Source organism: Cebidichthys violaceus, unplaced genomic scaffold, assembly GCF_023349555.1.
Source record: "Cebidichthys violaceus isolate CVI_PGR_0920_01 unplaced genomic scaffold, fCebVio1.0.p SCAF_10, whole genome shotgun sequence".
NCBI lineage: Eukaryota > Metazoa > Chordata > Actinopteri > Perciformes > Stichaeidae > Cebidichthys > Cebidichthys violaceus.
The window spans coordinates 14,377,769-14,449,857 of record NW_027176263.1 but is presented as its reverse complement, the minus strand read 5'-3'; the positions used below and the strand labels follow the sequence as shown (position 1 = coordinate 14,449,857).

Below are 72,089 nucleotides of genomic sequence, written 5' to 3'. Positions count from 1 at the left end.
CCAGCGTGACTTTTGTCAAACAGAAAGCTAGCTAGCAGATCTTAGTGTTTAGTAAGAGTTCAAGTTGAAACATATGTAAGAAGTTATGACATTGACATGACATTTTTAGCGTTTTTAAACGGATTTCTGGAGAAGGACATTTCCGGAAAAGCTGAACATCATATCAAAGGGTTGGCCAACCCCACAGCTAGCAGCCCTGACCCAGCATGGAGAAGGATTTGTACGAACGGTATTTCTGGCTGACAGCTGAGAAGCATTGCACATTTTATGGCTAAGAATGCGTTTCATTTGCAACTGAGCTCTTGGTGTTTGGAGCTACGCTAACCAAGGTAGCTACAGGACAGGACACGCACAAGCTACATGCTTCTGAAAATGTTTGGAGAGACCTGAGTGGACTTTTTAAGTGAAGAGCAGCTGTGGTAAGTTAACTGATTTTGAGTCTTTACATCTGCAGTAGCGTTTCTACTGTGTTCATTCGTCTATCGTGTCGTTTTTATGAATAATATGAATGGCTCGTGCTCTAGCGCTGCAGTGTTGCCGGATTGATTTGTTGCTTTGTTGTCATATAAACATATGTGACTGGTTCTTGTGAGTTTGTCTTGTCATTGTGTTGATTACATTGATTTGGACTATATGCGTTGTCCGTTTATTACGAAGCATCCCGTCATTTTGTCAGGTTATTGTCCGGACAATTGAATCCGTTCGGGCTGTTGTTTCCCCACTAAGCTAGTTAGCGTAGTCCCCCTGAAGACATGTGCGGTGCTGCAGCCTCAGCTGTTTTTTGTTATTGTTCCGGGTTCAGAGGTCACAACGCCTGTTGTCTGTTACGTGAGCGTAGTCCACTGAAAACATTATATTTCCCACAATTTAAGCTTCTGCATTTTCCAAATGCACTAGAATTTTTCAAACATATTGTTCGGTTCGTAAGCCTCATACCGAACGGTTTAATATGAATATGTGTATTATTACACCCCTAGAAACAAATAACCGTAGCTGTTGTGTAGTAGGACGGCACAGAAGGCCCAGGTATAAAAGACATGGGCCACCACTGCTTAACACACATTATTACAGTATTACAGTAGTTATGTTACGTAGCTAGGGTACTTTATTAACGACATTTACGTAACAAGCAGACTTACTTTTGAATAAACATGCTTATTTGAACCCAAATCGCGATCATTTCCTAAACCTAACCAACTAGTTCTGCGTAAAACTAAAGTAAACCTACTTTGTACGTTTCTTATGAAACAACATTATTCCCAAATTGAGAGTGAGATTGTGTTGGTCAAGTTGGCATCCATGTTGTTGACCACTTGGCAATTCCCAAAAGGAATGAATGAAAATGTTGTTGTTACAAATGCAGGTGGTGCAGGTGGCCTTTAATGAGGAGAAGAAAAAAAAAGATGCCTTTGCCATGAAAGATGGCATCCACAAAATACACCAGCATTTCCCAAATAAGACATGTGGGATATGTCGATATTATTTGGGTTTTTAGGAGTATGATAGTGTGACGGGTTAAACGACATGTTAGGGCCTTGACCCCTGTCAAACACAGCCGAGAATGGCGTCAACATGGGATTTTGCCGGCACCTGGTGACGAGGCTGCGGCGAGCTCCTCAAATAGATCAGATGATGCTGGTAAGAATAGGGAAAGAGACAACTAGGTATCCTGCTGGTTTGTTTCACTAAATAGCTTTAACGTTGATTGGAAAATGCACGGCTGCATGTAAACGAGAATATTAGACAAATATTCATTTACATTAGGCGTGTAAACAGCTTAGTGGGAATATATATTTTTTTTAGGAATAATGGCAAAAAAACTAATCTTTGGTGCATGCAATGTTGGCAGCTTGTTAATGGAAAAAATGCATGTTAGCAAAAGCGTTTGTGAAGCTCTTCCAGTCTGTGGGTGTCATCTTGTCGAGGACCACCACGGTGACTCCCAACAAACACGCACGCACGCACATACACACACACACACACATCTAATTACACACCCAGACCTGCACATTGGCCTCAAATGGAAGCTGTCCTTTGACACACACACACACGCACACACACACACGCACACATGGAGTTTTAACAGAGCCAAAGCTGGACTGTGACTCTGACCTGGTGGCACAGGATCATGTTGATTCAGAGGTCAAGAGTCTCGACAGAGAGCCTCACATGTGTTTCATGACTTGAGCTGTTGGCCCTTAGAGCACACAAGAGAAGCAGATGATCTCGGTGTCTGCCGTCCGTGACGAGAACACACAAACACACGCACGGCTTACCTGTTTAAACGCAGTGGACTGACACCTGGCAGTTTGAGAAGAGCCACTAGTCTGCTCCCTGCTACTACTGAATAGGAACCAGTGCTCTCTACTGCAGAGCAGCCAATCCAGCTGGAACTCAATTTGTTCATTAAAACACACTCTGGGTTTAGCTTGACGAACAGCTTAACATTAATGCAATAATATTAACCTGTATTTATAGAAAGATTTAGTTGGTTGACGGCAATCATCCTGTCCTCATTCCTACTGGTAGCGTCTAAATGTGGACAATAGCCAGTTGAAACATTAACATTCCTGTTAAAAGGAAAATATTGCGTTAATATTAGCTTACCTTTTTGTTACTGTCGGAGTCAGTGGGATCTCACAGAAATATGTAAAATGACCACGACCCTCTTGTGGTGGCACAAAAACAATTTAACATTTAGGTTTAGGCAACAAAAATATTTGATTTTGTTTAGGAAAGAAAAGATCAAGGTTTGGGTTAAATGAACTAATGTTTGTTACATCACTGCTAACATAGCCTACATAATTCAAAATAATTTAACATGCGTCTGGTTTCACACAGGACACAAACACCAGTCTCCTGGGTGTAAGTCCCATGTTTGACCAATCAATCCACCCCAACCTCCTCCAGATCTACTCATGTTCAACCTGGGAATTCATGTGTCCCACAAAAAACAAATGATCCAAATTGACTTTCCATTGGAATTGTGCAAAGTACAATGGTTCGTATGATATCTTCCGACTAGTCACTCCTCATTTTTCGTGCGTGTACCTACTTGGTTAAGTTTAGAAAAAGGTTGTGAAATACTTAGTTAGGATGGGCTACAAAACTATTTCTGAGGTTGAGGAAAAGATTGTGGTTTGAGTTTAAAACTACAGAAGTGCCGAACCATGAGGTGAAGCTGCCTGTCAGGAAGCTCTGTTTGGTGCAGGTATATGGTGCAGGTCTTTAGCACCTTGAGGGGCAGCCTGAAGTCACTAAGGCCTTGTCCATACTACTTCATTTTCGATCTCCGTCCACACGGCGTTTCAGCATCGTTGCCCAGACTAACACTATCACGTGACTCTTCACTTACACTGGGCATGCGCCAATGTAAACAGGAAGTAGTTTGGTTGCTTAGTTAAAAAAAATACGACAAGAGTAATAAAGTAGTCTTTAATAATGAAAGGTCGTGTTTGATACTTAAGATCTTCTCTAAAATCTTCCTCTATGAACTCAAACAGATACAGTTCGTGGAAAGTTTGAGAAGTTTTATTTTTCAGACTTAACGTTAGTGACAGCGCTGCGGGTCTTTCTATATATCTCTCTCTTCCTCTCTCTCACACATCACATTTACTTTAAAAACAACACTTACACACTAAAGTTTACTAGATTATGGGTCCATAAATGTGGTCATCACACGTCTCTCACTCGTTCCCTCTCGGTTTCGTTGTTGTCTGTTCTCATTCATAGATCTGCTGGTGGCTGAAGTCTCTGTCCTACTGCAGAGCAATTACTGCTTTTGTTCTTTTACATTTTATCTGCAGACTTCGCAATAGTTGTGCAGAACAAAATAAAAAATTAATAAGGACAGGAAAGTCTTCCGTTTTATGTCCATCACCCTCCCTAAATCCGCTAACCGTGACTTCAGACGGCCGCTCCGTAGGTCTGATGCCTCCGCTGGACACGCCGCTCACTGATCGCTACAATAACAGCTGTTTCCTCCGCAGACATGCAGACTTTAACTGAACAACAGCTGCTAGTAAAGACGACAAGGTCAGAAACACCTATAATCAGTTGTCCGTGTTAAATTAACCTGGTAGTTGATCAATAATCAATATTGTCGTTTTGATTTCCGATCATGTGATATGGCTGTGACGAATCAGGGAAGGACACGTCATGACTGCTAATAACTAATCAAGTAGCGAACGCGGGTGTCTACGTCATCGTTTCCAAACGTATCCGTTTTCGTCCGTCCACACAAATACGCAACCCGGAGTTTCAACGTATCCGTCTTAGGGACGTTTCCAAACTCCTCCGTTTTCGGTGCTCGAAAACGGCGGCATAGTGTGGACGCTCAGTGTAAACGTAGCAAAACATATGCGTTTTCAAATGGAAACGAAGTAGTGTGGATGTAACTTAGTCTAAGCCGTCTGAGGTGGTAGAGACGCTGACGGGCTTTCTTCACCAAGGCGTTGACACAATGAGACAATATCATATTCCCATTCAACACAATCACTTACATTTATATAAACTCACAAAAAGAAACTCAAATATAATTTGATCTTACAAATCAACATTTGAGGGAAATATTCCTCCAGCTGAATTAGATGGATTTGGATATTAAACCTTTGAAGCTTTGTTTTATTACAATACATACTTGACTCCTTTCTTTACAGGGATTGTATAAAGGCGATAAAGCATGTCCATGAACATGATATATGAGTTTATAGTTCATTATAATTTCTCCCCAGCGCTGAGGAGGTTTATGGCGTTCTTTCGGAAACACTCGTCAACTTTTCGTTTCCACACGGATTATTTAAAATTGTACGCCCCAACGCATCTAGCATGAATGCGCGACCGTGATCTTTTCTTTCCCAAACCTAACCAAGTATTTTTTAGTTTTGTTGCTCTACATCACACTCACGTAGCATTTTCCTAATAACAATGTGGATGGGTTTACATTGCAACTGCTTGAAAGCCCTGTGCTTCTCATATAAACGCTAAAGGGTGGCTTGTGAGTTTGGTATCAGACGCCAAGGGGGCGTGGCAAAGCGCCTGTATTTATTGCCCTTGGGAGTGAGAACGATTTGGTTTTTCTGTAAAATCATGTTGGCTCTAGATGAGAGTGCTGCCTCTGGGTCTGCTTCCGGTTTTACCACGTTCTCTGCCTTCACTTCAGTTCTCTGGACGTTGCTCGGTTGCTTTTCACATCCTTCACACACACACACACACACACACACACACACACACACACACACACACACACACAAGACACACACACACGTAGGTGAGGCAGTAAAAATACCTGGCAACCTGCCGCTGCTGAGAATTACTTGATATGAGTGAACGTCTGAGAGCGCTGCAGCTACCAGACTGCTGGCGCACACACACACACACACACGCACACATGCACACACTTACATCTAATGCCCTATATACTAGCACATGTGGAAACAAATGAACGTGTATATCAAAAGACACACAGACACAAATGCTCCAAAGACACTTGCATATTATTACATTATATATATTTAATGACAAACTATATACATACTTATAAATGTACACATGAATTGGGATGCATATACACACTTTTTACACAAGTTGTACATAACAACACGCAAATATGAAATAATTAACCATTGTATTGCACACAGCTATTTGGTATTCAATCAAAACACACACACATAGCACTAAGCACACCCATTCACACACACACACACATGTGCAGGCGTGGGCGAGGCGGTGAGGTAGACAAGTCTAAACCAGTGTGGGAAACTGTTCCCACAGTTGGTGAGTACTGCAGCGTGGGTTTGAGGCGGAAGCTGCTCAGTTCACACTGATGGACACATTGTGTGAGGAGAGTGTGTATGTGTATGAGGTGGGGTCTATCCAATTGATTTGAATTCCAACTGGCCCTACGTTTCCCATAGCTTTACCTATGTGTGTGTGTGTGTGTGTGTGTGTGTGTGTGTGTGTGTGTCGGTGGGTTGCAGAGAGAGAAAGATGTTTCTGATCAACGCGCAACTCTGCAAGTCAAATGGATTCAGTGAGTCTTTGTGTGAGCAGGACACTGATAATTGGGTTCTAGATAACATTTTTGTCAGTTGCAACTAAACGCCCCTGTCTATGAAATCAGATTGCAGCATTTCCAGGAGAGTGGACACCTCACATGGCATCGTAACACCTGTGTGTGTGTGTGTGTGTGTGTGTGTGTGTGTGTGTGTGTACGACATCATGTCCTAACAACATAGAAGAGGAAGAGGAGGAGAGAGGAAAGTCTTCCACCCGCGATAGGAAATGGGATGGTCAGTCTTGTCGAGCAAAAGTGGTAGAGGGTCTGATTACCAGTGTTCTCTGAAAAATGTCAAAAAACCTGCATCCATGCATGGTGCCAAGAGGGGGAGGTGGATGGGTCAAACAAAAAACTGTCTTACACCCAGGAGACCGCTGTTCGTGCCTCGTGAGAAACAATAGGTCAACGTTGATACATTTGTCACGTCACTTCCGTTCTTAAATAACGCCACGACCGTAGTTATTCTAACCCAGACCATCTTCTCTTTTCCTGAACTTATCTAAGTACTTTTGTTGCCTGTAAAGACCGGAGGTTTATTTTGAAAATACGATATGCATCTCACAAATAGAAATTGACACATGTTGCTGGACTTTTGTAAGAAAACGAACAAAACCTTTTCGTAAGGTATGAAGCTTAAGCGGAAGTTCAGTCAAGAAGACTCTCTTTACTCTCCTTTTCATTCATAATCTCAAGTTCTCTCTCACCCTGTGATTACTATATCAGTTGATTTTGCAAAATCTGGTTGGTTAATTTAAAGTGAACACCCACAGTTTCCTTTAAACCAATCACATCATTGCTGCCAAACTTTATAAATGAAAAAAAAGGTAATTTCAGCTCAAATCGGATGTGACCCTCCTCCACCCCAGTCACCTCCAGTCAGCATCACAGTCATGCTCCTCATTCATCATCGGATTGCAGCAACTCCCTTCATCACCACCAGTATCTGGACTCCAGGGGGATTAGTCCTTATCTGACCTCAGCATCACTACCTCTCTATTATCCTACTTCAGGATGGAGTCAAATCGCCAAAGACTTTACACTATTCAAATTGTATGCATGTGTAATAAATTATTGTTAAATTCTAACGAAGTCTCTCCTGATTGAAATTGTGCAAAGCGTCTTATGAGGATACGTTGAACCAGTGGATGTTTTATACAATCCAAACGTACATCCCAATGAGAGCTGTGCACCCAAGTTTCTCCCACTTTTAGTTGAGAAAGTTTAACATGGTATGTTTAGCAAAAGCTGTGCTCAAATAATAACCGGGGCTCAGCCTCTGTCCCAAATAAAGGCCTGGATTAAAAAGGGCCCAAACTACCTGGCACTACTAACTTTCTGAGCCCCGCTGAAAAAAAGACTGTAAGAAGAGCAAAAAGACATTATTTTCATGTGCAACTGCAACACAGTACATGGAGCTTAATCAGTGGCCCTAACTATGTTTGACAAACTACGTTTGAAGCGTAGGTTACCCTCTAACGTTGTTTTTTTGACGTGCCATGGATTACATTGAAGTTTACGTCAAGCCTCCAGGAAGAACTCCAGGCTTTGAAGCAAATTTTCATAGTGGTCAAACCGTGTTAATTACAACTTTCGTGTCTGTCAGGTGATACCAACGGGCCCCAGAAATACCATTTTTCCCATACACTTACATTGCGAAAGAGACATCTGTAACACAAACACTTAAAAATCACTTATGAAAATCATTACGACATAAAAGTTGTAAAATGCAGTAAAAGCCAGATACATACAATCAGATACGTACAATCCATTTGTACAATCAGAGTCAATCGTTTTCTAAATGAATAAATGATTGAAAGATGTTTCTTGGCAAAAAAAAATGTCCAAATGTCCAACACAGTGAATATCAACAATAAAAACAAGCATATTTTGCACTGATGCAGACTTATCCTTATCGATACATGTAAGTGTCACCTACTGCAGTGGCGTGCCATGACAATGACATTAGTGAGCACACAGGGCCACATCAGGTTGACTGCAGTCTTCGCATTCCTGAGAGGACGACCACCAAATGGGCTGAGTGCAGCAGCATGTGTGACACCTCTGGCAGACGCACCACACACACACACACACACACACACACACACACACACACACAGGAAATACTGGCCTAAATGTTTCATGACGGGACGGTAATTGCTTGAATTTTTTGTTTTGCATTTGGGAACGAAAGTAAGTAATTTTGAGTTTGGCAGCGACTATTGGCCGCTTCGGTTCCAGATCCAGTTTCTGTTCCAGTGCATCTGTATGAACAAATCAATTTACAGTGTTTTATAATGTCGCTGTAAGGTGATTATCTAGCAAATACAGTGACAAAAATGTGACTAAGGGCAGCCTTTTTTCACTGCTTACACTGATCAGAAAACAGGGACATTTTTGGTGTCAGTGTTGATATAGAAAGGTACCGAGACTGAAAGTGAGAGCAAAATCAAGAGGCAGGTTAGGGTTAAGTGGAATGAGTGAGAGCCCGAGAGGGAGGGTGAGATCAGGCAGCGAGCAAGAGGGGAAATAAATTGAAAAAGCAGAAAGTAATACAGGGTCTTGCTGGAATTTTGGTGAAGAAGAAAAGTTAAAAAAGAAGAAAAAAAAAAACGAGCCGGTGGAAAGGGGAGACGCGGCATCGTGTTCAGAGCTGTTGTGTTTCTTTCGGTCCCCCTCTTCAAAGGGACGCCGGGCCCTGATGGCTTTACCATACGCTGCTCTGAGGGGTTAGAGCTGGAGCGCAACACTGCACAGTACCTGCTGGAGTGGGGCTGCAGGGAGAGCGGGGCGGGGGGACGGCCCCGGGTTAGGGCTTAGCGGAGCAGCTTCAGCATGGCACTCCAGGTGAACCTGCCGATGACAGAGAGTCTAAAAGACCGCTGGATCGAGTGTGTGCTCAAGAACGACTGGAGCGAGGAGCTGACAAGGTGCGACACAATGGGTTTTGGAAATCTGCAGCCAATGTAAGGACTTGAAATCCGCAGCTCAGACTGGTTAATTGTCCCCTGGAGGAATTGAATGCAATGGAGCTTAACCCCCCTTCACAGTTTACACAGTCTTTTGAGTGGTATTTCTTATGACTTATTGTACATCGCAGGATTTATATACACATGCAGCAAAGTCTTTATTATGATTTCAAACTTGTTCAGAGACTAGTTCAATTAAAATGTAATTCTTCTCGCTTTTGTTTCAGGAAATATGAGCTATGATAATATAGGTCTACTGTGCATGTCTTTTCATGGACACTAAAACTCACACTGCTTATTCTACGAACATTGATACAAGATGTTGGAATGTTTTTTTTTTTTTACAGGAATGGGTGTTAATTTAGTCAGACGTTGAGGGAGAAAGATCTTGGTTGGTGGCCATAATGTTGTTCCTTGGTTCATCCAGATGAGCGTAGATTTATATAAACTGCTAGACTGGCTGAGAAATGGTAGATGATCTAACCGTGTATTATCTTGCTGATCATGGTGGATCCACACGTTGAAGCTGATTTGCTAAAACTTCCTTGTGTTTCTGGTTTAGGCGCCATTTTGATGGACCCTTTAACAGCAGGCGTCATCAAAAAATATGCGATGTGCAACCGAGGTGTCGGCCATCTAGACGAGTTAGCAAGCTTTAAAAATTAATAAAAAATTGTTGTCAGATGATAAAATGTCCGGTTGTTGCATGTTCGATTGTCAGAATTGAATCGGGCTCAAATTTGTATTCCGACAGAATCGCAACCATCTCAGCCGTACTTCCGCTGCCAAACTGTGTGCACACACATTTATGTCATCATTGTTTGAATAAAGTCTCTGTAAAAGTATTCTTTACGTAATGTTTGTTCATTAGACGATGTAACTTTTGCTGAACAGCGGCCACTGGGGCCTCATGTGACAATGGAAAGGACAATGGAAGATTAAACTCCCTTTCATGTCCCAGTTTCCCCCTTGGTCAGTTGCTTTAAAGATATCACCACTAGGCGATGGTGGGATGAGACCACATGCAGGAAAACAAGCAAATATGCATGTTGGTGACATGCTGTCTATCCGTTAAAAGCTGAAACTCAGTATTACTGTAGCACACAGAACTAATGCAGTACTGTAAGTTAAACAGCTGGATCTATCTTAAGTCTGCTAACATTAGCCACCATAAACTACTGGTCACACCAGACCAAGTACGGCCGTAACGGTAAAATCCCTAGGAGTGTTGAATTGAACAATTAAATTGTGTTTTATTTCTTATGAAATTAACTTTTCATTCATTCGAGGTACGTTCGATTTTTTTCTTCTTTCAAAATGTACGTTGTCTCGCTTTAATGTCATGTAAATGTTTTAATTGGTGAACATTATAATGAAGACATTTTGATATACAGATTTGAGTACTTTTACGTCTAATTTAGCAAATGCTCTCTTTGCTGTTGCGATAAATATAATGTTTGCTAAATGCTTAATGACTTATTCTACATACAATAAATGATAATGTGCAGATGACATGCCCTATCAGTGTCCTGCGCAACCTTGACCTTTGACCCCTACACGGTGGCATTACCCACAGGAAACTGAGGTGCCATACCCATCAAAATATATTCTACAGGGGATATTTAAAATAATTTTCCTCTCGCTTTCTGATGCCCTCTTAAGTCACCAGTGCGTATTTAGGCAGCACTAGAGCCACGGTGGAATGTTCTGTGGTGGGACTGGGATACCTGAAGAGTGTGGGAATGGCACATGGCAGGAGGGCTTACAGTCAAGCGGGGGAAGACGAGGCTGTCAATCGGATGCATTATCTCCGCTCCGCCCTGTCAGCGGGCCTATCACCCCTGGGTGGCGACAGAGAAGGTCACTCATATCTGAGGCTGATAACCCCGAGGTCCCACCCGAGCGGAGACCTTCGCTGTCCAGCTAGATTGACTGACAAGCGCATTCACTCCTTCCGCACACACCTTCTCCTCTTTCTCTTCTTTTCAATGTGGGAGCGCTCAAACTAAACGGAAGTCGATGCCAAGCTGTGTGGTTTTAAAAGGTTCAAACCGATATTTCCTATTTTGTCATACTGAAAACGTGTGCTTTACAAACAGTTGTATTTAGGTAGTGCATTCAATGCAATAAATATGTTCAAAAGTAGTATTTCTTTCTACCAATGCCCAATGTTATCGCTTTTTAAAATATTATTATATTAACATATTGCAAAAATTTCTATCAACAATGCATGGCAACTGTTATGGAAAAAAAACAATTGTTAAGGCAAAGTTAGATTTAGGCAACTAAAACACTTTACAGTTTACAAGTTGGAAATGCACGACCTGAACTTCTACACCTGATATAGTCATCTTGAAAACAAGAGGGGCAGTGCAGTGTCGGTCTGAATATAGCTTTACTGTGGTACAGAGAACGCTTGTATTGAAGATGGATAGTTAGCTTGTCTTAACCAGAGCCTATCAAGACAATTGAGCATTAGCATAAACGTTCTGTGATCAAAAGGATGGATTTGTGAGTAGATTGATGATGAGTAGTACGCTCATGTTTCCATAATTGTAATAACTTTGATGATCCTCTGACTTTTCATCTAGTGCCATCATCAGATCATCTTTTCAATACTTTGGTTTCTTACCACTAAAACTAATGACCATCCCATCAGTCTCAGCTATACTTTATGTTTTGTGCTTATTGGCAAATATGATTGTAATGCCTTATTTCCACTGCATGGTAAGGCATAATTGTGCAAATAGGTGTTTCCTGGCCCTTCATAGAAATGCTGCAATTCTAGCAAACAGCACAGGAGATATGGACCGGGAACCCTCAGTGGAAGGTTGGTATTGCCATGCTATGGAATACCTTTATTGATGTGGTTGGCACTTGGCAATCCAAACAAATATTTAAACTGGATATGCAACAACATGCGCCTTGGATGATGAAAATGTGTGGCATATATAAATATGGGTTTTAAGAAGAGTACTTTCAGTCACAGAAAATTGATGTTGTATCCAAAAAGCAGTATTTAAAAGGTGTATGTATGACTAGGCAAATGAGATTTGGAGTAAAGTGAAGTTGAATGTTATAAAATTGTTTTTTTAATTCATCAAATTTTTTTTTTATTGAAAGGGGCATAGGTAAGTTAATTAGGTTAAATGTTGCCCATAGGCATGAATGTGTCAGCCCTGTGATTGACTGGCAACATGACCGGGGTGTACCCCACCTCACGCCTAATGTCAGCTGGGGTCCAGACCCACCCCCGCAACCCTCCAAAAGGATAAGCAGGTGTAGCTAATGGATGGATAACAATAGCAGGTGTCAGTTTGTTTTTGATTGTGCTTTGTTAATGGAAAGTTCATCATACACAACTAAAACGGTTGTTTGAACTAAAGACATTATAATTGGCATCTTATTCAAGGAATGCTTTGTAGCTCAAAAAGAGAACATCAGTAATGAGTGGGTGATATTGATGATGATGATTATCTATTTTATTATCGTGTAGTATTTGAAAGAATATGGGACCACCCTGCTGGAAACTATTTTTAATGTTTGATGTTAAGCTTTCTTATTATCTCATGAGGGATGGGCCACGAAATGGCATGACACTTAAATTTAAATTCAATTCAAAATTCATTCATTCCTACTTCATGTTAGCTGTATCACCGCGAGCATGTTAGCATGACGATGTTAGCAATTTGGCTCAAAGTACCACTGTGCTCAAGTCCAGCCTCATAGGCCTAAAAGCACCCTGTACTTTTGGGACCCATCCACAGCTGTCAACGTTTACTTATTTGTCAAGTAACTTCCGTTCTCAAGTAAAGCTGCTTGCGTAGTTATTTCAACCCAAACCAGGATATTTTTCTCAACCTCAATCAAGTTGCCTGAAGACGCTCTGCCCTGCAGGTGCTACTGCAGAGTGTGCTATGCTAAAGCTAGCTAGCTAACACCCTGGTCCTATCGGTGTACTGGTCACACACGACTGATCATGATCATCATGATTCAATAGGGAGCCAACAAAGACATTCTGAATGTGAGGTAAATGATAGTTGACTAAAGCTTTGTTTATACTTGCGCTTGGCACCTTGACGACGCGCGACCGTCGAGCATGAACGGAGGCGTTTATACTCTTTGTGCTGTGCGCTGCATTATTGTCCGAAACGCCAGAGGGCGTACAAACAAAATTACCTGTAAAGAATCAAAAAGACAAAGAGTGTAACCCAGAGATATGCCCATAGACTGTAGGTGCAACTGTCAAAAAGCTATAAACTAACCTCCACAATGCCGAGCAGGGATTTTAATTATCTGTAAACTCATAAACACACTCACAAAAATTCTGAGGATTATGACCAAGCGCTTACACGCCAGCCGTGATTACGTCATTTTCGCGCACCTTGCATGCACTACGGCGAGTATAAACTAAGCTTAAGTGGGACTGATTCTGTCCTCACCCAGCCTATTTGTTCTAATTTGGACAGTGAACCTTCTTCACCTTCCCAGAACACGTTGTCTTCTGCGTTTGTGCCTATCAGCAGACTGATATAGCCACCAGGGAGCTCAGTCTGACACCTGGGCTATTTGAACCTCAAAGCTAATCCAAAGTGCGCTGGACGTTTTGAGAAAATTGATTCTCCTTTTCTTAGTTAGTCAGTATCATCAGCCTCCAATGACTGAGTTAACCCCCCTGGTCTAAAGTCATCTAGGATATATTGGCAAACGTTTGACTTTGAAAATTCATTGTTCTGCACTGAATTGTTCAGTCAATTAAAAATGCAGGAATATGTAACATAGTCCTCCTCACGGCTCTAATACCGTCAGGTCTTTGTTTTAATGGACAGTTTTAGTTTCATGAAGTTTTCCCATACTCTGATTAGTTGAGGAAAAACACTGAATACTTTGAACCCATTTTAAAGATCAAGATTACAGTGAATGTCCAGTGTAGACACATTCTTTGTACATTAGTTTACGATAAAGCGGGTTGGTCAGGGGTGGGTAAGCTAAATGTTTTGGTTGCTCTCTCAGTGTGTGTTTGTGTGTGTGTGTGTGTGTGTGTGTGTGTGTGTGTGCGCGCGCGTGCGTGTTGGGGGTAGGAGCGGGCTGTACCAGTTGATACATCTGATGTGAGACAAGCTGGCCCTCTGACAGGAGCTGTCACTGGAATAGCAGGGGGGTCCTTATCCATCAACCCCCCACCCCCCAACCCAGCCGCCAATCAAATCCCCTCACTATGGCAACAAGGACCCTGTTATCTTGCCAGCTGTCAGCTCTCTCTCTCTTTCTCTCGCTTCCTCCATGAGATGGGATGACACAACCAACATGGAGAATGATGCAAATAACAAATATGCTTCACTAATGTGGGTAGTAAAGCTTAAGAAACAAAATGCATGATGGGACGGCTAAATGTGCAGTGGTGAGAAACAGCGCATAATTTCACCACTTATCAGATCAGACGAGAGACTCTCAAGATACCAAGCATGAAGAATGACTAATGAGGGTAGGAATCAACAAAGATGAATGCTCTGTAGTCCTTTCTGGGTATATTATGTTCTAGTTGAGAATCCCAACTAAATTTTGTTCCGCTTTTATGTCTAAATAGGTAAATAAGAAAACGTCGTCATATCAGAAATAGAAGACTCCAACTGTCCCAGAGCTGATGGTATGAATACTACAAAATTAAAAAAGAAGAAGAAATTGCTTTACAACGGGAAAAAAAACATTTGCTGACAAAGACCGTGAGATGTGACAAAAAGTTCCAAAAAAAGCTAGTAAGTGGACCTTAAGTTAACATTTTCAAATGTTGCGTTCAAGAAATATGTTACCTGAAACTCGTTAGCATGCCCTGCAGTTTTGAGGTGTTGCAATTTAAATTTCCACATGTAAAAAAACTGGATGGAAAAAAAAATCAAAAAAGTAGAAATATCACAAAAAAAAATGTATGCTGATGATTGTACAAGAAGCATGCTAGCTCTATTGAAGATATAAAACAATGTGCGTCCCTCCTCACACTAATACATGAGACAAACAGAAATCTCATCTTTCCATCATCTTTTTCACATGTTTTTTCCGTGGTTTGACTGAAGCTTCTGTATGTATTCATTTATTTTTATATGATTATTTATTAGTTTCCGTCTGCGCATGCGACGAAAAGTATTGTGCATTGAAGTTATGTCTTTTTTTTTACAATCAGAAATATAGAAAAAGAAAACACAAAAAAGCTAAATAAATAAAAACCAAAGACAGCTAGCAAGCGAAGATGGCAATAATGACAAAACAGCTATGATTACAAAGGTCCATTATTGAAGAATGGCATATACAAATCCAGTATCTTGAAATTTATATATCAATTGGTCCAAACACATTTTGTTATAATGTGTCATAAACCATTGTTCTATTTTCTGACAAAAAACATTTCCTCTCGCTCTAAGCTGAAAGGCCGTTTCTTCCATAGCGCTCTTTTAATTACCTTGTCTCGTTGTGTCCTCTTCTTCTTCTGCAGTGGTTTTAAATGGCACCTGACTGAGAACTGTTCTTCTCCATCGACCACTGAACTCATATTCACACAACATTCATTCACGTTTTATTTTGCAGATTTTCTGGACGTTTGGTTAAAAATTGTAAAAAAAATTTGCATGGAAACTTAAAACTGGTGTGACTTTTGAGTTGTGCTTGTCTTCTGCTTTGACTGTCTTCGGCACTGGCAGCCCAGTCTGACTGCAATGTCCCCTTGAGGTGTTTTACAGCCGCGGAGGATGTCAGGAATTTGCAAGCATGCACTGCTTTTTGTAAAGCAAATGTGTTCAACGTCCATGCATGTATGAATCAGTTTTTATCGGCTTGTCAAATAAATCTCTCAACAACATCTTCATTGGATGAAACCTGCAGTGAATCCCATCTAATAAGCACACAACCCACCTTAAAAAGTCTGATTGTTCACTTCATGCTGGTTCAGATGCTTTTGGAGGAAATAACAAAGAACTGAAATTACGGGATATTGAGTCTACACTCCAAAATATCATCTAGAACATGAATCCTGGATCGGAACTCCTGACTGTATCTGTTGACCGACAAATGAATGATGGAAGGAATGTAACAAAAAAAGTCAGTTTGTCTTCTCTCTTTCCTCCTCATTCTTCTCTGTCGCCCAACACTCGCACACTGCACTACAGTCACGGAGGGAGAAAGGCAATGTGTGGCCTTTGTTTAACAGTAGCGGAATGAATATGTAAAGAAGAGCTCATAAATAGAGAGCTGAAAGACACCCAGCTGAGACCCGCTCCGGGCCAGCCTCCAGCCTCACACACAGACACACACACACACATCCTTTCAGGCAAAAGACAAGCAGCACTCAATCAAAGGTCTGTAAGGGAAATAGTTGTTAACAGATCAATCACCTGTAGGATGAGACCAACAGAAGAAACAATCCATCCATCGCTGGAGCTGTATGCTAATGAGGAGGAGCCACTGCATCACCGCTAACACACACACTTCAGCCTCTGCTGTGAGAAAAGTGGGGTTTTTGGCGAACGAGCCGATGAATGTACGTTGTATAAGTATTCTTCTATCTGATGCTGTTATCCGCTGTTCGCTACACCAAACAGATTTGTTCTCAATTGGCACGTGGGGCTGATTTTAAGAGAATTTTGTGGAATTCGCCAATTTACTCGTACTTAACATTTTTTAGTCATGTACAGATAAAGCACCTTTCCTGAACGGAATCACAACGTCTTAATCTGAATGAGTTTTGAGTTTAAATAGGATCCCGAAATAACTCTAGAAATAATGTAACCAAGACAAACTTACTTCCAACTTAATATTGTGATCACCAGATCATTATCACAACAGCTTTCCAATATACAGCAAATTAGTTAGCCTAGATGCCAGGTGGGAAATTGTACGTTTCTGCAAATCACAGATACGTTGAGAAATGGACGTTTTTGAATTCAGTCAGAGCAAGTGATGTATCACAACAAGCGCAGCACAGAGCAAGTGGCGCAGTATATGGAGAGACCGTTATTGAAAGTTACATAGTATAATACAAGCGAGAAAGTCTGCTAGGGGCAGGTGGGAGTGTGGGTAGACCGGTCAAACAAGTACCAAGACTTTTATCCAGGAGGAGGTTCGTGTCCCTTGTTTGTCAGATAATTTCCTAGCAAACCTAAACACAGAGTAAATCTGTATTGGAAGTTTATTCTGAAGCTAGATTGTATGCGTGTAGTAAGTGGAAACTGCGAACACAGAACTTTATTTTGAAAAGACACCATTCCTGACAGGCCGTTCCTGACACGTCTAAAGTGGACGCTAGAGGGACACCGGCGTTTGACGTATTGAGAGTAAGAATGTGTTGGTATCCGAACCATCTCTGTGACAACTGGGAAAACTTCCATCAGCTGAGGGAAGGCCATGAGATGTGCTCGAAAGCTCCATAAGAAATCTAGCGACTAGACCATGAGTTAAGATTTTGAAATGTTGCATTCCAAAAAAAAAATGTGTTAAAGAATATCAACAAGATGCACAAATTAAATTTCAGAAAAGAAAGTCGTGTTTGAACTTCTGCGCGAGGAGAAAGAACCGACCATAAGTCGCCGCAGCACAGTGGAGAAAAAGCAGAGTGAGTGTGTGCGAGTGTGTGTGTGTGTGTGTGTGTGTGTGTGTGTGTGTGTGTGTGTGTGTGTGTGTGTGTGTATGTGAATGAGAGGGAGGGAGAGACACAGAGCATTGCATACATAGCTGAAATAGCTGATGTTGACTTGTTTGTGTAGTCAGAAACACACTCGTAGCAAGTGTGTGTGTGTGTGTGTGTGTGTGTGTGTGTGTGTGTGTGTGTGTGTGTGTGGTCATGTGTTTGTGTTGAGGTTTGTAGATCCTCGCCAGCCTCCGTCTGTTTTTTTTCACCCTCTGTGTCCGGGTTGACTCTGTCCCTCCACCCATCCAGTCCTCCTCTGTTCTTCTGGCACTTCACTCTCCATCCTCATCCTCAATTACCTCCTCTTCGTCATTATCTCCATTAACTCTTGAGCAAATCCAAGCTCCTTTTTTTCTAATCTCCACATCAACATTGGTTCTATTTATTTGTATTTTTGAGAAAAATGTAATGTTGTCTTATTTGCATGTCTAGATTTGCATGTATCAATGGGACTAGACATGACCACAGAATACTGTTTAAAGTTAACACTTAATAGGCCTCCACACATTGACATTACTTCTCTGTATGAACATCATACCTGACTACATTGTCCCTGAACATTGCAGTTGATTGTTGACTGTGACATAGAGTAGTTGCATGTGGAAAAGCTGTAGTTCTCAGCTATAGTTAGCATTAGCTGCTGCTGGTTTCACAAAGAAAAAATAATTAAAATAATTGAAGTTGAAAAGTGATTTACAACTGCACTTCTATAATAATGGGAGTATTACAGTGGTGGGCCATCAGGGCCAGCAAGGCCTTCTCTGCTGGCCTAGACACTGACAGAATCCCAAAGTTATAGCTATTTTATAGTTTTATTATTTTTCATAAATACACATGTATGTTAAATATTCTTCCCAATAGCTTATTATCTCATTGCATAGCTATTGCATAGTCTTCCTCAGTTGCGTTGCTTCCAGCGCAGCTTGTTTTAAGTAGAGCTTTTATCCAATCAGATTCCACCCCTATGCTGTCTCTAAGTAAAAAAAATCTGCCCAGAGGCCTTCAGAATTGCAAGTGAATCCCTTTGCAGTTTAAGTAAATGGGGACAATATTGTTGATTGTCATAGTCTTCAACCAATCCGATTTTTAGTTTGACATGTTGGGCGTATTCTTTGACATGCCAGAGCCTTCTAGCTGGTCTACATGTACGTCATCATTAATGTGTGGCTTGATTGGTCAGTGGGCTAACGTGACTGTTGTGAAACTAGCTAGCAGAACTTTGTAGTAGTAAAAGTTAAAGTTTACAGATAACATTACATTTTTGGCATGTTTGGCGTTGACAATCCCAATATCTACTGCCTCTGTTGAGCAGACATTTTCAGCCCTCAAACACATTAAAACATATTCAAGAAATACAACTGGGGAGACTCGACTGTCATCACTGGCGTCCATGAATCGAGAAGGACCTCTTGCTGGAACTGAAACGATAAATAGTGAACAGCAGCTTTGGTAAATGAACTGCTTTTTTTAAAATGTACATATGCAGTAGCATTACTACTGTGTTAATTTTTCTATTGTGTCATTTTTATGATATGGTTAATATTGTTCCGTCTGATGTGAATAATATTTGAATGGCCCGTGCTCTTGAGTGTGTGGTGGAATGCGTATTTTAGCGCCGCAGTTTTGCTGGAATGTGCAGAGGCCTGTTGAATCGTGGTATTTGGGTTTTATGTTATTCTACCTGCTTTGTTGTCATATACATATATGTGACTGGTTCTTGTGAGTTTGTTCTTGTCATTGTGTTAATTACATTGATTTTGACTATATGCATTGCCCGTTAATGACGAAGCATCCCGTCATGCTGCGTCATAATGAGGTTATCAGGAGGTGGTTCAACTGTTGTAAGACAGCACTGAAGGCCCAGGTATAAAATACACGGCCCGCCACTGGAGCATTATAAGTGACCAACTAAAAAAAAAAGATGCAAATTTTACAAAGTTGCAGGATGCCATTGGGCCCAAAAAAAACTATTCCCATTGACTTACATTGAGAAAGAGATGTCTGTAACTCTTCTTTTTTGTAGTTAGAGGGACTGAGGGTCGTCCTCCAACCAGAGGATCGGCGGTTTCGATCCCTGGCTCAGCTAGTAGCATGTTGATGTGTCCTTGGGCAAAACACATAACCCCAACTTGCTCCTGTAGCCTACGTAGCCTTCCTACGTTTGTGAATGTTAGATAGATCCTGATGGGCAGGTAAATTGTAGCCCCTACCATCCGTGTATGAATGGGTGAAAGATAAGAAGTAGTGTTAAAGCACTTTGAGTGGTTGGAAAGACTAAAAAAGCGCTAAACAAGTACAGTCCATTTACCATTTAGGTAAATCAACTCTCCAGTATGAACGCTTAAATATCATTAGGTCATTAAGTTAAGATCTTTGGGTCCTAAATTGTTAGGACTAAGTTAGAATTTTCATGCTGCCATTCATGTGAATGAGTTAGAGAATGAGGGACTAGGAGTTGGGGTTAAAGAAAACACTTGCTCATCTGCCAACCCAGTTGCCAGAAAAAAAGAGATACCTTGAATGTCGACGTTTCTGAACCAAAAAGTGTGTTTCATATCAGCCTCATATCTCTTGCAGAAAAACACAACGGCACGTGATTAACATTGTGAAACGATTGATTAGATTTAAACAACGACGCAACTTAAGTAAGGGTTAGAAGAAATATCATGGTTTGTGTTCCAATAATAACGCAACAAATGTAGCGTAACAACCATAAAAACTACCATGAATAAACTACAACTGCCCTTAGCAGACTTTCATTTGGAACATAATGTTTCAAATGAAAGTCTGCTAAGGGTAACAACATTATGTAAAAGAGTAAAGTCAATGTTTACTTTTGGTTGCATACGGGAGTGCGAACAGTGGTCTCCTGAGATTGTTTGACCCATCCACCACCAACCCGCCCTTAGCGGACTTTTTTGTTCTTTATACTCTTTATCATACTATGTTACTCATGCTAAATATACTACGTCACTCTGCTCATCGCTCATTGTACTACAACCAAATGCCAAAAACATCTGCGTTCAACGTATTCTTGGTAGAAATGTACAAAGCCAACATTTTTCCTGGCAACTGGACTGCGAATGCCGAAGATAGCTCGAAGAACCGGGCAATTTATTGGCTTCATGCGCCACTGAGCAACTTTCATAAGAATGAATGGGGCCCTGCCGCTAACTCTGTTTCCAGTCCTCTTTATACATCCATGTTCCGCCTGCCTGATCCTTCAAAATTCACACCCCCAGTTTGTCACGTAGGCTTTCTGTTATAAAACTGTATTAGAAACCGGGCTTAGCTAACCTTGATGACATTACAATGACATCACATGACATGTTCTTACATGCTTAGTAGTACTCCTCATGACAAGTAAACTGACCTTTACGTAAAATCAGGAAGGTGCTCCTTTATTACATTATAACTACAATACAATTGTCAACATAAAAGGAATCCCTGAATTTGTAGCATCACAGATATGTGCAGTATGTATTTACATTACTTGCCTTTCAGCAATATTATTCATTTTAAAAAGGTAAAAAGAAACACATCACAGATCACACTAGACTTGGAAACTGTTATAACAATACAAAATATATATGAAGAAATACAACAACAAGCAAATCCTCTCCTACAGCAACTTTTCTCTCTCCTGTACCTTCCATTCATACTCTCTCCTGCTCTCATTCTCTTCCTACTCACCCCAGCTCCCACCAGTTATTATTGTGGCCTGCTAGCCACTGTCCACGCTGTAATCATCATTGCTGTGGTGGCCCACTCATTACATGAGGGCTGTGCTGTGATTTAGACAAATTGCGATGAGATGTCTTCGCTTCTCCAATGGTGAAAAACACTGGTTGGGACACATGGAGCTGGATCAGGAAAAAAGAAAAGGGAAGGGAAATATTCTCTTTTGTCAGTGAAAGATGGAGAATGTGATGTCTTTTTAAACGTTAGTTCCTGTGGTTGTTGTAGAGGAGGCGTAAGTCATGCAAATGTGGTCAGTTTGACAGAACGCTGCACTGTTAAACATTCACTATTTAATTTGACCTAAAACATGTGTGTGTGTGTGTGTGTGTGTGTGTGTGTGTGTGTGTGTGTGTGTGTGTGTGGGGGGGGGGGTGTATTAATGTAATTCAGGTTATTATTTTATGAATAATGCTTTGCTATGATTGGTCTGTTTTGGAGAAGGCGTGACTTAGCAATGTCAATTGTGCCTGTGTGTTTTTTCTCAAAACTTGTACTGTGGCAATGCATATGCACCCCACCCACTCCGAATGTATTTGCTACCCACCCACTCCGTGTGCCAGATACGTTCCATGGTCTACACGCTTAACCTCTACCAGACAATCACAATTTAAACACACAATTTATGTAGATGTAACCCTGAACTGATTTAGGCCTGTAATTGGTCCTCAACATCCAGTAGGCTAGTTAGCTTACCTGAACAATTAGCATTGCTAGATTAAATTTTAAAGGTCAGCTAGGCTAATGTGTTAATTCCATGTTATTCCAATTTTCTGTCTTTCCCATACAGACTATCGTTAGTAGCAACTGTGTGAGCACAACTTCACCTGCTCTTCAAAACGCTGGTAAAATGGCTGCAAAGCCATCATTGCTGGCAGTTACAGCTAAATAAAATCCCATATAACACTAGGACAGTTGATCTAGTTAAAACAAATGTGTGATATTGATTGTATCTGGTTTTACTTATTAACAAACTGGTTGAATGCCACATTTGCATGGACAGTTTGTGTTGTATTATACGTTTTAGTTTTCATAGCTTTTGTTCCCAACTTGCCATTTTCACTGTGCTCCATCTAATCTAAGACAATCTAATTATCTTTGATTATTTAGGACCTCCACAAAAGCTCCACTGTTGAAAAAATGTCGGCCTGCTATCCTACCTGCTCCGATATCTTACAATGAAACCAAAGATTGATTAAGATTGATTTGAAGGAACATAGTTTCTTCCTGCATTAGCTTGAAAAAAAGCCCACCATAGGTGTATTGATGAAAGTCTGCATGTCTGCTCTCAACACCTCTATGGTTTTGTTAATTGCTATCAAGATTTTGACTGAGAATTCATATCAGTTGTGAATACACAAGATGTCTGCAGGTGCATGCTGACTCAATAAGTCTGCTGGATGATCCTGCTAATAAAACTATACTGTGTTGCTATATAAATCAGTTTTGAAAAAAAATGCCGTGCAAAAACAATGTTTTGTCATTTGATTATACCCTTTGCCTTTAATTTAATGGACTTTCTTTGGTGCCTTCATTGAGAACCTTGCTATGCTATTATCATTTGCTAGACGAGGTAAAGCCAATTTGTTCTAATAAACTCGGGACATGAAGCACGCATCGAGAGATTTCCGCGTCAGATGTGTTCTCACCAATTCTCACTGCTTGGTTTAGGCGAGCGGTGGCGCCTGGGTAGAGCGTGCAGGAGGCCGGACATGCCGAACAGAAACATCATCAACGCGTCCACCCGCTCGCTGTGACTTGTTCGGACATTGAGTGGCTCTATTTACACATACTCAGGAGCTGGCAGGAAAGTCTGGTCAGAATGATTTGGACATTTGTGTTCTCAAATACAAACACAATGTCTAGATAAATTCGTGGTTGCAGTTCATGAAAGTGTGAAATGGGCCAGCACTGGCTCTAGTTAACATTTTCTCCCTATATTGTAGCCTTCAAAATAATAAAGTATCCCAGTCACCCCAACAAGGGTGTCTAAAGCATGTCTGATATGTGCAGCACAGTATGCCTCTTAAAGTTCGGCCTGGTGTTTGCGTTCCATATCTGATGTTCCACATTTCTTCGCAAGCTACATGATGTAAGTTGGATAGGAGTGCAACACAAGAGTTAAAAAGTAAAAAGTTGACCTAGGTCAACCTCACGGATCAGAGACGGATCTTCCGGGACAGGTCCAGAATGTGGCCGCTGCTAAAATCACAGGTTACAGATTGTCAGTTTGTGCTGGGCTCTCCGCGTGGACCGAGCTCCACCAAGCAAGGTTGGACACACCTTCTGACCACAGATCCCCATGACCAAGCACTGTCCCACCTAAGCATTAGAGCTCAGAGCAAATGTTACTGTGAAACATCATTTATGAGTTCATCTTTGAAACATATTGCAGTAATGTTGCCTGATTTTAAAGACGTTTAGTGTGGTACCAAACACCACTTGTGCAACGCACCTTGGCAATAGTCATTGATTGATAGTGTGTTTCCTTAGTTAAGCTGTCATGACATACTGCAGAAAATTACGTTGGTTCATACACTTCCCCTCAACTTGATTGGACCACGTCTATTTCACTTATTGTTTTCAGTAATGGTTTCCATTAAGGAAATACATGTAAGTACCAGCTTTAATTTCCTTGACAATTTTACTGCACTGATGAATAATTCCACTTTAGCTGTAATACTTTTACTTAGGTAAGGTTTTGAATGCAGGACTTTTACTCGTAGTTGAGTATTTTCACAGTGTAGTACTTTTACTGCAGTAAAGGATCTGAATACTTCTTCCACCACAGGTAGTTTCCAAGTTCCCAGGAAGACCTGCATCCTGTGTCAAATATCTTTGCGTCTGTGATACATTTTTGTCTACTGAGTCACTTGTCAGTGGAGAAAATTGATACATCTTTTCTCTGCGTGTTCAGGAGTATAGAGGCGGATTCTTCAGTATCAACAAAGCTACGTGGAATTTGAACCCAACAAATGATTCATTGGTACCCAAAAAAACTTTTTGTTCTCTTGCCAACTTTTAAGCTTTAAAGGATCAGCGTGTAAGATTTAATCACAACTAGTGATGCGTGTTGCAACCAACTTAATACCCCTCCGCTCACCCCCTCCCATGTCAGAGAACTACCGTGGCCTTCAGGTAACATAAAAATGCAAAAGACCCACTCTCGAGCCAGTGTTTGGTTTGTCCTTTCTGGGCTACTGTAGAAAGTGTGGAATGCAACATGAAGACTGAATGACTCTGTGAAGAGGACCCGCACCCTATGTAGGGTGGGGGATGGAATGAATTTGCAAAATAACCATACCTTTCCATGTTCTGTGGGTGGGTGGTTAGCTGCTATACAATGTTCGATTACCAATGGGACTATAGAATTAGAAATTGATAATTGTCTACTGACATGAGTGAAAACAATTATAATAATCATAATAAATTATATATAATAATATTAAATGGCCTGATACAGCTTATAACTGAAGTCGATGCTGAAACCTACACTACAAACATAAATGGTACCAAACACCACTTGTGCAACACACCTTGGCAATATAGAAAGTTGGAAGTTTAACTCACAGCTGCTTACTGATTGTGTTTTGTGAATATATATAAACACATATTAATATATTCTTGAGACAAACAACAAGCCCAAAACTGCACCAACATTACTCTGAGAGACACTAAAGGCCTTCTAAAGAGGATACATTATTTTGTGTCAAATTCTTAAGGCAATTTCAGCATGGGAATCGGATTTTTTAAGAGACAGGGTTGTATCTGGATGCCATGTATGAGGAGGATCCCACTCTTACAATAAAACATATTCGGAATGGAACAGAGGTTTTGGCTTCCCTTCAGCTCACTGTAAGAAGAAGCTCTTTGATTGTGGGCGCTGGACTTGAAAGCTTGGCATTGTCCAACACGGATTTAGCTGCACTGTCAATGTTATCATGTCGTCATCATGCGGCCAGTTTTCCAAACAAATTGAAGAACAACAACTGTGAACTCTGTGAGCTAGTAGCTGATTTTAAAGACGTTTAGTGTGACATTAAACACACATGTTAATCCCGACCACTCAGAAAACCCAAGGCATCTAATCAACAAAGCACAGCTTAGTCCATTCTGGACAATTAGCTCAAACATGCACTTCTAGTAACCAAACCGCTATTAACACCCAATCAAACTGCCATTCAGCTCTCCAAAACCCCAAAGAGCTGATGGTATTTTTACAGCCGGGCTCAAGTCACAGCTCAGCCAATCATGGTGGCATCTGGAGAGGCTGCTATTGTTGTGTTTTGTGTATTAGTGACCGTAAAGAGGCTTCACAGGGCCCAATAGACACACTGTGGGATCCCAGGGACCAAGCACAGAGGTCCCACAACTGGGAAACAGTTGTATTGTTATTCGTAGAGGCAGACACTCAGGTTTCCCTTTTGAGCGCTGTTGGGGGGATCCACCATTACAGGTAGTTGTGAACTGTCGCTACTTGTCGAGATGAGGGCCTATTACACAATGACCTGCTGCAAGTTACAATGACTTCAAATAAGAGTTTCAAGGTAAACTCCCTTTCGCACAATGGAAGGGCTCGGGGGCCCGTCAGGTCACAGACACTGAGGGCCACCTTGCGTATTGAGCCGCGTATTGGTGATTTGTTGTTTTCTGGGGTTTTGGTGGAGTCGTAAATGAATGGAGTAATGACATGTCCATGCCACGTTTGCCAGTGAAAAGGCAGTGAATTGGAGGAGGGCCGGGGTGATGTTTTTGTGACCCCGTGGAGCAGTGTTGTGAAATCAAATAGAGGGAAGCTGCACGGGAGCCCCGGGGCCAGTCTGAGGGTCTGGACAGGGCCCACAGTCTGAACTGTTGTTACCACATTATGTCTTACTTCCACCTGCTGTTTACTTCTGTGTCATGAGGTAGGTTTCAATACATCAGTAGTTCCCTCTAGTGGCGCTTTCTGTTAAGTGCAGAAAGCGCCACTAGAGAGACTACACTAACTCCACTTAATAATCTACTGTATGCTTAGAATTACAATTAACTTTTTTGACCGTTTCAAAAGTAAATAATATTTTGTATGACGTGCAGCAACAAACACAGATCTACAGGAGCCCATACAAGCAATCCACAAAAGACAACCAACAAGTAAGTAACGGTAATAATATAAGGAAATATGAGTACAGGACCAGAAACAAGCACAATAATTATAATAACAAAGATTATGTTACATCACCACCGTAGAGCTCACAACTCCAGATGGCCCTATTTCTTGGCCTACAACAATTCTGCATCCGAGTATTGTTTGTTGTTGCTGTTTCCATATATAATACAGGTTTTTCAAAATAGATAAATCAAGCGAAGAAGTGTGATTAAAGGATAATTCTGGCATTCTTTTACATTACATTACATTCATTTAGCAGATGCTTTTATCCAAAGCGACTTACAATTCAGTATCTATCTATATAACGTAGGCACAGCTACGGGAGCAATTTAGGGGTTAAGTGTCTTGCTCAAGGACACACTGACATGAGACTAGCGGAGCAGGGGATCGAACCGCCGACCCTCTGATTGAAAGGCAGCCCTGCTGTGACTGTTTACTGTCAACAGTTCCTGTGAAAGGATCCAAACCAACCATGTCTTGGTCTGTCTTTTTTTTTTTTACTATTTCTGTGGCTCTCAACTCCAAGCCCATTGGTTCCTACTGATGATACAAATCTTAAAAAAATATATATATATATATATAAATAATATAAATAAACAGCTCACAAAAAGAGCTCAGTAATTTCCTAAAACAGCAGGTCCCTGTAGTCTGTAAGTAACATAACTCAAACAAGAGGAAGTCGTACAGTTGTTGGGGACTATTTTAATGAATCCACATTTGGTGCACGAGTGATTATTTGCATCAGCACAACGGTGAACGTGGGATTGACTCCAAATATATGTTTCTAATGGAGCTCATTGTCACAGAGGAAGAAGAAACACCAGGCTGTGACACACACACTATACTTGTTAGTAGATACATTCACTTTGGATCCTCACATAGGATTTGGTGACAATAAATTAAAGCTTAGAATATCAGCAGACATTAGGGATGTGTCATCAAATCTTTTGTGTAATGCAGTGAAACATCTGTTAAATGACAAATGAATGTACAATACAAATGCTGATGTGCAGTTCAGTCTTATTTATCCTCCCGTCAGTCATTTAAAAACAATATTTGAGGCGACAAAACTTGTCTAAGTGACTATTTATAAAGTCTCTTCATTGTTCATTTCAATTTGGGAATGTTCATACCCATATATTTGCTGCTATAACAAATACAAACAGCTACAGCAAAGTAATAATAATAAAAACGTCCTTTAATGCATATCAGTTTAGTTTGGATACTATTAAATAGTTAATCATTAATCTTTGACCCCCGGGCCAATGGCCTTACATTTCCACTTAACACCACACGCACACTGCTCATCCACATCAAAGCCAACAGGTGGAAAAACACCCTAACACATACACATTGAGGACTGAAAAGCTGCAATCAACATGTGACTGGCTTTAATGATGTGGGAGAATAAACATGTGAGTAGTGGAGCGGTCAGCAGAAACCAGCCTCAGCTCTGGGAGCGGCCTCGGATGCTTATTGGCCGGGCTGCGTTAGCATACCGGCATCTGCGGCTGTGTCTGTGGCCCCCGGGGCAAGGCAATGGAGATTTACATTTAAAACAGGCCCAGGACCCACACCCCCCCAACTACCCCCCCCATCCGCCCCATCTCTGGAAGACTGATACTGGGACAACAGCCAGTCCACCTCTTACCTGACCTGTGACATCATGGTAGACGTTTATTAGTTTCTTTGCGATTTAGCACATTTAAATTCTGTGTTACTCACCAGTGTCTCCATCAATCCCAAACTTCTGTTTTGTAGCCAGGCATAGGCCAACATTTTAATAACTTCTTCCTACATTCTCGTAGACATTCGCAAGTTTTCAAAGACACAAAACAGGGCAGTAATATCTTTGGGGAAATGCAACTATACTGTAAAAACGTGTTGTCAAGAGTTTCGAATATCATATAATGTCATATAATATCCATGAAGAGGATAACTGTGATCCTGTAACTGTTTCTTTTTTTGTTGATTAATGAAACACATTGAAATGGGACAGTTTTTTTCATACTGTTTAATATTTGTGTTAAAAATCACAGGTATTACTAATGACCCTACTATTGATGTAGCTGCCAAACCACCTTATGGCAACGTTCAGACTGTCAGAAGCCTAAGCCCTTCTGTTCATTTGAATGGAGCCAGTCTATTGACCCAGCAAAGAAAACAACAACTGGCTTTTACCTTCATCTGCGTTGGCCAATCAAATTCTTTGTAGCGCGAACACCGTATTTCTACCGTTTCCCTCGCAAAATCATCCTGATAAAATAGTTGCTGCTGTCATGGCTTTCCAGAGTTGTAAAATACTGTATTTTAAAACCGTGTCTGCAGTATTTTTCCCATCATCATTATATTACATTACAGTCATTTAGCAGACGCTTTTATCCAAAGCGACTTACAATAAGTCTATTCAACATACCGGTAGGTATTCAAGAGAACTAGTCACCAGAAGTCATAAGTGCATCTCCTTTTTTAAACAATCATTAGATTACAAAATACACTGTGTGTGTCAAACATTCATTCCTCAAGACACAGACCAACAATGATCAGACTTTCTAGTCTATATGCATAATTTTTGTCATTTGGATTGTCTATATTGTAACTTTATTATGTTGGTATATTCCGTACAATATCTATTGCATGTCAGTCCGTCCTGTTGCTCTTCCTGAGCTTTTTTTCCCGAATGAAGTTTTTTTGGGAAAGTTTTATCTCATCTGAAAGTGACGGTGTCCTGACAAATTTGTGATTTGTGGTATTGAGCTATGTAAATAAAACTCTAAAGCTCTACACATGGTCTGCGGCTGTCAGACAAAACAATTACTCCACGGAATAAGCAACAATACTGCAGCATTTACATCATGTTCTCCATGTTTGTTTGTCTTTTTGTGCACACGGTAGTGTTTCCAAATGTTTTTTGAAGAAGCCTCCGTCCACCAAAAAAACACCTGATTTACAAAATAAGTTGGAAAACAGTTTTTCAGCGGTCTTTTAGCTTTCACTTGTTTTTCGGTCAATGACTATATTACAAATAGCCAATCTTCTTGCTGAGGGTCTCGGTAACTTATGTAGGTCCTATAGAGGCATCAGTTTCCATTGAGACTGGTTCATAACCAGTTAAACTCTCCTTGTCGTTGCTTTAAAGTGGACATACATTCAGTCAAAGGTTCCCATTTTGGCTTGCTGTGAGAAAATACATTTTTTTTTTCTTGAGAAAAGCATGAAACAGGCTTTTCCAATCTTTTTAATCATCTTCCGACCTCTCAGGTTTATCTTAAGACCCCCTTCGGAGCCCTTTGATGGGTCCACTCTGTTATATGACATTAACTTTAAAAGTCTCCTTCATTGCTCCATCACTGCAGTGTGTATGAGAAGGTCCAGCCTTATAAAGGTAAACCTGCAGAAGGAAGGGCGTAAAGTGAAGCAGCAGCATTGAAATGATTCACATGTCTGTCTGTGTGGCAGCGCGGTGCTAAAGGATAAAGAATAGGCCGGCCCAGTCGTAACACACTCTGTGACAAAACACTTACAGCCTGTAGCAAAGAAGTGCCAAATTCATCAGCTATCTGCCAGAACATTTACACGGCCGCCACCAACAGCTCTGAGAGACAGAGGACAGAGGGGAGGAGAGAGAGACAGACGGCAGAGAAAAAGAGACAGGTAACAGGGAAACGCAAAATTAAAAAAAATGTAGTTTGAGGAGTGAATTATGAGAGAGAGTGAGGTTGTAAATCCAGAACACGGAGGAGAGATTTCCTTGTTTCAGAGATTAATGGCAATCTGTGCTCACGTAGAAGGATAAATTAAGCTAGCTGCATCACCCTACAGCCACTGGATAGAGCGTCATTTTCTCTGCATTCCGACTTTCCATGTGCATCTGTTAGTGTTTTTTCTAAAGGTCAACTCCTACTTGCCATGTCCATTAGTGTAAATATCGTCATCTGTCCAAGTTTGCATGTGGTCGTCCGCATGCAGTACAAAAAAACCCATTTGTGACCGGCGAGTGGACTGTACACATAGCAGGTGCACCGACTGCTCACGCTCCCGTTTTCGTTCCACACTCCAGTCCACTTGGTCGTACACACCTTCAGCTGGTTTACTAAGGTTGTGCAAGGAAATCCGACGCATGTATTTAATTTGTTTTCCAACGAGTGCAAAAACAGCCAAATGACACTGAACTCCTGGAAAACAACGTTATGGTGCATTGGGGCTACCAACTGGAATGGAGTGTGGATCGGGAAATGCTCGCGTGTGACGCTAGACTGATGGAAACCCTCAATTGTAATCGGTGTAGCTTGGTCAGTACTCTTGGTGTTACTTTCTAGGCGAGTCGAACTATGGCGCTTTACTAAGGTAGCAATGAAGTAAATTCCAACAAAATACTTGCTTAGGTTTAGGCAACAAAACCACTTAAGTTAGGTTTAAGAAAAACATCATGGTTGGGCTAAGTACAGAAAACATGTATTGTCAAAATAACTCAACAACTCTTTGTGATACAAACCCCGGTCTCCTGGTTGAAAGGCTTGTATTTGCTTTCATGGCTTAACAAGTTCTATAGTGTAAAATTGCTAGCTGTGATCTTTTTGTATCTTTTGTGGGCTGATTTGGTTGCTTTGGTAGCCCTGTTTTCCCCCATGTTCTGTTCTTCCTCTCTGGTTTTAATAACAGCAGCTGTGAGCGGCTGTAGTGGAGCTGTTGCTGCTGGATCATCCATCTAGTTTTATTATCCAGTGACGTTGTCACCACTCTATCTGTCACCGGCCTTGTTCCATGATAACAGACATTTGTCACTGTCCTGTGCCTCCCTGCTGCGATGCTATCAGCACCACTGACAGCCACTTGGCAAGGGACACTGGGACTCACACACATGCGGAAAGGCTTGTATGACCGGAGGGGAGCACACTACTTTAAAGATCACCAGAATGCTTATTAGTGACAGAGGCACTGCCATTAATTACAAATCTGGGATGTGTGGGGTGGCTTCTGTGTGTGAGAGAAGGAAAGAGAGAGGGGGAGGAGACAACACGGTAGTATAGATTGATGAAACACATTGTTCTGAATTAGACACAGATTTGAACATCATTAGGCAAATTGTACCAGGAAAAACATCAAAAGCATACTGCATTCACATGCGACCAGGTGGCAGGTGTGTCCCACATCAAAAACATGCAAACACACTGTATATTTAGCGTACTCAGTGTATTCAACAATTCACCACTGTCTAACATTATTCATCTACAAGCTGTTGGAGTGTCTCTTTGTTAGACTGGACTAGTAGAGTAATTCCCTTTCTGACCACTAAGGGTCAGGAGTGAGTTAGGTTTGGTGTTGGGCAATATGGGTCAACATGGTTTGTGTGTGTGTGTGTGTGTGTGTGTGTGTGTGTGTGTGTGTGCGTGTGTGTGTGCGTGCGTGTGTGTGTGTGTGTGTGTACACCTGTACATCTATCTTTGTGAGGACCAATCTGAGTTTTAGACCTTCAGAGTGAGGACATTTTTTTAAGACAGGACATACTTCTTCAAAGGCCTGTTTGAGAGTTTAAACCTGGCTTTAAGGTTTAGGTTAGAATAGGGTTAGGTTGGGTTAGGGACGTGGCTTCCTTGTGAAAGAACAGCCTTCTAAAAAGGCTCAGAGTTTTAAAATCCCCCTATAAACATCAATAAAACCTGGGAAAATAAAGCTTACAAGAAGGATAAGATTTATAAAGACAATAAAATAATCTGAACAATAGGAAAGGTAAAACTCTCAGGATTAAAATATAAAGACATAAAATGTCTAAGAGATAAATAAGAGGAGAGTGAATTAAAGGAAGCTAAGGGATAAGAAAAGTAAAAATCGGAAGATAAGAGGTAGGTTTAAAAAAGGTTTTTTACAGATGATAAAAGAACTGGTCCCTTAGGCACTGGCAAGGTTAGGTTGGGTTTAGGTTAAAATAGGGTTAGTTTAGGTTTGGGTTGGGCAAAAGGGTAAAGGTTGTCATTATGATGGTTAAGGTTAGCATAAGGGTTGTTGTGGACATGGTCACGGTAAGGGTTAGAGTGTCCTCACAAAGATACATGTACAAGGATGTGTGTGTAATTGTGTGAGTTAGATAAAGCCTCGGGTTAGCTGCAGGAAGTGAAGTTATCGGAAACAAGAGGGAAAGGTGAGTGACAAAATAAAATGGGAAACCCCAAAATGAAAGATTTTAAGAAAAGGAAAACATAACATAACTTGACATGGTTTTACACAGGTGGTGTAATTGATGATATTAATAAATGACTGCATTCTATTTAGCTGAGCTAGTCCCTGGGTATTGTGCATACTGACATGGTTTACTAAAACACTGAACATAACTGAACTATCGTTAACAAAATTAGTTTGACCTTTGTATGGCCGCAATCCTGGGACAATGTATCCTCACACGATTCGTATGATATCCTATGAAAAGTTATAATTTTTCAACACGCCGCTCGTTACATGCATGTAGTCTTTTTAAAATAAACATCCGTCTTCTCAGGAAATTCAGTTAAGTTTAGGCAACAGACTTATTGATTAGATTAAGGCAACAAAACCACTTAGTTAGGTTTATGAAAAGATTGTCGGGTTAGAGTAACCATGGAATGCCGTTACGGAAGTACTCAAGTTACGTGACAAAAACATCAACACTGATTTCTCATTTCACATGGGGAATCAACCGCGGTCTCCTGGCTGAAAGATCGCTGTTTGTTGGACCCATACACCTCTCTTCCTGCCAGCCCAGTGTGTGATTTAACAGTCTTTATACTTCCCGGTTCAAGATTACGTGGATGACATACGAAAACATTTTGTGGGATATCTACGAATTACTGCACATTGTTTTATGTAGGTATTGCTACTAATGCTGGATGAGACCAGTCTGCCTGGGAACAACTCCCATGGTCACAGGGTCCTCCACCACTTTAAGGTGGCGATTGTTGGAGGGTATGTGCAATCTTGTCAGTGTTAATAAAATACCCTTGAGTAAATGTTTCTGGGTTGAGTGTGCAGTTTGTTTTTTGAACTATAAATATGTTACTATAAGTACTAGCCTGCTGTCCAATTAGCTGTACCTGCTGTTTGGTCTTCTGATACTCAAGTGTATGCTGGAGTCAGAGTCATAATGTCCACACCCCACTTGAGCCCAAATTAACTTTAAACTCTTCAGTCCTATACTTTGGAGACAATCAGGCTTTTGTAGATCTGACTATGAATCAAGCAAAAGAAAAACCAGGATAGGGGCTGTGCAGTTCATAGTTTTCTCATAACTACATATTACCCAGAGCTGGATATGACACTGATGTAGATTGCTATTGGAGAGATGGTAAACCAGTTGTTAAAACACACAAAGACACAGTATTACAATATTATTTAATTTATGTATTTATCTTTAAACAATTCAAAAAGTCTTATATATGTTTGTTTGTACAATAAGTATTTTAGCACATTTTACTGTACAACTCAGACAGTATAGAGTACTCTGATACTTTCGTAAAAATGACAAGGGAAAAAATAGTAACAAGTGATATAACCCTAAAATAAAAAAGATGACATAGTCAAAACAAACGTATTGGGATTTCACATCAAGGACATTTTTTTTACTGCAATATACAAAAGTAGATATTTTGAAAAGGTTCACAAGCTCTGATAACTTTGTTAAGTCAAACCATAGTTTATATAACAAAATTGATTTATTGTTCGTTGGCTTTTGTGTTACCATGTTGACATGTGTTGGGATTCAAACAATGGATAAAGGCACGTAGTGGCTGACAGCTAGTGGTGCACATTTTATTGTAAACACTACAGATTAAACCGATGGTCAAAAGTTGAAAGGAACCATATTTTTGATAGTTTAGAAAGCACAATTCAGATTTTTCAACTTGGCTCTTATATTAGTTTGTCCATCATGATCAAACTACTCGCCAAAGTAATTGCTGAGATCTGGGAACATGGTGACATTGCAGCCCAGTCTCCAAAAAAAATACGTTTCCATACAACACAACTGCATTGTGAACATTGTGTATTACGTTTGTATTCGACGAGAGCCTGCAGAAGTCTGTGCATGGAAGAGGTCCACACAAGACTTTCACCAAGGAGAGCTCTGTTCGTGTCCCATGTGAAACCAAGTTAACGTTCACTTATTTTAATGTAGCTTAAATAATGTAATAAACATAGCAATTTTATGCCAAACCATAATGTTTTTTACTTAACCTAACCAAGTTGTTTTGATACCTTTTGTTTAAATTCAAAACATTAACCACGTGTTTAAAACTGCAACTGTAATTCGGGGAAAAATATTTTTTTCTCGAAATGTTACTACGGTAAACTGAATCCGGTTTAGTTATATGGGAACGTATTTTTCTAGGAGACAAGGTTGGACATTGATACATTGAAGTTGCACAAACAAAGCCAAACTGAAGTTGGAGCACCTGAAACGTTGCTAATAAACCCTTATTGAACAGGGAAAAACTACGCTTAGCTACAGTAAAAACAGCAAGTCAATGCTGGAAATAAGTTTGTAACCTGCGAGAGAATTTCCGTCAGAATGCCCAACCTGGAGGTATGTTTCCAACATGTCTGACTGCTTGTGTTTCTTGTCCTGTCAGACTTATTTCCAGTGATGCCACCTTGGTCACAGATCTCAGCCATTAACTACTAATGGACAGCCATGAAATTAAGACCCAATGGCTGAAACAGACTGAAACATTAAATTGATTGAAGTTGCAAATACCACAACTGCATGCTATTAATTGTTGTCATACAGCACACCCAACCAGAGCCCACTGAGTTCAGATGAGGTGGTGTTTAGTTCATGTCTACACATCAAAACAGTACAATGGTGAAGTAGAAGTTGTTAATTGTTTTATAGTCACAGTGAGAACCTTAAGCTCGATTAAGGTACAGACGAAGAGCTGTCGAACTCCAGTGAAACATGTTCCAACCCACCGTAGCCATTCATCTTCTTCAGTTTCAGCTGGTCCACATGGATCAGGCCCTGGGTCTCTAGGACTGCCTCCTTCTTGGAGAACATCTGGCTGATCTCCATGAATGTCTTGTTCTTTGTCTCTGGGATGACAATGTAGACGTAGACGGCCACGGACAGACAAATGCTGCCAAACACCAAGTAGCAGTAAGACCCCGCTGACATCTGATGGTTAGATGTGGCAGATGGATAGAGGATCGAGGATTGAGAGATAAGGACAGAAAAATTAGATGAAACAAGTGATTGATCTAAAAGGAAAATAGTTATTTTGGATAAAAGCAGAGAGAGAAAGCAAAGCTGAAGGAAAGGGTCAAGATCTCATGTTTTTCTCAGGTCATTAGAGGCAGGACAGGTATGATGCAGCACAAGGTTGGAAACAATAAGTTGTAATCATGACTGGGAAACATTTCTGAAAGCTCCATATATCTGGCTTGAAGATGCATATACAGAAGGGCCCGAAAATCAAGCACATACCACACATCACATCCACTGTACTTAGTTGTTCAAGGTAATTAAACTCCCAGTCAACAGATACAGTATAGTGTTATATTGTCTACCATCCTCTCCATAAGAAGTGAACGCCACGTGATCATATCGTAACTCGGGATACTGCCCGATCCATTATGGCATCCTGATCTACCAACCCAGTCTCACTCTTGACTCGTCAAATACCAACGCTTTGTCAGAGCCCTTCAGCATATGACACAGATGGACCAATGGTAGGTGGATGTCACAGCAATCTCTTTAACAATAAAGAAGGGAAGATGGGAAACACACTCTTAGAGAGATGCAGGCTTGCAAGAAGAAATTTAAAAGTGGGAAAACCACACAGTCAAAACTCTGATTTAATTCAACTTCATCGATCCTTTTTCTTGCATTTGAGCAAATGGAACAAATGCAGCTAATGGAACTTTTCAACATTTTGGAATGTCTCTCAGTTTCAGACTGTCTTCACTGTAAGCTATAATTTGATCTTCCAAGCTGCTGTGTGATCACTCAGAGAGAGCCACACAAGCATTACAGATGGGACACCCAGTTTCTAATTGGAGTTTTAAAAAATTGTTTTCAAAGATTGGAAGCATACCAAGATCACATTTACCAGTTCCGATCACATTACATTTGTGGTTGTTAAAAAGCCAGAGCATTGACATTTAGGAAAGACAAAAGCTCACGCAGGGCAGCACATTGTATAGCTTTCACCTGTAAAAAGGGGAAGACAAAGCCCACGGTGAAGTTAGACAGCCAGTTCAGTGATCCTCCTACGATGTAGGCTGCCGGCCGGTGGGACTGTTTAAATAGTTCTGCTGTGATCAGGAAGGGAACTCCCGCTGGAACAGCAACAAAGCCAAACAAATAAAAACATGAATACAAATCACACACTTCTGTTGAATGAGTTCACTGAAAGGTCCATGCTACCAATTTAGAATTGAAGAATTAGGTTGGACTGCTCATTGAAATAAACGTTTTTTTGGACCGAAAGTCCCTTGTTTCCCACAATGCAATGTGATTGTGTCTTTCATTACTCATAGACACACATTATGCAGAATTTGTTTTTATTTATTTCTATAAAATAAGTAAAACAAGTTTTAGAATTAAATGTGCTAATTTGGATAAATTCCCAGAACAGAAATTTGGCCATTCGATTGGGCCAGGTTCCGAATTATTGTTTTCCTTTTGTTGACGAATTAGAGTCAAAGTATTTTACAGAGGGAATTTCGTTGTTTGTTATTATCACAATAAATAAAATAAAATAATAAAAAAAAAACCTCTTTAGAATATAGATAGGAATGAAACTGGAAAGTTCGGTGTATGTAAATGCTATAGAAGAAGTGATTTCTGGTCTTAGAGTCTGAGAAATAACTCAAATTTAAAGAGACGGATTGTAAAATGACATTTTGAAGACACTACAGGTGAATAGGGTAAAAAATTTAACTAATAGATATAACCACGAAACTTTAACCCCAGTTGATTAGTAACATTAAGGTGATATTTTTTGTTTGATTTCTAAAATGTTATGTTTAAATATGCAAATAAGGCATTATCTAATGATAACTTTTGTTGAATTTAGTAGAAATCTACAGGCGCAAAAAAGGCTAAATCCCAAAATGGACCAGTGCATGAAAAAAACAATGGTCTGCCTGTAGTGTCTTGCCTTAAAGCAGCATTTTGTCTTCACAAATCAAGTAACTTGTTTTTCTTTTTTTTATTATACATAAAAAAGAAGTGCAGATGAATTTCCTATTAGAATATGTCACAAAACAGTTCTACTGAGAAGTGGCTGTGTATGGAAAATATAATTCATGTTCATTCATCATCTCTCGCACCAATAAGGCTCATGAAACGATAATTAGAGAAATGAACCAGCTAATAGGGCGAGGGCCAGTGTGTGGACAGGAGAGTCGTATATCAAAAAAATGCATATTACTAATATTTTATTATCATATTCTACCATTAAAACTGCATTATTTGTGTCTTTTACAGGAGGCCATAGAACATGGATTAGTCCGCATAAATAACTACTTAGGGGGAATAAATAGGCATATGTATCACTCAGTGTAGGACGCTGTGGAACAACAAGTAACACTTTTCATGAATGTTCTCATTACAGAATTGACAAAACGTATGTAAATATGAAGATTAATAGCTTGAGACACTCTCTGACTCTTACATTTCTTCAAATTAGAAACCTTTACAGAATTTTTAGGGTATGACCTCCAGAGGGAGCCATTTAATAACACAACGCAACCTGTACCTCGGCAGACCAACCATGTCAGCGGTGCCATTTGTCACCTAAAGTTCTGTTGTGTTAAAGAAATAAAATGATCCCTCCTCAGCTGCAATCAGATCTGAAATTACCTCTAGTGGTATCTCTCCATGCATATTGTGTGTCTCCACACCAGTAACATGTAGGATTTAATTGGAATGACTGACATCTAAAAATTTCAGAGAGAGTGCTAACTCTGGATCTTCTACAGGCCCACTTTACCGACAGTCTACATCAGAGCTAAAATGCTGAAGTCCATTAATTGATTACTCAATTGACAGGAAATTTAACTATTTTCATCATTGATTCATCATACAAGTCATTTTTTTAAGGAAAAACAAAAGCCCAAAAGTCAAAGGTTCCAGCTTTAGTAAATGGAGCATGGTGTTCAGTCAGAGCACTGAAGTGGTTGTAATGGCTAATTGGAATCAGCTGTTGGCAATATGTGAAACAGTGATTGGCTCATTCACAGCTGTGTGGCATCCAAGGTTGTAATACCTTTAACATTTTAATATATTTTTGACTTTTTAGTTTCATTTTAGTTTTAGTATGTTTAGTTTTTTTTAAGGGGGTGGGGCAGGTATAATGTTTAGTATGTCGCTATACATACGCATCCAATACATGGTTGGAGAACTGTGTAGGAATGGTGATAATGTTTAAATCTTTAGATTTGGGAATCAACTTGAGTACTCTGTAAAGACCACACTCGGAAGATTAGATCTGACTACTATAATATTTAAAGGATATCACATATATCTTATTTGGGATTTGTTCTAATCTCGCACACTCAAGAGCATACTTATGCACATTTGAGTGCTGATGTGTTTGTGCAAAATAATTGGTTATTGCATTTTCATCAATTCTAAAGTTCTACTATATTATGGCATTTAAGTGACAACAGTATTTCCATCGTTTATCATTTTTTATATATATACACAATTATTTTCATTATTTTACAAATCATTACCGTCTTTTTAAAATAATAATCACATCAACACATAACGAGTAATAGCATGCTATGAATGTTTTATTTTGTTTTTTATATCCACTTCTGATGCTGCTATAAATGCTCATTTGGCATTCATTCCCACTGAAGTATTTATTTTACAACGCTTTGCGTCCTGTGCTCCAGCCTCTTTAGACTTTTGTTTGGGGCGTTTCAAGTTTCTGTTTGTGCACACAGCCCTGCAGTCTCATGCCTTTTTTATGTGGATTGGCCAGGTGTTTTTACACACTAATTAGGATCAACTGGCACTCGCCTTCAATTTACAAAGACAACGGGACTCATCATGATAAGAACACAGGTGTTAAACAATTGACAAATCTGACGTAGACTTTTCGTGGAGCTTTTTCTCAAGAACAAATTTAAGAAAAAAATGTGTTTTTGTAGTGTGCCAAAATGGCAAACTGTGAACTGTTGGTCAAACAAAAATAATTACATTTGACTAGTTTGAACATTTTATGGATCAAATAATTGAGAATAATAAATGAAGGAAATATTTGCAGTCATGATACAGGGAGTAGAGAGTAGTCGACCAGTGTTCTGTGCTTTTTTTCTGTTGGTAAAGCTGGCATAATGTGACACCGTGTGATATAATGAATAACTTAATACAATTAGGTCAGGTCAGTTTAATGGTGTTATGTTTACACTATGGAAGAATATTAATAGTGCATAACCATACAAGAGGTTCCACTATCACATGTGTGTGCACAGCTTGAGTTTGGTCCTTTAGCATGCATTATAGAACAACTTGCCTGGGCCGATACAGAAGCCGGCGATGATGCCGACCACGCAGCCGACACTGACGTAGCGCATGAACGATAAGTGAGCCTGCGGGGGAAGAAGGAGCAGCAGGACATTTTAGTTATTTTCTCTGATGGGAAATTCGACTCCACCCTTTCCCCAACATCTCCTCCGCCCACTGCTGCAAGGCCCTGCTGCAAGGCCCTGCGATGTAATGCCGTTGTTCCATGTGCAGGAATAAGGTGTGTGCCGATGAGCGAAAGTGAAACCGACGCAGCTGTTCCTCCCCACACTCATTCCCCCTCTTAAACACCTGGGATGTGTTTGTCCTCTCCTGCTGCTCGTTTCCTCTCCTCCCTCACTTCCAATTGTTTCCTATCAACTTGGGGAAAGTGAAGGAAACAAGGACGATGACAGAAAAAAGAAAACAGAAAAGCTGGGGTCTTTCTGTGCCCTCATGTCTGCATGGGGCACTCTAAATTGCCTGGAAGCACTATGTTAAACAAACTTAAAGGACACAATGTGTTGCTGCAGTGAGAAGATGAAATAGATCCATTAAGGGTCAACATGCAGAGAGTTTTTATTATTTAGGCCAGGTGAAAGATAACATACAATGAAAGGATAGGAAAGAAATGTGGTATCCATATGCTGACTGAAAAATCTAAAAATTTCAGGAACAGGAGTCATGCACAATCCTGCAGCGGCTTAAAGGAATACCTCCCCCTTTAAAACTGATCATTTGTATATCTTTTAACTCATTGAGTGTTGAATTTCATGAAGAACCTTTTAACACTTCTGCATTAACAGGACACTTTCGAGTAACACACCTGCACAGGAGTGAGACTGTTTATGCAAATGTTTAAATAGTACGATTTTAGGGAAAAATGCATGTGCTTGGAAAGTGGTGAGCATTCCACTGGATAAACAAGACTTGGATTATGCTACATGATTTGTGCAAGAGTCTGAAACAGATGTTTTTGATATAGTTTCGTTGTTTACTGAATGTGGCCTCTTCTCTATTTTGTGATCCTCCCTTCACCACGGAGACGTATGAAGGCATATCAATGTCAAAATCAACGAGCACAAATGAGATCCACGCGTGCGTGTGTGTAGAGGTCCTGCCACAAATTTGCAGCCTGCAAGGAGAAAAGCATGCTTTGAGCGCGAGGAGCGTCCCCTAGTGCGCAACTTCTATGACTGCTCTTCTGCTCGCGAAACTTTCACAGGGGGAGCATCTCAAAGCTTATAGGCTATCGCGTCGCAGCGACACATGTTTTTGTCGGTCAGTTTAATTTTTTCGAGAATTTGTGTCATTTGCGTCGCGCCATCGCGAATACGTGTCACTCCAGTCTCATCGCGTCTGTCCATAGACTTTGCTAGCTAACGTTAGCTTTGTAACGTTAGCTAGCTCGAGCTCAAGTAGCCTTAGAAATGTTAGCGAGCTAACAGCATAGCATGTTAAGTTAACATAAATAAAGTTAATCACCAATTACAGTGTTAAGATGTAACGTTAGTAACCTAACTTGTATTTAATTGTGCTCTTATTGAACCGACTGTAGGACTGCAAACAGGATGATTATCCAAATGGAGGGAGAACCGAAAATCACTGAGGATGAACAGGTAAGGTAACGCTAACAGTAACGTTACATGTGAGTTATCCCAGGAGCAACATTAACACCAAATCAAACTAGTTTTATTGTTAAACGTTAGTCCATTGTCTTAGCTTCATTTCTTCACCTAACGTAATCAGCTCATCACATAGACAAGTCTGTTAATTTAACCAGATACACCCGTAGGTCCCCCATACCCCCTAATACAACAATACCATACACTGTATGGTATTGTTGTATTAGCTTTTTGCAAAGACTTGCACTGATATGTTAACACATGTGTGATAGGCACATGCAAACCCACAGTTGCACACCCAAAGCTTATTTTAAGTGTGTTTGTCCTGGATGTCATAGAACTTTCCAGAAGATCAGAACATTGTGTTTCTAATTTTTCATTTTGTTTGTTTTACAGTCACTCGTCATCAGAGATCGAGGATACCAGCCAGATGCTGTAGTCAAGTCCTCTTTCAAGGTGTTCTCTCTCTTTGTTTTCATTCATGTGCGAGTTCATGCACTTCAAATTAACTATAAATGTGTATAAGACTTGTTAACAAGCTAGACTGTGATGCAGTTCTATTACACTGTTCTTAATACTATTTTAATTCAGTGTTTCACTCATAATGCTATTTTAATTCAGTGTTACACTGTTGATGCTAGTGAGTTCAGTTAAGCTGTTCATTGACGATTTTATTAGTTTTCTTCTAAATATGCAGTACATTGTGAGTTTTGTGATGTAACACAAATGTCCCTTTATTATTTCAGAACATGTAATAAACTGCAACAATTATGTATTGAATGTCTATTGTGATTCTTTTATTTTTTGGGAATTAAATGCAAAAGTATTGGGTTGTATTACCCTTTGTAAATATATATAATAATTTAGAGTGTAGGTTCTCAATCCGCCACTGAACACTACTCCACTACATGTCAGAGGTAAATAATGTACTTTTCACTCCACTACATCTCAGAGGTAACAGGTTTTGTTAACTTTTCAGACTGCGATGTTATTAGCGTTTTGAAACACAATTATTCAATTATATATATTGCTGCATTAACGTGTATGCTGCATGATTTTAATTCCTTTACATACTGTTCGTTAGTTTAATCTACAGCAATGCATCATATTCTAGAAGATCATATTAAGTTTTATAGTGTCTGTACAGTACATTATTTACCTCTGTGGAGTGGAGTAAAAACTACTATATTTACCTCTGAGATGTAGTGGAGTAGTGTGCAGTGGCGGATTGAAAACCACCTCTATACCGACACCTAGCGTCTGAGTGATATCTGGCCAATCCAAAGACGAGGATTGTAACCAATTACATTTAGTGCTACAATGACGACTGGGTTCGCCCACTTACTTTCAAAAAGAAAAACCTTTGCAAGTGAAAGTTTGACGAGCAGAAGAGCAATCATAGAAGTCTATGGGATGCCCCTCACGCTCAAAGCATGGTTTTCTCCTCGCAGGCTGCAATTTTGCTCACACAAGTAAAATATGTGCTCAGCTGTTTGATTTGAATGCGCGGGACCTCAACACACGCGCATGCATGGATCTTGTTTGTCCTCGCGGATTTTGACATTGATTTCCTTCATAGAGACGTGCCAGAAAAATCTTCAAGAATTCAAGCTCGGAGTGAGAATCATTATATAAAAATGGTCCTTTTGGCAGAGATGTATTCCTTTAAACATATACCAAGCATGATGTAAGATATATTGCATGGAGAAGGAGAAGAGACAACAGATGGAGATTTTATATTTTCTGCTTTGATTTCTCTTAACAGGAGAATCAATTTGAAGTTTTTTTGTGCACCCGTGGACCTCAGGTCGACTGTGATTGCAATTGCCGGAAGTACCCATCTGTCATTTTCATCAGATTTAGAATTTCACACAGGGAGAAAAACTACACTCCCACTGTGCCTGACTGACTGCTCAAAGTGCACATTAGCAGCTGCTGAGAGGGGGGTTTGCTTGCTGTCTCTTTGGCCTTGCACCCACACATCTCCCTGTAGTAGAAAGGTTTGGGTCTTTTAGGGACACAAACACACACACACACACACACCTGTAAAATGAGGGCCACTGTGATTCCAGCACTGCAGATGCCCATCATGGTAAAGCCCCCGATCATGAGTGGCCTCCTGCCCAGCCTTTCTATGGAGAAACACTGCAGGAGAAGACATTGTGAATACACTCTATAGATGCAAAAACTTTCAGTAAAACTCAGTGTGCTTTAATGTATCTGAAGGAACAACACACAGTTTGTGAAACAGTCACAAAATGCAATATATTGGTTTTGTGTACAGGCCTCGGAACAACATTACGTGTAAAACAAAAATTAGGGTTAGGCAACAAAACCAACAGTTTAGTTTATATGCAACAAACCCAGTAATTAGGTTTAGGAAAACTGTTACAAACAAAAGCCACAACCATAAAACCAAAGTTGAAAGTCCTGTTTGTTGGACCAGCCCACCAAAAGCCGTCTTTTTCTATATTATAAAGTACGTAACTTGCTCTGACTGTTGCTTATTCACGTGAATTCATACTTGACTTTCTATTGGCGTGTAAGAATGAGATGTAAAGATGGATATCGACCTCATGTCTGTTTTTAAGCACTGAGCTTGAGTCAGCATGTGGTTAGCCTAGCTTAGCATAAAGACAGGACGTTAGATTAACAGACAGAAGATAAAAAACACTGTTTGCATTTTCAGACTTACGTGCTGCCAGATAAATGGCCAACCGTGACACATTTACTGCCAGCTATTGTATATGGCTATCTTGACATTTTAATATAATGTTTATGCTGGCATTTCCACCGTGCACGACCGAAAATGTAACCATTTTGAGTACTTTAAGAAGGAAACATTAAGCCTCAGTTCTCTATAAAATAAGAGTGAGACAGAACATGATAAACGTATATATATGCGCTAAAAACAACTATAATATTAGAAGTATCTTAATTGTGTTTTGAAAACTGGGACAATTTGGTCCCTTTGAGCTTTTCCTTGTTCTTCGGTCAATTTTGTCTCTTTTCTCTTCACTGATCCTGCCCCAGTATGAGCCATAAACACAAAATTAATAATTCTCTAAAGCAAAATTTGCTCCTGCTTCCTAACTGGCTAAGGTAGCCCTCAACTCAAAACTTTGTATTTAAAAATGTAAATGCAGACTTTGGCGGTCTGCACGCTGAAAAGCTTTTTGCCTGATCTTGCCGGAAATCTGACTTGATGACAGGCATTAAGAAGAAATCGTCAATATTCTGGTTATTGGTCTTGTTTGCTTATGTAGGTCTTATAAAAGCATCAGTATTAGGTTGTTAGCCACATGTTAATCAATGAACTTTAGATGTGTTAGGTGTATTTTTTAACTTTGGACTGAGGCAGTCTAGCTGTTTCCACCTGCTTCTGGTCTTTATGCTAAGCTAGGCTAACCACATACTGACTCCAGCACTGCAACACACAGTCATGAGATTGATATCCATTTTCTTTTCTTATCTCAAATCAATAAATCATAATTAAAAAATATTATTTTGTAAGATTACCCCAATGAGTCCAGCGATGATCTCTATAATTCCTGTTCCTGCTGTGGTGTACGGGATCTCTGGTGCTGGGATACCCGCATTCTCAAAGATGTCATTGGTATAGAACCAGATCTGTGGTCGAAAAATAAGCAATTTAAGATAAGTGAGGTAACATCCATTTGATGCTGTAATCAGAATTTAAAAAAAGCCTAAAGATAATTTTCCCGTGTGACCACATGTCAGTTGGTTAAAAAATGTAGAGTTAAATATAGACTAAAAAATGAAAGGGACTTGTGTGATTTTTAGAGAGGTTTATATGGGTGTGACCCGCACCAAATATCTAGAATCTTTCTCTGTCAGTCGGATTAAACCAGATTAGACATTAGCAGGTGAAGTTGAATAAATAAAATGTCAGCTTTCAGCTGACAAACAAACATTTTTCAAGCGGCCTCCCAATGTTCAAAGTGGTAGACATTGCTGCCACACCTCGTCTTTTTTGACACTTCTGACAGAAGCGCCAACGTCAGACGTGCTCAAATCCTAAACAAAGCAGCTTTAATCTTTGCCCACTAGCCAAGGAAGTTCCATTTAATGAAAACTTAAATTTCTTAATTTTCTAAACTTTTCTGTTTTACCAGCATAGGTTTGTGTGACAGGGCACATGGCACATTTAATATAAATAATCAGCACGTTCTCACTCTCAACTCGCCAAATACGGCAGTTTGGTCAGCGGCCCTGAGCTTCAATCTATGACGGTCTACCCCTCCAGCATCGGTTTTGCGGGTGTCAAATTCCACTAATAACAAAACTACTTGGTAAGGTTTAGAAAAAGCTCGGTGTTTGGCTTAAAATTAGTGTGTAAAATAACGTAACATCATCTGACGGTAATTATATGTCAATGCTGTGTTTGCAGCTTGTTCTACTGCTGCTATGTGGCCAAAATAAAATAATGAAGGAGAAATACCGCTTTAAACATGGAATTTCAGTGTGATGAATACACAAACTTATTTGAAGCAAAATAATTACTAAATAATGACTTATTTGAACCCTTTTCCGAAACCTAACCAAGTAGTTTTGTTGCCTAAGTAAACTGTAAAAATAAGTAAACCTACGTTGAAGTTTATTTTGAAAAGATGCTATGCATGTAACAAGCGGAAACGGGCTCCCGGTCCCTGATGCGTAATTCTCAATCCCACTATAGTCTTCTTGGCAAGAACCATTTAGGCGGAGACGTTTTGTTAAGGTTGGGCGTAGACCTCACATAGTTAGGGTCAGGACAGGGCCATTGGCATAGGACCTGAACAAATCAGGTTACCAGTATGCAAGTCCAGCAAGCATGGACGCATGGCCAATCCTAGCGCTAGCGCTTGAGTGCTGCACAGGGCGGGTCTTGCCAAGAAGAGCAGTGGGATTCATAATAAAGCGTCCCTGACAGGTCCAAAGCTGACGCTAGAGCGTCAGAGTTTGAAGCATAGGGCCATTGTGGATCCATGATCCATACGGTTGCGCGCCAAACTTAATTATACAATTTAACGTTAACCATCACAGTGTGAAATACAGTTTTAATGACGATATTTATCCTCCAATATTTAGTAAAATATGCGATCAGGACATCGCAATTTATGCTTTTCTAATCACCGATCTCTGACAATGTTTCATTGTAAACAACCAATCCGTGTTTGAATTGACAGAATAAAAGCTAGTAACTATGGCATCACCGCTAACGAATAAAGGTTCCGTAAGGTTAAATAAGGCTCTGTTCAGTGAATTATAACGTTACCATGATGTGTTCACTTGTAATCTCGTAAAATGTAGTGTTGGTGAGAAACTTGAATATATACAGCTGTTAGAAGGACATTCTTTTATGAAAAAAAAAGATGATAAATTACAATAACAAAGTTAAAAGGTAACATTTAGGATTTATGAGGATTTCCACTGACTTCAGAGCAGTTGAAATGATTTTTGGGACGGAGGCAAAATAAAACAGTCTGGAGCCTTGTAGACCAGCTGCTTAAATCAAACAACAAAGGGATCTGTATCTGCCAATTTGGATCATCAATGAACGGCGGTTTTCCCGATTTGTAACTCTGATCCATGATACGATCCAAACTATGAGTTTTATGATCTGGTGCACCACTACCACTGACCAAGCAGTGGTATCGGGCGAGTTGGATTTGAGTGAACAGTTTCCCAAAGCAGCCCAATAGTTACAAGTCATCTGTAAGCAGTTTGGCTGAGAAGCAAAGGTAAAAATATGTTTCTCCCCATAATGTGACATATGCTTTGAGAAGAAAAAAATACGATGGTGTTAATATCCAAACGAAGAGGCAGAAATTTAGGACCTTCTGCACAGGTGGTGCGGCGTTGCCACAGAGAGACGGCAGACATTTGCTCACATTCAATTCAACTTAATTTGAGGCTTTAGGGGGGAGGAGGACAGGACGGGAGGGGTATAAACTGGAGACGGCAGACGACGATGGTTAGAGGACCAGGTAGGTAAGTACACTAAAACACACGGCTGGCATTAACAGCTAAACACACACACACACATATCCTGTGGTGTGCCAGGAACTGTGCCAAGGCTTGCCAACTGTCACATGCACTTAAGACTGAAGATCACCTCGAGCATCTGCCAGTCACCATTGTCATCATCATAGTCACAATCATTGTTTGTCAACATCACCTTCGTCATCGTCACCACTGTTACCATTATTATTATCCTCACTGTAGTCTCTATAATTTTCAACATCGTAAATGATTTGCGATTATGTTTGTCAGCATCATCATCAAACATAACCAAGACGAAAAGATTGTGATATATTTCTTTAGGTTTAGAAAAAGATCATGAGTTACTTGGTTAGTTTTATGCAACAAAACTACTTAGTTGGGTTTAAGAAAAGATTGTTGTTTGGGTTAAAATAACTACGGTGCCATTACGGAATTACACAAGTTACGTGACAAATAAATGAACAGTGACTTCTTGCTTCATACAAGGAACAAACAGCGGTCTCTGGGGAGAAAGGAGGCTTTTTGTTGGACCCATCCACAAAACCTTCCACTCACCCAGTGTGGGCTTTTGCTATCTGCTTCATGATGTGCATTATTTTAGTAGGTATAGCTGCAAACACTAGATGATAATTGGTGTGATGATGATGTCTTCATCACCGTGATCACCATCTCTGTTATAACTGTCATCCTCATGGTCAACGTTTTTTTTTCACTTTTTTATTTTTACCGTTGTATAAGAGTATCATCAGTATTCTGGTCTTCCTGACCATCATCACCAGTATCAACAATAATATCACCATGATCATCACAATCATCATCATCATCATCACTATGGTCACCACTATTCTAATTATTATCATCATCATTGTTGGTAAGATAGTAGGCTATCATCTTGGCTGTCATTATTACCATCATCATCTCCATCAATACTGTCATCCTCGTTACTATGGTCACCAAAGTCACCTTTACTCGCATCACTGTCATCCTCATTGGTTATATTGATTGATTAATTTTCTTCTCATTCTAGTATTGTTGTTTCCATCACCAACACCAACATAATCATCCTCATCCTCAGCGCTGTTGTCAGTATGTGCGTGCTTCAGCACTGCTCCACTTTGTTTCAGCAGAGCTAATTAGCAGCTAAAAATACAGCCTGGAGAAGGGCGTGCTAATGAGTTCAGCTCCAGTGCTTACAGTGTGCACTTTCTGGCCCGGGCGCCCTGGTAATCATTTGAATAATTAATGAATCTCCGGGGCATAATTCAGAGGGGGAATTTGGCTAATCGTACGGGCAGAAAAAATGTTGACACAAGCTTTTGGCTTCATTCACGAGACCACACGAGGCTTATAAAACAATGAGGGATCATTTAGGCCTACTTTCATCTCAGTGTCTTGTCTAATAAGCTAGATCAATCAGATGAGGGAGCGGTGGAAACATGGGGGAGTGGTCTGGGCGGACAAAGGAAGGGAAAGAGCAAACTGAACCATTGGGAAGTGAGGGAGATAAAGTGGAAAGTCAAAAAGAGCCAGAACTGACTAAAAACATCTGATGCTGTTTCGTCAGGAGTTTGTGCTGCTCATCACTGTAGCCTAAAGACTCCATTTAACAGACACCATTTCGCAACTAACAGTTGATGGTAAACGAGCTCAAAGAGGGGATATAGAAACAGAACATGTTTGTTGATACTGTTTTGCAGCAAACACCTGTTACACGCCTCCGGACAGTAACAGTAATTTATATGATCAGAGTATTTTGGGCCCCATTTTTTAGACAATTTCCAAGGTATTTACAAGGTTACAATGTATGTATATGTAACATTAATAGTTGTGTTGGCAGAGCTGTGGTCAGTGTGGACTAAGTCACATGAATTAAGGCCTTTGCACACAAAGTACATATTTTTTCGTGATCCAAAAAAAAGGTTACGCACAGAAACCTTGCGCACTGAGTCCCATACATTTTATTATTGTATTTGTTGCAAAAATTCGCAATACGAGACATAACTGGATTAATTTTGGGGGTGCAATGGTAGCGCTGGTCCCAAGCGGGTCTAATGAATGAATGACGTGTGGTCAAACAACTCTAAAGGCCTCTGACAGATGCGAAAAAACACAGAAAGTCTAAACTTTAATGGCGGATAAAAGGTTGCGTTGTCATTGTGTAAACGTGATTGACACAACGTGAGGTTGTATTTATTTTTAGACCTGGAACAATTTTGTATGAAATATACAGACTTGGTCATACATTTCTTTTGACTTTATGATTTTAAACTTGGCGTGACAAAGTCAAAAAAGACTTCACCAACGACTGGAATGCTTGAAATGACTATTCTAAAAAGTATTTGCTCCATGGACAAGCACCTTAAACTGTGGTTAAAATTTGGACTTAGTAAAGATAGTAGGCTATTAAGTAATATCAAAAATACATTGTGGCAGACAGCAGAGCAAGCCAATGCCTTCTTCTTCTGTGTATACATTACTCAGTTTTCAAAGAGTCCTTACAGCATCGATGCCGGACAGCTGCATGCCGATGTTGATGACAATCACACTAAGCACCTGCCAGCGGACTGTGTCATCCAGTAACAGTTTCCACACCGACAGCGTCTCCACTGACGACAGGGAGCGCTGCTCCTCCTGCATCTCCTCGATCTCGGCCTGAATGTTGCACTTGGCTCTGTACCACTTAAGGGCTGAGAGACAGGGGACAGGAAGCAGCATGGTCACGTTACATTATGGACAGAAACAAGAACACATACGAAACACAAGTCATTGCAGCTTTGATTATTATTATCTCCGCCTGCAGAATCATGCTATCACACATTTGTTTGTGTCTGTGTGTGTGTGAGTGAGTGTGCACTTCTGTCCGTCCACGGCTAATCTTCCATTCTGCTGCAGCAAACTGCATAATAGCATAAAATCTGCATCCTCAAGGACCTCTCTGGGTTGCAGTGACTCAAACTTTCTCAAAACACACATTACCTGTTATAAACTGCCATTGACTGCCTGCTGACTCCTCACTCACTACTTTTAACCGCCCCCCCATACAGTGGGGGATATCAGTTTGTTCACTTTTATTGTTTTTTCTGTGAAATTGTTGGCAAAATGCAGCGTTCTCTTCTTTCTATAACGCACCACTTCTTGATGTGCAGTGGTGCCACAACACTGACCTGTGATGGTGGCATGGACGTTGTGCTTCTCCATCAGCAGGTACCTGGGGCTTTCCGGGAACCATGGTAACAGCATCAACTGGATGAAGGTGGGCACCACCACCACTGAAAGAAAGAGGGGCCAGTGTTCCTCCTGTAAAAGTTATACAACGCAGTCATACTTACACACATGCTGAAACGCTCATCATCAGGTCTCAGCAGTAAAAGGGCAACACTGATAATGTTAGGACAACGTCTGCCAGTCAGTGATACAAAAGTGATATGATGGATATAGTGTTTTTTTTATTTTTATGTATTTATTTTATAGGTAAACACCCCATCGGTTGTTTACGAGAAACACTTGATACATTTCTAATGAATGGTGGCCATTTCAGGACATCTCAAGTCAAATTGAATCCGTCCAAGATGTGCTTTGTCAGGCACAATAATGTTGCAAAGCTGTTTGACTACCTTTCCCAAAAGCTCATGTAGGCCCAGGATTTGGGCAGCGAAGACTCCGGTTCCAATAAAGATACTCGGCACAAGACCCAGGAAGCCTCGCAGGTTCTTGGGCGCTATTTCACCCAGGTACATTGGGACAACACTTAGAGAGATGCCTGCAGTGAAATATATAGCAAAGAAGAAGATCTATGTAACAATGCACTGATTAATAATACATGTTCTAAGACTTCATAGTATGATTGTAGCAGTGGTGGGCCGTCAGGGCCAGCAAAGCCTTCTCTGCTGGCCTAAACAGAATCAAAAAGTTATAGCTATTTTATAATTTAATAATTTTTCATAAATACGCTACAAGTATTATAATTTTTTTCCCATTAGCTTATTTTCTCATTGCACAGCTAATGTCCTCCTCTGTTGCTCTGCATCCAGTGCAGCTTGTTTTAAGTAGAGCTTTTATCCGATCAGATTTCACCCCTATGTCTCTAGGTAAGAAGAGAGGCCCAAGGCCTGCTGGACAGCCTTTGCAGATTGAAGTATATGGGGACGATATTGTTGATTGTCATCGTGTTCAACCAATCAGATCTTTAGTTTGACTTATTGGGCGTATTCTTTGACATATCAGAACATTCTAGGTAGCCTACAAGTACGTCAGCATTAACGTGCAGCTCAGCATTAAAGTGCGCCGTGATTGGTCAGTGGGCTAGAGTCACTGTAGTGAAGCAGAAAGCTAGCTAGCAGAAGTTAGTATTAGTAGTAAGAGTTCAAGTTGAAAGACATGTAAGAAGTTATGATATTTTTAGCGTTTTGCTTGATGTTATTTTTTTTTACCTAGTTTTGTTTTTTTAACACTCAATGCCTGAAGGAGGAGGAGAGACGGATTTGGTGGCGGAGTTACTGGCAACGCCTTTGTGGAGAAGGACATTTCAGGAAAAGCTGCACATTGTATCAAAGGGTCGGCCAACCCCACAGCTAGCAGCCCTGACCCAGCCAGGAAAAGGATTTGTATGAACGGTATTTCTGGCTGACAGCGTCGGAAAAGAGTTGCACATTTTATGGCTAAGAATGCGTTTTATTTGCAACTGAGCGTCTTGGTGTTTGGAGCTACGCTACGCTAACCTGAGGTGGCTAAGCAAGGCAACAAAACGACACCATAGGACACTTACAAGCTACGGTGCTTTTGAAAACTTTTGCTGAGACCCGAGTGGATGTACAACTCAACAAACACATTCGCAGGAGGATCTCTGGCTGGAACTGAATCGCACTGATGGACTGTACAACCGCATCATTAAACTCTTCATTAACAAAAAAAGGAGGATGTACTTTGTCTTTAAGTGAACAGCATCTGTGGTAAGTGAACTGCTTTTTGTTTTTTTACATCTGCAGTATCGTTACTACTGTGTTAGATTTTCTATGGTGTCGTTTTTATGATACGGTTAATATTGTTCCCTCTGATGTGAATAATATTTGAATGGCTCATGGTCTTTACTGTGCGGTGGAATACATGTTTTAGCGCTGCAGTGTTGCTGGATTGATTTGTCATGCTTTGTTGTCATATATGTGACTGGTAGTTGTCATTGTGTTAATTACATTGATTTTGACTATATGCGTTGTCCGTTAATGACGAAGCATCCCATCATGCGTGGGGTTAGCGTCGGACATTTGATTCTCTGTTTGGGCTGTTGTTTTCTTTAACAAAGCAAGAATTATGGTCTGGGGAAATGGGGATTGTGTGGCGATTAGCCCTGTTTGAATCTGTAGGGAACAGCTAAATTCTGCGGGGAGAGTGTAGCGTTTTTGCTGCTGTTGGATTTCCTGCTAAGCTAGTTTATCGTAGCCTCTCAGAACACACGCGCCGTACCAGGGTACGTACAATGTTGTGGTTCCGGGGTGGGCGTGTCAGACAGTTTGTTGCCAGATTGGGCGCAGTGGCTCCTCCGAAAACATTATATTTACCACAATTTAAGCTTCTGCATTTTCCAAATGCACTAGTATTATTCAAACGTATTGTTCAGTCCGTAAGCCTTGTACCGAACGGTTTTATACGAATATGTGTATTTTTACACCCCTAGATACAAATAATAACCCGTAGCTGTGGCGTTATAATGAGGTTATTAGGAGGTGGTTCAACTCTACTAGGACAGCACTGAAGGCCCAGGTATAAAATGCAGTATGACTACTGAGTATCTGAGCAAATAGAGCCAAGAGAGGGGCCAATACTACATGGACAAAAGTATGTGGACAATCAAACAAAGCATGTAGATAGATGCCTGAACGTTACCAAATAACAAAACAAACATGGGATTGTTGGATGCGGTCCTGCGAATTCAATGTAAACGGTAGTCGGTGATGTAAGAAAAGCATTACTTTTACTTGCTAGTCTCACTCCTGGGGTGTCAAATATCGATGCATGGGCAGTTGCCCTCTGTGCCGCGATACCGATCAATAAAGCATACCCTGCTTTATTGTCTGTTTGATACTAAAATTACCATAATTTACTAAATGAACATCATGCTGTAGACTTGAAACTAGCGGTTGAGACCATAAACTCATGTTTAAGTCAAGTGAGAAGTAGGGTCATTTTCTCATAGACTTCTATACAACCTAACTTCTTTTTGCAACCAGAGAAGTTACCCCCTGCTGGCCATTAGAGAAAATGCAAGATTGAGACACTTCCACATTGGCTTCACTCTTAAGAACCAGAGGTCGTCGCTTGGGGCGCCCACATACATTTGGCCGCATAGTGTACATGTCCCAGTGGATACAGAGGTGTGTGTGTGTGTGTGTGTGTGTGTGTGTGTGTGTGTGTGTGTGTGTGTGTGTGTTTGTGTACCTGAGTGAATCCCTGTGATGAAGCGGCCAACGATGACCATCTCGGGTGACCCACAAATCCTGCTGAAGCCCATAAGTGACCCGGCAATAAACACCAGCACTGTTGTTTTTACCACTGTGCCTTTCCTGAAAGTACACACACACACACACACACACACACACACACACACACACGCAGTAGGCAGACTGTATGAATATACATAAAAGCATATGACCCAGAGGTTTATGAAACAGTGAGGACAGCAGCAGTATGTGGTCGATAGCAGTAACCCCCCTCTCGCCTGATATACACACACAGTCATAATGATGGACATGTATGCGTCTATAAATCCCGATTAGCCGTAAAACGCTAACACAGCCCACAAGGTTGGCGATAAACCGTGATTAACCATAAAACACTGCTGTGTGAAGAAACTGATCGGCCTGTAAATGGGATTATAAATTGCCTGCTTTTCATTTGCATGTAAATGTCCACTGAAGTTCCATGAAACAGTGGAGGTGGATGGAGCTTTCAGATGATTCGCACTGAAATATAAGAGAACTTTCCTTTGCACTTTGAGGACTAGCACACTTCAGAAGGGCAGAGGGGGACGAGGCAACACTGTGCTCTTTGAAGGACAACCGGACTCCGGGGGACAGGGTTACCAACAGCCTTGAATACAGAGGACAAAGGCATGATTGATATAAGGCCCTGATCTTGTGCCTTTAGTGCCGGTGTTTGGGTGTCTCTGGGGGCCTTATTTCCTAAACTTGTGTTATCTCATTTATTTAAATTCTGTATATGAAACACTATGGGACCCTGCTAATCTGTGTCATTTTCGCAATTTTCAAAAAGACTCACTGTGACCGTGCGTTAACGGTGAGTGTTCTGGTGTTCGTGTTGGTGTCAGCAGCAGATGCTGCGGAGTGTCTCTCAGGCTGGCATTGCCAATTGGCCACTATCCACCCCCATTGGGCAGTCTACAGGGGGTTATTGGGTAAGGTGTCAGGACAATGCAAATCCAAATACAGCTCTGCGGGCTTCTGAGGACAAATGTCCCCTGCTCGATGTTGAACTCTACTTGTTCAGCCCTGTCTCTTAAAAATTACAATTCCATAAAAAGTTTTCAAGGTAATCATATTACGCTTACGTTTGCTTTTGACCTTTCACAAAGGAGTCTTCGGAGGGAGGAGGTCAGGGTGGTGGATGAGTTAAAAAAAAAAGAACACAATCCTTTCACCCAGGACACTGTTCATGTTCCATGTGAACCAAGTACTTCTGTTGCTTTGTTGATACTTTACATGACACAAGTGGAGCATTTCTGCTCCCGCGCTCACAACTGCTCAACATTCACTTGTCAAGTTGACTTTTGAGACTTTGGAAGGGCGGGGGTGGACGTTCCTTTGATTGGTTACTTTGAATACTGACCATGACCTTTGATTGGCTTTTTGGTGAGATCAACACTCACACTGTTAGATAAAGCTAAAGCTTAAAAACTAGCCTGAATAGTGAGAGTTAAAAAACATGAAACTACATTTTCATTTACATGCACACTTTGAGCAGATTATCGTTACTGCTTCGCTGTTCTTTGAAAATAGTTGCATAATTTGGACAACGCTTAGGACACCGGGACCCACCTCATGCTACCGGGTCTGCGTCTGGTAAACCGGGACGTCTGGTCACCCTATCCTTACCTCAATCTGGTTGTTTACAGTGATGTTAATCCGTTCAAAATTTGCATGCAATTGACATCCAAGTGGCTTCATCAATTTGGATTTGATTGATGAAAATGGCCTTATGAAAGTCCCCACATAGCTTGCGAGTTGTTTAATGTTTTTTGGTGTCTCAACATTTGGGCATATATATGATCACTGTAAATCTACCCGCTAAGCAAGTGCTGTGCTGCGAACTATGTATCTATGTACAGGCGATGTAATGTAAAATCCATTCCTCAGTCTAAAATGTGTTATTTTATATTTTTCTCGACAACCATCTGGCGACGCTCAGAAATTACCTCGGGACCCCCCAGCTTGAGAACCACTGCTCCAGGCCAAACAGGCAAAGTTAAGTTGCTTTGAATTAAGGACTGCATTAAGACAAAGAGAGTACTCTTTTTGAAATCATCATTACCCTATGTGTTGAATTTTTTATTGCTTAGTCTATAATCTTATAATAAAGGAAACCAACCATGACTGGTGTAGAACTGGTCTAGAATCTGGAATCTTCTTCTTACCTGCCAAAGCGAGAGACCAGCATGCCCACGATGACAGAGCCCAGCAGACCTCCAATTGCGAAGACAGACACGGTGAGAGAGTACATGAGGGTCAGGGTCTCCCCACTGAGTCCTGTTCCATTACGACTCAGCACCGTCTTATTGTAGAAGTCTTTTATGTACTGAGAGGTGAAGGGATGGCAGAGACAGGAAGTAGGGGAGGTCAGGAGTGGAAGGTGATGTGAAAGGTGGCAGAAATAATGATAAACCGTCATCGTTCATGCTGTGTGAATGAAAGATGAATTACTAATTACAGATATACCAAAACTGTTTGTTTCCCGTTTTATATTTCCATCCCATCTGTTTTTCCTCTCTCTGAATCATTTTACTGGCCATATTTGTAATTCTGGACCATCAATTTTGGTTCTTACACATGTTAAGAGTTAAAACACTTTCAACAACACTTCCGTCAGCAGTGTCTAAAATATTCTTGCCTATAGCAAATGGTTCCAATTTCCTGATTAGATACAAGCGCCGCATTGCTTTACTTGAAGTGCAATCAAAAAAGATCCCTAAATATTTTGTCTCCTCTCCTGTTTCAACAGGGTGATCTTTAATCAGAACATGTGGAAAATGATAAGCTGTTTTTGATTAATTATTGGGATAGGGACTGAAATACAGTACTGTTCAAAAGTTTGGAATCTCCTGCCACAAAAGCTTGTTTATGTCAGAGAGAAGTACTGTATACGTCTGAAGGGTCTTTTATGCGTTTACAATGGTTCAACCAGATTAACAACTGAAAGAGACAAAGATCACAGAATTAAGAAATAAATAGGAACAACTTCCTATTTCGGTTTGTCAGTGCTAGCAAGCATATAACAAGGTGGAATTAACAGGCAATGTGTTGATTTAGAAAAGCTCTTCTTCAAACTTCACACTATAAATAGAAAGTTAATCTACTACTGAGTGGAATGAAGCCAAAAATTTGAAATAGTTTATACTGTTTTTGTTTCTTTAATATATAGTTATAGATTTGTATAACAGTGGATCCCACATTTTTGAGCAGCAGTATGTCAAATGTTGTTTGTACCAAAAGTAAAAACTCGGTAACACTTTATAATAACTATACACTATGAAGTATTAGTTAAGCATGAGTAAACACTTAATTCATCATTTATAAAGCATTATTCCTACATTAACACTCATTAGTATGCAATTCATAACAACAGTTATATATGTTTTATTCTTGATTAATAAGCTTGTCTATTGTGTTTCATGTGTGTTTTTATACTTTATAAATGATGGATTCCCCATTTGTAAATGAAGTATCGTATATATTATAAACCAATTATTAAGGAGTTTTAGATGATTAAGAACTTATTTATATGTACACATATAATGATTTAGATATGCACTAATGGTTAGGGACTATGTTAATATATGCCTTATAAATGTGTATTAACTGCAATTCATGATTAAATTAGGTAGTTACTAATCATTAGTTAAGTATTTTGTGTGTCCTCAGTGATAAAGAACATATTACATTAGTCATTTAGCAGACGCTTTTATCCAAAGCGACTTACAATTCAGTATCTATCAATACACCGTAGGCACAGCTACGGGAGCAATTTGGGTCTTGCTCAAGGACACATTGACATGAGACTAGCAGAGAAGGCCGGGGATCGAACCGCCGATCCTCTGATTGAAGGACGGCCCTGCTCTCCACTTAGCCACGGTCAACCCGCTAACTTATTAAGAATTATGACTCGATACTTTCTTTATCCCCGTGGGGCTGGGATCCCACCTCAGCCTGGCCCTCACTTTCTATCGTGCCACAGGGTTTGCTTCACCCTCTGACTCGTGCGCGTATTAGACTCTTTGGTCCATGTTTCAAGATGGGTCAGGTGGGTTGCCGACATCACCGCAGACGCCTGGCGCCTTTTACGTGAGCCGATCCCTACCCTGGCGATGCGACACGGTTGGGCCGCACTGAGGACAGTCCGCCCCAGTTGACAGTCGCGCCGGGAGCAGGTGGCCCTGTCCTTCCCTGCATGGAGAGAGGGGGGAGCGAGCACTTAATCCAAGGCCCCGGGAAGCGGAGAGGTCCAGACCCCGGCGCGACGGGAGCTGTTACTGACCTCACACCGTCCACGGGCTGAGCCTCGATTAGAAGGACCTCTGGCAAGCGGTCTTCCATACGCCACATTTCCCTAATCCTCTTCCCTCGACACTACTGTGGGAATCCTGGTTAGTTTCTTTTCCTCTGCTTAGTAAAGTACGAAAAATGAGGACAGCTTAATAGACTGACGGTTGCATATGCAATTGGAAAATATATGTATCTCTGGTTAGCTCATTCCGCCACCTACTACTGGTAAAATTAATTAAGCACTTAATCCTCATAGATGCGCTATTAGAGAGGATACAGTCAATTCTACATATTCGAGCCAAACAGAGGGCATTCCTTTCTGGTAAGACAGGAAACCATGTTTTATCATGTGGCCAAGATAGCCGTATTTCACGAGACCAGTACTAACCACACTCTTTATCTCTTTCACCTTTTTTCACTTGTACATTTTCAGCTTTAATCAAATCCCAAAGTCTTTTTTGACCTCAGCCTCCTAATCAGTTTACCATGTGAAGGCACGAGTTAGTGGACCAGCAATATCCCCAACTGCAGGAGGAAGACACATGCAACTAGAAGCTTTTATGCATGTGACTTGCACTCTGTTCAAAGCCTGATTTTAAAGACAAAGACATCAGAAGGGCTCTTTTATTCCATGGTAAAGTATTACCAGGCACATTTTAGTTTCAACAACACTGTTGGATATTAGTAGTGATGTGAGAGAAAAGGTATATCCCCAATAATCGGATGACAAAATAGAAGGTACATTACTGTATTAGATTGGTATTCTGCTTCCAAAAACAGCATTAGAAAAATAATTGGCAAAGCATAAGTGCTATGTGATGTCAAGGGTAAAATCTTTACAAATAAGTCCTTGTAAATGCTTAAATGTAGGCCTACCAATATTTACGTCCTACACACACACACACACACACAGACACACACACACACACACACACACACACACACACACACACACACACGTACTATCACCATCAACTACTCACACACCCTGTCTGTGTCCAGCAAACACATACAGGTACACTTTGTCAGACATACAGTAAACACACACACACACACACACACACACACACACAAAGACAATAAGCATAGACCATGGACATATAAAGAGAACTGGATACAGCGTTGGAGGCGGGTCCCTATTCATTCCTATGAAAATTGGTCAGTAGCGCATGACGCGAAAAAGTTGGATATTCCAAGAGTAAAATTCAGACAAAATCTCACAGATCTTCCAGCTATCGTCCATATCCATGAGCCAATGAAGCAAGTGGACTAGAGCTTCCTTTTAACCCGCCTCCCAGCCCTCGGCCTCGAGGGCTCATTCACATGAACAGAGGAAGAAAAATATCTCTGGATTCGGCTGTTGGTGCATTAGTGCACAAAGTCTTATTTACAATGGTGGCCTGGCAAAAGCCTCTTGAGGGAACAGGTTAGGGGCTTAAAGAAGTCAATTCAAAAGTTAAAAAGACAGCAAAACACATCCAAACATTTCCAACACACCCATTACTGGCATACAGTCAGAACAAGAATTACATGTGGCAACAAGCATTATTTGAAGACATGCAGACTGTCACACCAGCATTGGGCAGAAGCAAAAGTGTTCGTACTGGGAATTTGATCCACCTCCAAAAACAGACGTCCCTTTCTCAATTAAAGTCTATGGGATGAAGTATTTTTGGGTCCAATGGCATCACATGACGGATCAGAGCGGTGTAGTTTTACGGTTTAGCCACTATGTAAAATTTGCTTCAAAGCTCTTCCTGGAGATTTGGCATAGACTGATACAAAACTATCACCACGCAATCACATGCACACAGAAGACATTTCTCTCCATTTTCCTTGACTAATGGGTGTCTCGCAAAACATTGTGGTATAATATAATAAAGTAAAACATTTGGCAAGACATTTTGAGTGTGCCTGGTCCTTGGTGCACATCCTATATCCTAAGCTTCCTGTTAGGATATTTACTCTATGTGCCTTTTATTTTGAAAAGGAAAAACAGTGTTGTCTTGAGTCCCCTTTTAATTAAGATATAATTACCTTCTTGGGCTTTTATTTTGAAAAAAAAAGCTATGTCCCGAGTTTCCTGTTAAAATACAGTTTTCTGTTATTGAAAATACTCTCTCGGCCCAAATATTGAAAGTCATATCAAAAAATCTATTTTACTATGAGTGGTTCAACAACACACTTTTACTCAATTCAAGTGTACAAATCTTGACATTGAATATTCATGTCTAAATAAGCAACAATATTTGTTATATATTATGTATTTACTCTTAATACAGCGAGACAGTCATCTGGCATCAGTTAACTCCTGATGGGTGCATGGAGTAAATTGACTTCACCATTTTCCAACTGAGCTCTGCCCACTTCCAACCAGGGCAGAAAAGACGTGAAATAACCAAATTATGGCAGAACATTGTAGAGTGCCTGAATTCAGAAAATAGGTAGCATTCATAACACTTTCATTAGAAATTGGGAGATTCCAGGAAATGGTAATTATGGTAATAATAAGAGCATTCTTTTCTAGTCATGTTTTATTCTTTGTTATTTTAATGGCGATCTGCATATAAATTAAGGTCATAGTATTTGTGTGTCTGTGTGAGTGTGTGTGCACATGCGTCTTACCACAGCAGGGGAGTTGACCACAGCCAGGTTGTAGCCATAAAGCATGGAGCTCCCGAAGGAGGTAATGAACGCCACCGCCAACAAGGAGCCGGTCAGTTGCTGTAGACAGCAGGACACAGACATGTATTAGGGAAGTTTTATCCAGAGAGTGGTGGGGGGAGTGACTCCTACCTTTAGGATTAAAGGCATTTATTGAACTTACTACTAAATAAGGAAAATGACACCTATCTAGAGCTCTAGATGTGTCCTAACCAGTCAGGACTTGCTAGGAGAAGTAGGCGCTCATAAGATGTTCATTGAGCACAATAAGCTTAAGAAAATAGAACGTTTCAGCAGAAATGTAATAATGTTTGGTTGGAAAAAGTGATCTCCACATAGTGGGGCAAATTCCCACCCCTTCCGGTTGACCACCGTAGGATCTTATTTTGGAAAAAATATAGTTAAAAACGAGGCCTATTTGCAGGCCTCAGCTCGAATAAAGATAAGAAATACCTAATTAATTGTATAAAAAAAAATAAAAAATTAAAAAAAAAAACAAACTTTTTTTATATATTTTTGAGATGAGAAAAATCATGGAACTATCAGAATACATGTTACTGGTTCACATAAGATAAGGATGGAACACAGCAGAACTTGGAAAACTCAAAAGCTCGATCTTGAAAAACAGCACTTTTAGGGTATTGTTTTTTGGAAAGTATGGGTATCCAAGACTTTTAATATGCTGGGCTCTTAGAACAACTGATATAGGCTCTATATACACAGCTATACATAGATACAGTGAAACATTTATGAAATATAGAGCATTTCAAATTAGAAAACTGATCAAATACTCCAAGATTTGAATAAAAAAGTATTTTTAAAATTCAAAAACACTCTATATCACTTCTATGTATCACTCATGATGTTCATTGAATCAATAGACCGAAGATTGGACCTTTTTTGAGTGTTTTAAGCTCTTTCTATGCCCTTTTTAGTTATTTAGTTTAAGGTCAAATCCTGCTTCAGACTCTCTGTTCAGGGCTGTATCTCAGCCCCCCCTTCTCCGATTTTCACCATTGAGACATCCTTCGAACCGTAGGAGCCAATAGAATTGCCTGGAATTGAAAGCTAGATGATTGACAGCACTATTAGCCAATAAAGCTCAAAAAGGTCCAGCTCTGAAATCTGATTTGCTGAGCTTCCAACCCTCCCAAGAATCCGAGGAGTGTCGGAGAGACACGAATCGAACGGATTCACACGGAGCACCAGCAGCTGGACAAACATGCGTTGGAAGTACGGAGATATTCAATTTTTTCGCTGAGATTCGACCAAAAGTAAGTACAATATTCGATGAAAGCTGTGTGACTTTTTGTGTTCGAAGCTGAATATCTCTGCGATGGTTTACCGGGGAGAGAAATGGAAACTATGTCCGTAATCTCCGTCAGGCGCTCGTGCTTTTTCATGCTGCATGTTCGTAGGTAGCACGTTGCTAACGGAGTGTAGCAGCTGTTTTCTCCGGTCTGTCCCAGTCATATCGAGTATGATTTATGATATTTTGTTATTTGTTTGCTTGGCTGATGGGAGATGTGTTTGTCTCATGTAGAAGTGACCTAGTTCATGTTGTTCCCAGGACGCTGAGGTTTCTGCAGAACTATAACATCACTATATTCGTTCTTCGTGGGTTCTCTGCCAGTTACTTTTAACACAAAACTCTCTAAGTTTTGATGTACTCTGCGTCCAAATGGGGGACCCTCGGGTGTATCTGGTTTTAAGAGAGACAAATAATTATTTTATCCCATTTGAATTGAAATAATTTAAATAAATAATTAGAATGACTACAAAAGTCACGAAAGTGCCATTTCCAGCTGAAGTTAGGATGCCTGTGTGTGTTTCGTACCAGGACAACGGGTGTGGCTCCTTCTTTCGCTTCCCAGCTGATAAAAGAGAGTCGCTGGATAAAATACTTCAGGTAAGAAAACAAAACAACCGTGTCGTGACAAGAGCGCATTGCGAGAGACGAGTAGAAGACGAAAAGTATACTTCACTGATCTGTTTCACACAAAATCTAAATGACCCTCCGACAAATCTATGACAAACATGTGACATATGTGTGATAACTCAGTTATGATATGTGTAATTCAAACGCAATCCAAAAAAATGTGTCTCTCACCGTTAACTGCTGTACACATTTGTTACGAAATAAGGTCACATGGGGGACGCCAGAAAGGGCAGGACCTTGCCCTTTTATAAACCGAGTTCCTCACAACCTCACAGAGGAAATGTAGCTCTGAAACAGGCGGCAACCTCCGGCTCTGCCGAGTGAAGCCAATAAGGAAGTGTCTTAAAACTTGCATTATCTCTACTGAACATCAGGGGGTGACTCATCCGGTTGTAAAAAGAAGTCCGATTGTATGGAAGTCTAGTCTAAAATGACTCTACTTCTCACTTGATTTATTAACTCAGTAAACATTGTAAACATGACTTTATGGTCTTAATCACTAGTTTCAAGTCTTCTTCAATACAGCATGATGTTCATTTAGTACATTATGTTGCTGTTGCTACCAGAGCCGTGTTGTCTCTTCATCACTCCTCCGCATTACAAATATGGTAACTTCTGTCTTCTTGGTGCGAAATAAACAACATGGCGACGACTCTAATCCAAGATGGTTGAATTGCTTGTATACAGTTCTTTAAATAATGTGCATAGTCATTCCTTTCATGTTTTGGAAAACATGCTACATTCAGACATTCATTTTTTGGTTTGTTTACAATTACTCATGGCTGAGTAACAATGAAGAGACATACTCATAATGTGTTGGCCGATATGGGGGCCGATATGGGTGCGTCCCTGAGCGTGGTGTAAGCTCAGCTGTTAGCTGTTGGCAACGAGCTTCACATTGATTGGCTCATTCACAGCTGCAAATAATGTTCAGTTCTCGGATGAGAAACTTCTCAGCTACCATGTTTGTTCTTATAGACATGTTTTAGGAGAAAATGCCAGTTGTTCCTAAACAGTGAAGGTATTAATTAGGAATGAAGCTCATCTAAAAAGTTCTTGTTTGCATTGTTCACATTCCTCTCTGCAGCCAAGCCATTTCTGAGCTGAAAGTCAGAACCTTTTTGCGTACAGTGTGACCTGTATCTGGTCACGAAAAAAAAAGTCCAGCTAAACTTCAAAATATATCAATGTAGAAACTATGAGGAAAGAGCCTGCATTTGGGAAGAATATGTGAATAATGCCTTGAAATGTGATGTCGGCTAGAGAAAGACTTGCACAAATATTGCAATCTATAACCAAGTGGGACATGGCATGTAAGTGACTAAAATGTTGTGGACAGCAATATGAAGGATGAAATGTATCTGAATGGAAAAAATGGAAATGGGTTACATGTACGTTATTATCTTTGGAAAAATCACACTCACTTCTCTCCTTATGTTACATACACACGTGTGAATATCAGAATTTCTGAACCTGTCATAGTGCAACGCATCCTCATACAACAGTTCGTATGATATCTATTCCTCAATTTTCGTGTGTTTTCCTACAAAAGCCAGCCACACGCGTCAATTCCCTGCTTGTTAACATAGACTGTATATAAGAAGTGGACGTAGTCATCGTGACGTCACCCTTGGTTTGTGGACGGCCAATATGAAGTCTCAAGTTCAGCAATTTCGCCGTCGTAATCTTGGAATACGACCGTCGTCATGTTGTTGTTGTTTTTTTATGCAACCAATGAACAGAAGTTACCATATTTGGAATGCGGAGGAGTGATGTAGGGACGCCATATATGGCTCTGGTAGCGGCAGAGACCTGTCAATCACAGTAAGCCCGCCCCAAAGCATACTCCGCTTTATGGTCTATTTGACTCCAAAAGGAACATAATTTAGTAAATGAACATCATGCTGTATGAAGCACACTTGAAACTAGTGATTAAGACCATAAACTCATGTTTACAATGTTTACTGAAGTAATAAATCAAGTTAGAAGTAGTCATTTTCTCATCGACTTCTATACAATCAGACTTTTTGAGTCGCCCCCTGCTGGTCAGTAGAGAAAATGCAAGTCTTAAGACACTTCCATATTGGCTTCACGCCTCCTTGTTACATGCATACTTTATTTTTAGATATATTTCCAGCTTCACAGGAATCTTAGGTTTAGGCAACAAAATGAATTGATTAGGTATAGGAAAAATTGTTACGAACAGCGATCTCCTGGCTGGTAACACTGACACACACATAGAACACTAGCCCAGAAATGCACCCATCCATTTTTAATTATGAATGAGTCACTACTGTATTTGTTTTTTTAACATAAAATATGTAATTCAATCTTTTATTACATTTTATTTGAATGAATTGTGTTACTGATGATGAAATAATTATTCACAGTAGGTACGGTATGACACAACACATTGATTGCTGCCTGTTTTAACTTTTCTTATTTACAGATTCATACATTACAGCATTATATTGTAGGTGGACACATAGGCCATTAACTGTATTGGAGTTTAGAAGTGTTACATGAATTAACATTTTATTTAAGAGCTGCAGATACATAAATACTTATATGTGGGCACACCAGTAAACTTCTGTAATGTCAAACGTTAAGTCATTTTGATAGAAAATGTATTTTCTATGGTACATTTCTATAGTTTTCTGGTCCAGAAACACAGATTTGCTTGCATTGTAGTTGGTTGAAAACTACTATTGTTTAGAACCTTGACTCATTTAGTTTTTCTGTATATGACCCATAATCAAAAAAGTGTTCACCCAAAAGTTTTGAAGAATTTTGCCTTTGACTTTTGTTTGAGACAAAATTCAACAGAGTTTACGGTGATAGTACATTTTATGATTTTAGTACATTTTATGTCTGGTGGTCTTCATTGAATCTCATACAGTCTTATTGAGTGCAACCACTGATCCTCTACATCCCAAGTATGCAGTGAAAGTTTGTAAGTAGGTAGTAAATGCTATTAGCTGCTGGGTCTCTGTGTCTAAAACAATAGGGGATCAGTCAGCTGACGGCCCTGGCTCTGGATCTGACCCAAGTCATGCAGGCGGTCTGAACTTACCGATGTGATTTTCCCAGACGTTGGAATTAAAACCTCCTCAGCCATTTAGGAAATCTGTCCTCCAGTCCCAAACGGTGAATAGCAGAAGGGCTTCTTTCTACAATGCAGAGGATCTCATGGCTGCAGTAGCGAGCCTGGTCACGCAGGTTCCACTGGAGTGCACGTCAAAGCGGTCATGCCAGTTCACGTGCAGTGTGCCAGGTCTCTCCTCCACCCAGCAGCAATCCACGGGCCCCCGATAACAAGACCACACAGTGTCATCACATGACGGAGGGCAGCGTGACAGACCGAGAGAAAAGCCTGCTGGAAGCAATTAACTCTAAGTGAATTTACAAAGAAGGAGAGAGGAGAAGAGAAGGGAGGAGAGCAGAGGAGAACAGAGCAGAAGAGAAGAGCGGGTGATTCGAGGAGAGGAGGAAACATGGGAAGGAAACAAGAGGGGAGGGAGGGGAGAGGAGAACAAATGAGAAGGGAGGGAAGGAGAGAATAAGAAAGAACAGGAGAGGAAAAGAGTAGAGGAAACGAGAGGACGAGAAGACAGGAGGGGAAGCAACAAGAGGAAGGTGGGGAGGAGAGGAAGAGAGGAGACGAGTGCAAGGAAACAAGAGGAGGACAGCATTGGTCCTTTAAGTTAACTTTTCATATCATACTTTGACTTCTTTACCAAAGGATAAGGGTACCACTGATTATTTTGGTTTCAGTTCTGATCATTGTGTAACAATCACCCGCCGAGCATTACACATTTGTTAATCCTATGATTTTATCTCCACTGCTGTAGCATGAAAGGCTGGTTTTATTCGTAAAATCCCGCCCTTTGGCACTAAGATCACCGCTATTGACCTACAAATTCATCACGCTACGCTGAGTTATTACAGAACTATGAATTTGTAAATATCACAAGGGGATACAAAATCTATCGGGTAATTCGATTCAGATTTTCTCATGTGAAATGCGAATTAACTTTTTGGTGAACACGAGACCAGGAGACCTAAAGTTGCGGTGCGTCAAATACCAACGCTTTGCCATGCCCCTCGGCGTCTGGTACTGACGCACAAGGCAACTGCGATGGGCTTTTAACTGACTCCATTGTATCCCCATCTGTGTCATTAACAGATAAGCTTTATTTAATCAGGGAAAACCAATTGAGTACAAAGCTTTCTTTCACAATGGTGCCCTGCAGATGCATAATCAAAATGTCCCCAAAAAATTATAATTTGAATGTTATACAATCCAAAGTTATACAACAAAAACTATTAATTCAACCCTAAATCAATCAAAAATACAAACACAAGACAAAAAACAGTAGAGCAAGTACATTCCACAGGGACGAAGTAGACACCTTGTTCAAAAGAAGCCTTAACTGTTCTAGGGTTAATAATGTGTCTAACTTAAGGGAGTCCTAAAGTGTATTCCATCTACGAGGATCCAAGTTAATGTATTCCTGTGAACGAGTTGGTATCTGATATTTCTAAGTTTAAAAAGCGATGATTTAGAATGGCTTTGTAAATAAAACAGAGACAGTGTGGTTCCCTTCAAGTGGTAAGTGATTTCCACCCTACCTTCTCATAGAGGTTACAATGATGGGTTCTAAAATGGTGACCTGTTGTAAATTTAAGATAAGTATAATCCACAGCATCAAGGGGCTTGAGGGTATGGGCAGCAGCATACATGTGAATCACATCTGCATAGTCAAGCACTGCTAAAAAAAATACTGCCTTTACAATCTGCAACCAACACTGTATATTTCTATAAAATAAACTTAATTCAAATTTAGACTTCTTGGTTAATTCTTCAATCTGAATTTTAAAAGACAACTTTGCATTTAAGCAGATACCCAGGTACTTATAACATGGGACTTTTTGTATTAGAGCTCCATTTATTTACTGATATACTGTAACTTCTGGTGACTATCATGTAATCAGTCTTATGTGGGTTCAGTAAAAGCCTAAGTTGAGGATTCAGGGCCTTTTGAATAGCCACAAAATCAGGATTTAAATTCTAAAAAGCTTTGTCAATAGAGGGCAGTGATGAGTAAATAAATGTGTCGTCATCATAACGAATAGAGCCGTTACTAATCAATGAACCCAGGTCATTCATGTATAAACAGGGTAGGACCTAGTATTGAGCCTTGAGGCACCCCTTTTGTAACTTCAACTATTGCTTGAGCTTTGTCAGTAAGACAAATGTGAAACCAGTTGCATGCATTGTGTCTAAACCAATCTAAGTCTGTCCAGAACAAGAGTATGATCCACTTTGTCAAATGCCTAAGTCAAGTCAATGAATAGAGCAATACAACAGTCCTCCTTATACAGAGATGATATAATGTACTACTTTACATGCTGCTGTCAAAATGCTATGTCAAGGTCTGAAGCCAGGCCAATGGGAGTTCGAAATGCAATTCTCAGATCGAAAGTGAAGCATTAGAATATTGATTAGCTGATGAGCTTTTGGCTAAATATGGCGATTTGGAGATTGGCCAGTAGTTATTTGGGTCGCTGGTGTCACCGCCTTTATGCAGAGGCAGTATACGGGGCTGCTTTCCACACAATATTTGTCAAAACACATTTCTTCATTTCCAAGACAAGGACAAAATCTAGAAAATTATGCTTGGGTATGGAGAGAGCCTGCTATGATTTAGTGTCTTAATTGTTTATACAGAATTTTGCAGGATTACTACTGCAATCCGACAGGTTATCAGGTTAACAAAATAACACAACTTAGCACTTCTAATTGCCCTGATACATTTGTTTCTCAACTGTATAAATATCTGCCATTCCTCAGAGACTTGGAGCTTCGTGGGTGGGAGTGGAGGTGGGCACGGTGGGCAGATTATGGCATGTGACGCTACACCACTGAGTCACATGACATCCGTAGCCATGTTATATTTATTTAAAGCCAAACCATGGGATATTTTCTTACCCTAAGTGCTTTTGTTGTCTTAACCTAACCACCACTGTTTCCACAACGTTAACCGTGCATGGTTTATTTATCATTTTTATTGTTCAGTGCCATAGAATAGATTTTATTGAGTGTGTTTGTGAGAGTGAAAGTGTGCGTGCACATGAGTTTCTGACGAGGGAATTCCGGCGGGTCAGGGGGAGAGAGAAAGTCACGGAACGCATCCAAAATTCACAATGCGTGGAGCACATTGGACAAGGCCTAGGCACAAGCTGTTCAAACTTAACTAAACTAAACAACGCAATATCCATCAATCAGAGCATTCATAAAAGCTGTTCACGGTGGTCTCTCAATCTCGTTGAACACCATGGTTGGTGTGATGCTCAAGCATATAAGGTCTATGGAACGGGTTACTGTCGAAGTAATTCATTGATTGGTGATTCATTAGTCAATGTGTTAGTGACTGGCAGCATGAGTTTGATGCTTGCTGCCTGTGTGCAATCCGTGGCATACTTGTGTAAAATTGTATGTGCTGTGAGTGCCTAAAAGAGCTAAACAGAACTATAAAAAATCTTAACCATGCTTTAGTTGTGATGCATTTTTTATTGCAGATTAAACACCTGCACTGCTTCACCTCAGTACTTCAATGCCACGTCGAATAAAGTGAGAGCAGCCTTGATTTTCACTGTGATGGATTACAAAATTGAGGCAAGTTTTAACAGTCTGCCATTTGAATGGAAATCAGTGGCTGCCTGGAATGACAGTAAAAGTACATTTTAAAGTATCAAAAACAATACAGCATGTATTTCAAAATGATCAGTATACATAATCAGTATATCATTTGTAGTTGGAGTGTAAATTCACCCCCAGGTTTGAGACTAATATATACTTTTCTGATAAGGTCAGTTCCTCCAAATATCAGGGTTTGTGACCACATCTGTGTGTTATACCTTTACATATCACAATGTTTGTATTTATTGATGCATTAAGCAGCACTATGATGTTGTGACTGAGGTGAAGCAAATTTGAACTGTTTTACTGCACTGATTGGTAGTTCAATTTGTTGTATACATGTAGTTATCATGATTCACATACTGTCACAACTTCAGCCAGGCTTTAGTTTTTCATTTGTCTGTCTCCTGTTTTGCCACACTAACTCTCATGTCATTTCAGAATCTGCCACTCCCTCCTGCTCTGCACTAATTGCTGATTTCATTTCACCTGGCCTGCCCCACCTCCATACTCACCTGCTCCTCATCAGCAATCAGCCCCTCAGTGTATATGTACCGGTCCATTTCCCTCAGTTCTTTGCCAGATTGTCTAGTGTGTTTCCCTTGCTATCCAGCAACCTGTCTTTCTGATTCTGATCCTGATTGTTCGTGTATTGACCTGCCCTTTTGGACTTTGGACCTTCCCTTTTGCCTGCTCCCACTGGATTTGTTTGCCACGCGGGTTACTACCTGGTTTGACATCTGCTGGTTATTAAACCCGGTTTCTACACCTGAACTGTTTTCTGTGTCGTGCTATTGGGTTCTTGTCTGTCGTTTTGTGAAACCTGACAGTACAATCTGGCCAAAAATGAACCCAGCCGACATTGAGAAAATAAGGCAGGAAATGGCAGCACAAGCTGCTGCCCTACACCATCATGAGAAGCAATTCACCGCTATGGCGACGGCTCTCCAGGAGACTTCTGCACGCTACAACCAACATTTGGAGGCTCTGAGCAATCCGCTTCAGCAGCTCATACAGCCCAGACAAACGCCAGCGGTTTCACCACCCACCAGTCCTTCGGTTCCCACTGTTCCACGTCCAGAACCCCGCTTAAGTACTCTGGAGCGCTTTTCTGGAGCTCCAGGTACCTGCCGCTCTTTTCTGACTTTGTGCAAATTGACTTTTGAACTTCAGCCTCTCACATATCCCACTGAGAGGTCAAGAGTGGCTTTCATGATCACCCAGCTTACTGGGCGGGCTCGGGACTGGGGCACCGCTGAGTGGGAGAAGCAGTCGGCTTTCTGTTCTTCTGTGACTGCCTTCTCTGAGGGTCTTCGGAAGGTGTTTGATCATGCTACCCCTGGTCGAGAGGCTGCTCGTGGACTGTTAAACCTGGTTCAGGGGAACCGGAGAGTGACTGATTATTCCATTGAGTTCCGGACACTTGCTGCGGAGAGTGACTGGAACGCTTCCTCCCTGACTGACGCTTTTTACAACGGCCTTTCTGATGGCATCAAGGATGAGCTGGCGGCTCGGGATCCTCCGACTGATTTGGACACGCTCGTCGCCACGGCCATCCGCATCGACGGGCGTCTCCAAGAAACGAGACGAGAGAGAGCGCTGATCAGTACTCCCCGGAGCCTTCCATGTCCTCCATCGTCACCTCCCACTTCAATGTTTTCTCCTCCCGCCAGTGCCTCTGGAGACCCGGTTGAACCCATGCAACTTGGCCGGACCAGGCTGTCAGCTGCTGAACGACAGCGGCGCCAAAGGGAGAACTGCTGCATGTACTGTGGGCAGGGAGGTCATTATGTGTCTTCCTGTCCAGTAAAAGACAGGGCTCACCAGGAATCCAGAGGGCGCTAGTGAGCCATATCATGAACTCTGAAATGCCCTCTCATCCACTACTTCACGCCCAGCTCAACTGTAACGGACAATCACACGTTGTCTCTGTCATTGACTCCGGGGCTGATGCCAACCTTCTGGATCGTGGTCTTGCCATGCAACTGGGTATTAACCAGGAACCCTTGGTCGAGCCTATCAAGGCTACTGCTCTGGATGGGCGCCTCCTCTGCACAGTAACCCACCGCACTGTTCCTCTTCATCTGGGTAATATCGGTTCATATCGGGTAACCACACTGAATCACTTACCTTTCACCTGATAAATACTCCTCAGCACCCAATCATCCTGGGGTTTCCTTGGTTAATAAACATAATCCACATATTGACTGGGGGACTGGTTCCATTCTACAATGGAGTGAACATTGTCATGCGGTCTGTCTGAAATCTGCTTTGCTACCTGCCTTCAACACCTCTTCCTCTAATGAGCTCCCAGA

At 40.7% G+C, this 72,089-nt stretch overlaps 1 protein-coding gene across 1 annotated transcript; it reads right to left on the bottom strand.

Moving 5' to 3' along the window:
* Positions 1–35,385: 35,385 nt before the first annotated feature.
* slc2a15a (solute carrier family 2 member 15a) lies at positions 35,386–66,189 on the bottom strand. The gene is made up of 12 exons (XM_068718242.1): positions 66,145–66,189; positions 61,094–61,192; positions 56,344–56,504; positions 54,132–54,256; positions 51,314–51,459; positions 50,864–50,996; positions 50,199–50,386; positions 45,213–45,323; positions 43,737–43,838; positions 40,079–40,154; positions 36,760–36,887; positions 35,386–35,724 (listed from the first exon to the last, which is right to left on the bottom strand). The coding sequence occupies exons 1-12, from the start codon at positions 66,187–66,189 to the stop codon at positions 35,470–35,472; spliced, it is 1,569 nt and encodes a 522-aa protein (XP_068574343.1). The 3' UTR covers positions 35,386–35,469.
* Positions 66,190–72,089: the final 5,900 nt, after the last annotated feature.

What these genes read in the sequence shown, in the direction of transcription:
- slc2a15a (XM_068718242.1), bottom strand. Translation starts at nt 66,189, where the DNA reads ATGGCTGAGGAGGTTTTAATTCCAACGTCTGGGAAAATCACATCG. An exon ending in TACATGAGCTTTTGGGAAAG is followed by an intron (nt 50,997 to 51,313) that starts GTAGTCAAACAG and finishes TAACTTTTACAG; the next exon opens with GAGGAACACTGGCCCCTCTT. An exon ending in TTGTCTTCCCCTTTTTACAG is followed by an intron (nt 35,725 to 36,759) that starts GTGAAAGCTATA and finishes TCTAACCATCAG; the next exon opens with ATGTCAGCGGGGTCTTACTG.